Source organism: Tetrao urogallus (assembly GCF_951394365.1).
Source record: "Tetrao urogallus genome assembly, chromosome: 10".
Taxonomy (NCBI): Eukaryota; Metazoa; Chordata; class Aves; order Galliformes; family Phasianidae; genus Tetrao; species Tetrao urogallus.
The window spans coordinates 2,701,697-2,771,540 of NC_136823.1; the positions used below are offsets into that span (position 1 = coordinate 2,701,697).

Consider the following 69,844-nt stretch of genomic DNA (forward strand, 5'->3'; position numbering starts at 1 on the left):
ACTTTGGTTCCCTTGCTTAAACACCAAAGTTTCTCTTACTTGTGTCCTTTCATTTGTGGATGCACTTGAGACTCTTGTGGGCAGTTCTTATTCAGCCTCTGTTAGTGACAGTACAAAGGGGAATGGCTTTAAGAGAGGAGATTTAGGTTCGGTATGTGGAGGGCGGTGAGGAGCTGGCATTGCTGCCCAGGGCTGTGGTGCCCATCCCTGGAGGGGTCCTGGACAGCCCAAGCTGGTGAGGGGAGCAGCCAGCCTACAGAAGGAGTTGGAACCAGATGATCATTAAGGTTCCTTCCAGCCCAAGCTGTTCTATGATTGTAAACGTGAATACCGAATCTGCAAGGTTGGCAATTCTTGTCTAGTGTGTCCTTTTGCCATAGTTACTCTATTTTGCTCCATCCTTCTAATACAACTGGGAAATGCTCTTCCTCTCTTCCACCTTTACCTGACTGGCTCTGTTTCTTGCAGGAGTTCAGCTTTCCTCTTGTATGAGGATTCCTGTGAGCAGTAGATCAGGTTAGTCCTCAGCGGAGAACTGTTTTTTTGTTTTTTTTCTCATTAAAAAAATAGAAAAACTTAGTTTTCATCTGGTTTTGAGGGAGATGTTTAGCTCAAGGTGGTAAACCACACTGCAGGGGTCCTCCTTGCAGCCAGGTGCACTGGCAGAACAAAAGGCCAAGAGAAACTACTATCCCTCCTGTGAGATGCGTGCTTGGAGCCGCTCTGTCCTCTCTGCACAGTTCCTGTGGCTTCATTGCTGACTGTAGCTGTCTTCTCTGACTGCCATTGTTGACAGTCGTTGTTTAACTCTGACCACACCAGCTCAGCTCCCTTTGCTCTGCTCTGAGCAACAAACCCCATAGGAGGTCATTGTGCACCAGTCCCTGGACCTACGCTGTGCTGCGGCTGTGCAAAGGCAGAGCCAGCTGCTATCTGTCTGTCCTTCTCCAAGCAAAGGGAAGTGGGGGGGGGGGGGGGCAGCCCCCCATGGCTCCCTGCCAGGGCATGAGAAGAAGGAAGGACTGTCTCTAGCTGGCACATAAGTATTATTACCCCCCTTCTGCAGAGTTTTGCTTTTAAAGTGTTGAAAGTTGAATTTAGAGATCAGAATTGCTTAGTTGTTTCCGCTGTTCTGATTTGTGGGTTGTCTCAGATTTTTTTTTACAGCTCTTAGTATTTTATTTCTGTTTTGAGGGGAGTATCCCCAAAGCAGTTTTTAACTGTAGCACTGCACTGAATTATTCTGATTGGCATTTCTCTTAGGTTACCCTGAAAGAAAACCACATGGGCATTCCAAAATGGGGAGGTGGGAGAGGCAAGAGGAGAGCAAAATAGCTCTGTAAAGGCAACTTCCATCTGAAGTTTGTTCTCCTCTTTACCTCCTTTGCTGCACTGACACTGAGAATTCATCAGTAGGGCTCAATCTCTGATGCTCAGATGCTGAGCAGACCTGTTGTACTGCAGAAAGAGCGGCCCAGCTCTTATTCTCTGTCTCAGAGCTGATGGCCTTGGCTGGTGTGAGTCTGCCGTAACACCAGACCTGTTTTTTTGGAGTAGCACTTTGTAAGTGGTTGGATGCGTTGTATGAAGAGGAAAATTAAAGAGTGGTTTGCACTGAAACTGGGTTTTGTTGTGTGTTCATCTGTTGTTATGTGGCCTGAAGTGCAGGTTGAGCAGCTGCTGGTTGTGGGGATGCCCGCTGCAGCAGGAGTTCTTTCAGCTGGAGCGCGGTGAGTGCCGTGCAGGGGAGCAGTGCAGTGCTGTCTCAATCTGAGTTTGTTCTCAACGTTTGCTTTTTCTCCACTGCAGTGCTGTGCTGGTCTGTGGTGGTCCTTGCCTTTCTGCGACGTTGGGCAGCCTCAGTTGTGCCTTTCTCATCATCCCTCTGCAGATCTGGGGGAGGCTGCATTCCTTCCGGCCATTTTTGCCCCATAGCTTCCCTGCTTGCGGCCATACCACTGAAATGGTTGTCCTGCAGCTACTGCAGTTTCCCAAGGCATGCTAAATAAGTACCTTAAGCTGGAAAAGGTCAAGGAAGCAAGTTAAATGCAACAGGCTCGCATGCATTTAGCACATGCAGGGAATCTGGAGGATTGTCACCAAGCCTGCAGATCGAGGGCAGTTGTGAAGGTGAAAACCTCGTGAAGGGGTGTTGAGGACTGGCTTGAAAAACAAGGCCGTGTTCAGAGTATGAAGGACACGGTAACGGAGTAAAGGAATTTGAGCAAACAACTAGCTGCAAGTTGTGCTGTGTGAGAAAGCTGTTGTGGGAAGTAGGCGGGAACTTGGTGGTTACAGGTTGACGGACATGAGCGATAGCCAATGAGAACGCGGCAAGTGAACTTGAAGGTTATGTAGGATGTTGCTCTACCATTAAACGTTGGCTTAGTTAAACGTTGGGCTTAGTTGCTAACTCGTGTCGAGTCGTCACTAAGATCCCACAATCCCACTCCCACAAAGGGGGCTTAAAGCTCTGCTGTGATTGCAGTGTAACAGCTGAAGGGCTTGGTCTTAGAGCCTGAGAGAAGGTTAGAAGAGCCTTAATAGAAAACAGCAGTTACTGAGATACACTGTGAAATGCTGACCATCGAAGCATGACATGAAACCCATCATGGATATCTGTGGCTCCAGGGGAACGAATACGTGGCTGCACATTTGTCTTTTCAGTGAAGCAGGGTGGTGTGCAGTGTTCTGGGAAATGAGGCAGAGAAAGAAATAGGGAAGGAATAAACTAATTGGTGAGAATCAAAGAATGCCTTAGGCTGGAGTGAATCTTGAAGATCATCTAGTTCCAAACACCCTGCCAGGGGCAGCGTTGCCACCCACCAGCTCAGGCTGCCCAGGATCCCACCCAGCCTTTCCTGGAATGCCTCCAGAGAAGGAGCATCAACAATCTTTCTGGGCAACCTGTTGCAGTGCCTCACCAACATAAAAATAAATAAATAAAAAAAGAGGAAGTTGGAGGACAGATTAAGTTTTATGTAATAAGTTAGTGGCAAAAGCCTGTGCTGATTTCTGCCTTTTGATATTAAAGCAAGAGCTTGGAAAGAAGGGAAAGCAAAATGGAAGTTTGCTAAGGTGGAGGTGATCAGAGACTGAACCAGTGCAGGGGCTTGTGGGGAACGTCTCATGCAAGAATGTTGTGCACAGGAAATGGAAAATGACTTGAAACACCAGTTGTACTGCCAGTGAAGTAGAGGTATTCAGGAATGAAACCTCTGAGGAAAGAGCAGGGAATGTCTCGGAGCTAAGATTCCTGGCAGGGGGGCAAATAATGTGGAAATGACGGAAGCTCTCAGAGGAGGGTCCTCACCTGTGCTGGGAGGCAGGCATTGCACTGATCGTGCCTCTCCAGTGCACAGATGTGGTGCTCCCATCCCTGATGCCAGGGATCCTTGGGAACGCGCTGTCAAGTGGCAGTGAAAGAGTTGGAACTGCCAGACAGAAGCAGAGGCAGTTGGGAGCAGCTGGCACACCCTCTCCCACATCAGGATGAACGCTGGTTGTGGTGCTCTGCCTTGCGCTGCTGTTTCTCTCCTTGTGGCTGTGCCACTGGCGCAGCAAATGCTGCAAGGCAGGAACAACCTAGGAAGGGAATACTCTGGCCGTGCCTGGTGGGGCTCAGCTGTGGGGTCACTGCCACCTTGGGATGCTCTTGGGAAAGTCTGGAGTCCCTGAGGGCACGCTGCTTATCATGTGCATATCACATACTTGGGCCTCAAATGACAGTTAAGTAACTGCAGTACTGAGTGTGCTGTGTTTCTTTTATTCTTAGCTTTGCTAAATACATCAGACGGTTTTCTTTTCAAATCTTTTTTACAAGAAGAGACAGCATTTTCAAATTCAGAAGATGGAGGTCTGTAGTTCTTCCTTAAACATGCCTTCAAAATGGAGGTCTTTTGCCATAAGCTCTTCTTCTACATCCTCTAAAGCCCACTGATGATCAGTCAGTTCTAAAGCTTCCCATTCCGTCTGCATTGGAATGAAAAAGAGGTAGAGGGGAAAAAAAGCAGGTTTGAATCGGATTTAGATCAGCTACACCTGTCTTATCAAGTTTGCTTCAGTGTGCTGTAGAGCTGCCAAACCTGGGGCAACTTGTATTATACCTCATCGGTTATCACCTCTAATCTTAGGAACAGGAAGCCAGAGTGCTTCCCTTGGTTGACATGGGGAAAGCAAAAGGGAATGCAGGTGAAAATACTGTACCTTAAATGCTTTGTTGGTATCTGCTGGCATGGCCATTGCTGCCCCTGTCATTTGTTCTTGCATCACCCTGGACTGATCTGCAGCTGCAAAAAGAGAAATGAGAGGTTTATTTTTATTTGCTTCACTAAGCAGTGCTTGGAGCACAGAGCCTCTGGGCTGCAGTAGAAAGTTGGAGAACTCACCTCCTCCCTTCTCCCCCCTGAAACAAAACATTAACTTGGCCATGTGAGTTCTCACGAGACATCCTGTCCCTGCTCCTTACATCTTAGCTAAATTTACTTAAAATATGCAGGCAGATGGAGGAAAATATGGTCCTTTACATTCCCCATCACCATCTTGCCTTGAATGTAACATTAAGTGACTACTGCAGCTTTTGTTAAAACTGATCCTTGCCAGCAATAAATCGAAGCCAAGATCAGAAGTTTCTACTTTCCAATTTGATGAGGAGGAAAGCATGGGTTAATTACCACAGAGGTTTACAAACAGTTAGCTAACAGCTGGTGCAGGAGAGATGAGTAATTGCTCCAGGTGATGGCAAACCTGGCTAGTGGAAAGTAATTTCAAGGAAGCGAGAGAGGCTTTTTGGTTGGAAATGTAGAAATGCTTCCACAGCAAGTCATTTAATGAAAGGAGAAGCCAGCTCCTCCCCAGCAGTGACAGGACTTACCATTATCTTGACCCAAAATGAGAGTATAAATGCTTCTGAGTCCAAACACGTTCAAGAAGTACCAGGAAGCAGAGCTCACCCTGGAAAATCAGAATAAGCATTTCTGACTTCAGTTTAAAGATGCCTGTTTGCTTGTGACTTGACTTCACAAGCATGCACAGGCTATTCAAGGGTTTTTAAAACTTTCAGAATATTCCAAATGTTCACCTTTGAGTGTGGAGAACACACTTACCAGGATGCATCTAAAGTGAGCAGTTCAATTCCCTGCTGCAACATTGGTTTGAAACGCAGTGTCAGAGGAAATGGGACCTTTGCTGAAGGACAAAATGAAACCCAGTTTCACAAGGTAACACAGCATACTTGCAGAGGAGATTGCAAAGCCAGTAGATGTTTCTTTCATTAGATCTAGTGCAGTCTGAAGGTAATGCATAAAATAACAATGCACGCTTTTGAAAAAGCAGTCATTCTAATTTTTATTTTAAAATGAAACCTTTTAAAACCATCACAGCCAAACTATCATAGCTGTTGTTTCAGTGAAGGGAAACGTCTTTTGTTAAGGAGACAGTTACTGCATAAGCAACAAGGAAAACAACCCACAAAGCTGTGCATTTAAGGGAGCCTGCTTGATTTGCAAACTCTGCATGACACAGTAACTGACTGCTGGACAAGAGGAAAATCCCCTCCATCAATTTGAAGTCTAAGCAGTTTTAATAAATAACTCTTTTCACCACTAGACCTGGTCCCAGTAGAAGCTGTTTTGTTTGTCATCACGTCCAGTTCTCTGAGAATAACCTTCCCTCCTTTGCTTTGGGACGAGCCAATCACTGTGCTTCATGCAGCAAGCCAGATTCACCCTGCTTCCAGCCTGCTGCTTTCAGGTGTGGGATCAGATTCCTCTAGAGGTCCTCCCCCACCACAGCCAGACCCTCAGGCTGTTATTCCACACTCTTACTTGTGACAAACCCTGAGAATGTCATGTTGATCCAACCGCCGATGAGGATCATAGGCAGCACGTTGGTTACATTCCCTTTCATCATGTCTGTCAACATGGTAGGATCTGCAAATCAAACACAGAACATCACGTAGCAGGGCAGACAGGAGATAATACTTCCACCAAGGTGAGGTGCCTCAAATACAAAACTGAATGAGAGCTAACAGTTCTACTCCACTATCTACCTGGATCAATTCGTTTCTACTGTCAGTCATCAAATATTTTGCAAGATAAGATGAGCAGCTGTTGTGGCAGCAGCTGCTGCTGAAAACATCTTTTGTTTTCTGCTGCATATGTCCCATCCTCTCTGGGCCTCTCTGTGAGGCTGCTTACCTAAAAAAGTGGCAGTGAATTCAGCCAATTTGCTATTGATGTCTTTGGAGCCAATAACGAGTTACGCATTTAGAGATGGTCCTGCTGGAGCTGGTGCAGAAAAACGACAGCAGGACTCCCATTTCTGGCCGTACTGAGAGGCTTGTCTCACGAGACCACGATGCTGAAGCGACCCAACACATTGCTACCTCCCCTCTCCTCTGCCCTCACATCCGCCTCACTCTTTGCCAAGGTGGTTCTCCTTGCTACCTCTGCAGAAAAAGACATCTTTTCCCTCCCGCCTGTGTTCACCACGCCGTAACATACCTGTCATTGGTGAAGGAGGCACCACCTTTCTTTTCGTTTTCTTAAAAAATCCATCTTCTGGGTTATTAAAATAGTATTTCCGGGTCAGGAAAGACTGAAAACAAAAAGAGCCAATGCCAGCATCGTGAGCAATGAAGGACAGCAATATTTCTTGCTCATTTAAACACTTTAGGAGCTATGTGATGATGTTTTTCTCAGCTACTTCACTATCTGGATGCCGTGAAGCTCATTACTTTGATATTTCCCCAAGCACCAACTTTCTGTCTTGCCAAAGTTCCTGAAATAATCCTACAAGTTCTCTTAAGAAAAATCCACCTTTCACACTTCGTGCAAAGCTCCTGTTGGCTCTGCACCGACACCAGACAGTTCCACTCCCCCACCCCGACTTACAGCTTTTACTTTTTAGGCAGCATTAGGCAGCAACTGAGCAAGTGGGAGCAGCCGACTGCCTCATTCTCCTGAGCTCTCAATCCCTGCGGGTTTACCGGCAGCTGTTCAGCGCGGCGCTTTGGAGGCAGGTTTCACTTCAGCACGCCAAGCCAGGCGGCACACCAGGGAGGGGGCAGCGAGGTCCCTATGCCCAACCCCACCTCAGGGCTGCGCTCCCACTGTGAGACTCGAGCTACCCACGCACCTCCGTACCTGCTTCGGGATGTATTTTCCATTCTCCCGCAGGACCCTGCTGCGAATCAGGACTTGGCTGCAAAAGAGAGGGGCGGTGTGAGCGGCGGCGGCGGCACCCGTGGGGCCGGGAGGGCGTCGGGGCCGGGGCCTGACCTGTCCGACACCTGCTCCTGCGTGAGGCGCTTGTCGCTCTGCAGCAGGATGGAGACGTAGTGGCGGATCATGCCCACGAAAAAGGTGATGAAGACGATGGGCAGCACCACCCACAGACGGATGTTGGAATCCAGCAGCAGCTCGGGCTCGCTCATCGTGACTCCGTTCCCGATCCGATCCCGGCCTCGGTCCTGACCCGGCTCCCGCTCGGGCTCCGGCCGCTTCCGGGCCGCCCTAGGCCCCGGCTCCGCTTCCGCTTCCGGTGTGCGCCGGAAGGACGTCACCGCGCGCCAAAGGCGGGAAGCTCGAGCTCCAGTAGCGCCGGTGCCGCCTGAGGAGCGGCGGCGGGAGCGAGGTGGGCTGCGAGCAGACGGTTTTCTTCTTCAACGGTAACCTGCGAAGGTGAGTCGAGAGCGGTTTCTTTGTCCTAAACGCTGCCGCCTACCCGGAGGGGACGAGTCGGAGGGGTTCGTGCTGAGAGCTTCCGCGAAGTCAAAGCGTGGTGTGACAGCTGTGACATCTCAGCACTGGGCAGTGGAACAGAGCGGGGTGATGCTGCTCAGCCGGGCCATCCGTCTGCCTCTGAGAAACGTATTCTTAGGTCGTTTCCTTTCACTGTTCGCTGCTTCATTCTAGAGTTGTTGCAAAACAAAAAACCAACAAACAACAACAAACTAAAACAACAAAAAAGCCCTCATCTCAAACTGAATTAAAATCGCAACTCCTAAACTCACTTGACCTTTTCCCCTGTTCTTACAGGCAGCGACAAAGGATTTGTTACCATGGTTTCGAAAAGGAAGTTGTCTAAAATTGATGTTTCTGAAGAGAGCTCCAAGACAGAGCTGCAGAGTAGGTGCTCAGGTACCCCGTGGTGAAGGGAAACCCTCTGGTAGTGGCAGCAGCTGTTGTAATGATGGCTTTGGCAACATCAGCAGCTGCTCATTAGTAACACTACTGATCTTTAACAGTATTATTTTTATAAATCACAATAAAATAGCAACACTAAAAGCAGTACCATGCACCATATCTTTTCTCAGTCCTTGTACCTTTGGTCAGTGTTAACCTGCTGGAGCTTCAGTGCCTTTGGAGTGCATGGATCAATCCCATTTGTTCAAAATGGATATCTCTAAAACCAAAGCAGCCTCTTTATGTGGCTGAAAGGAAAATGTTTTGCTTTAGTAGGTGGATGGGATACCCACGTCTCAAATGTGGTGGGAAAACCCAGGTTAAATCTGTGCTTTTCAGGGCAGAGAAAGTATGTGCTCCATTCCCTTGTTAGCAGATATGTTTTCCTTGAGAGTAAGGCAGTGAAAGTGCCTGTGGTTGTGGAGCGCTAAAAGGGGAGAGCCAGAAGTGTTCCCTTGTGGTTTTGTGCTCAGGGGTGGCTACTTCCCAGAACTGCATTGGAGTTTGAGTTAGCTAACAGCTGCTGTCAAATACAGCCTCACAGCACTGCTGTTGATCTGGTTCTGTAAGCGTATTCTTGTGTTACATTGTTAAGGTTAATTGAAGGGTAACTTTTGTGAAGGTTAATTTTAAATTAATTGTTTTTATGGAAGATTCGGGCTTCTCTTTTTTGCACAGCAATTTGATGTAGGTTGCCTTGTTTTCTCAGAAACAAAGAAGTCACGGATTTCTGATAAGAGGACTCCTGCCCAAGGTGGATTGGAGAATGAGGGAGTATTTGAAGAGCTCCTGAGAACATCAGGAATCATACTGAAAACTGGGGAAGGACAGAATGAAATAGGTACCTGCCCGCTTGTGTGTGAAAACCTGCAAAGTTGACTGTTATAAGGCAAAGATGCGTGTTAGTTTTGGAGGAAAAAACACTCTGGACAGCTTTTTCCCAATTTCGGGGAAACTTTCATCTGGCCTCTTATTTGCTTTATACTTTGTGAATCAAATAGTTCCTGCCTGAATGTATCATCCAAACTCATTACACTAGATTTTTAAGTGTGTACATGCCAAGCCAAAAGACTTTTGAGAGACTGTTAGAGGTAGATGCAATCTAATCTCATTCCATTTATGATTACAGTATTTTTTCTATTAGTCAGACCAAGATGGATGAAATAACTATTGCTTCATTGAGTTACAGAGCCGGGAGCTCTGAAGTAGGAAAACAAACTCTGTAGTTCATACAAGGCCTTCAGCAAATGGAGGAAACGTGCTGGATAAAGCTGCTCCACCTTTGTCATAGTTTAAGCAGCTGAAAGTTGAATGGCACAGCCCCACACAGGGCTCTCCATGTTCCAGCTCTATGATACAAGGAAGCTGTGTTGGCCCTGTTACTGCAGTGTGGTTTGGGCAGGAGAAGGCTTCTTTGGGACGGCAGGGATGCTGGGGTTGCTCATTTGTGTGACGTTACCCAGCACATCACGTGAATGGGCTTTGCTTGTGGTTATGGAATTGCTTCTGCTGGCAGTTGGCTACTCTGGCAAGTTAGGCAAAGGGTCCTTTGTGTTGCACATCTGGTAAGGATTGTGTTGCACTCTCAAGGACAAAAAGACAACAAACCTGGGGAATTCTTCCTCCTCTTCTTGATCCCTTGTTCAGTCTCGAATAGGTTTGTCTTTATCTACCAAAAAACAGCAGGAATTTGTCCATCGAGGCTTTTTATGCTACTGGCTGCCTGCAGCTTAGGGTGGAGAAAGCACAAGTGATGACAGTGCCCAGGGTTTTGCTAAGTGGAGCTCTTGATAGAGCAAGTGCCAAAATAACGCGGGACGGTCCTGAGAGCTCGTGTCTCATGTAGTCGTTGTGATGTCATATGGCTCCAACGTGTCAGTGCCTTTCTTCTCTTTTGAAACTTCCCCTCAGCTGTGGATCAAACGGCTTTCCAGAAGAAGCTCCGGGTGGCCCTGGAGAAACACCCATCGTACCCAGGTGTAAGTAACTGACTGAGCTGTGGCAGGAGCCAGGTTGAAAGTGCAGCCCAGGTTCCCTAATCCTCTCAGTGATTTCATCCCAGCATTTTGGTCTCATTGTTCTTCTGAACGCTCGGGTGATGACCAGCCGGTGTGTCTTACCACTGAGATTGCTTTTGCACAATTCCAAATGCAAGTGCTGCATTTCCACTGCCATGCCCTATCAAAGTAATTCACTGGCAATATTTTTCAATAGAAACAGACTCTGAAGTGAGCAAAATCTCTACCTTACCTTTCTAGTGAAGGCTGTGCTTGGTTTTCTATTAACTGGGAGCTGACAACATGAAAGCTGCCACAATGTGATGCTCCTCTCCAGCTAACAAGCCTAGAGGAAACTCCCGAGGCCAACAATTTGAATCCTGCAGATGTTTTTGGATGTAGCTCTTGTCACATTGAATGTTGCTGTTCTCACCAAACAGAGAGTTGAGGAAAGCCCTTTTAAGTCAAAGTGAAACATGAGACTTGTTTTGTAGAGCAACTAATGTTTCCTTTGCATTTAAAATAGAATTTATCTAGCATTCCTTCTGTCACAATTTCTGTCTCTGGCTACACAGCGTAGGAAACTTTTTTGCTGGTTTCATCACTTGCTCACAAAGAGCATCCTATAGGACAGCAGCTGATTGAAATTATCCACTTCTTGATAAGTCAATCTGCTTTCCAGGTTGTGAAGCAGTTTATCGGTGGATTGGAGTCTCACATTAAGGACAGAAGTCAGTTCAAGAACTGCCTCTTGCCATGCACTCCTGCACGGACTGAGGGGTCAAGGTTAGGAAAATGTACTTTTGTCCTCCCCTTTGGTCAGAGCTGGTCTGTACTTAATGCCTTATAGCACTGAGCTGAGTGGAGGGAAAAGCCATAGCTCTGGCTGATGCATGACAAGACCTGTGCCTTGTGCAGCACTGGCCAGTGTAATGCAATTCCCTACTAAAAGCAGTAATTGTGAAGTGGTAAGTCACAGAACTTACTAGCTGCCCGTGGGATGAGCTGAGTCCCCTGGCATTTAACTGCAAGATCCAATTATTTCACTATTCCGAAGCTTTGCATTGCTTTTGTTCTTGGCCAAAATACACTGAACTAACAGTGCTTTCAGCACTGTACCTGAGTCTTCAGGTTCATTCTGAAGAAGCAGACCCTGTCATCTTTTGGGTTGAGTGTTTTCCCCTTTCTAATACGCGTGGGAAACCTTTCTCACACCCAACTGCTGGCTTTATGGCAGCTCAAGCCTTCAGTTTGTTGTGATGCTGGGTTAGGAACATCCAGCCAGCACGTAACTTTTATTTTCTTAATGGAATGCCTTTAGAAATCTAAACTTTCCTATGTTCTAAAACATTGGAAATTCTCCCACAGCAAAGGTAATGATGAGATGGTTAGGATTGGAATTTGTTAAAACCTGGCAACTGATTTTCATTTTGCACTTCTAAAAGAATTCTGGCCTTAGAAGTCCTGAAAATGTATTTTCCTGGCAATGATTGAGTAAGGAGTATATACCCTAATGTACCATCTCTTTGGTTTGGGGGTGCTTTTGTGGTGTACATATATATATATTTATAAGTCATCATAAGTGGATTTAAAAAAAAAAAAAAAAGAAGTAATAGGCAGAGGTGGTCTGCTCTCCTCATGTGCTTTTATGACTGCAGTGGAATCTTTCACCTTGCAGGACTCTGGTGCACTCATACTGTGAAAGCCTCATTAAGCTGCTGCTTGGAATTAAGATCTTGCAGGTGGGTGCATTTTAGTTTGCTCTTTATGGTGATATTGATTTATTTAGGGACCCTTTGCTCGTGTAAGTAGTGGCTGAGTAGAACTGGTGAGGATGCAGCTGGAAACGTGTCCCATTTCTTGTTTCCTTTGGCACATGGAGATGCTGTGTGCCTGGAGCACGTGGCACACAAGGAGAGGTGGAACTGGCTTTGTTTCTTCTTAAGAGGAGGATGTCAGGGGACCTTGTGGTCTGTACCTATGTAGTTGCATGGTGCAGAGAAAACAGCCAGAGTCTTCTCAAAGGTAGATGGGCAGGATGAGAGATGGCAGCCAAGTTAAATAAACATGGGAAATTCTGATAGAATTGAACCACTTCTTTGGAGAATATTGAGAAAGCTTAGAGGTGCTTAAGATCAGGTAAGTCCTTGGTCTGGCCTCGATGGTTAGCCCTGTTTTGAGCAAAGGGTTGGACCAAAGATCTCCAAAGTTCCTTTCCAAAAGAAACTTTTTAATGCTTGAATTACAGCCCCAAACAAGTATTACATGGAGACAATCAATATGGAAGGAAGAGGCCCTTCCAAGACTTACTTGGATGTATAAGGAGCTCAGTTCACTTAGATCTCGTATCAGTCATCTCTGCTTCCTGCAGTTGCTGGTGGCAGATGTAGAAGTGGCTTGACAAGGAAAGGAAGGGGAAACTAAACATGGAGGTCCTAACACAAAAATGTCACAGCAATAAGGCACATCATTCTCTTTTCATCCCCTTTTGTCTGTTCCCTTCCCAAACGTGGCCCCAAAGACAACTGCTTTCAGTCCTATGGTGCAGCTGCACTGGCTTTCCTGGGAACTAAAAACCAATCACACAAGTGAAGCAAAATGCACTGAGGTGAGATTTAAACTGTGGGTGTAATTCTGAGTGTGTTTCAAAGCATTGCTGTCAACAGCCAGCTCTGCTGGGTTGTGTAATAGTTGCATCAACACAGGTGGAGTTGAACGTGCGATCTCTCACCACAGAGTGAGGGCAGGCACTGGGGAAGAGATGTCTTACATAGGAAGTGGTTTTGCTTGTTGTTTGGATGCTCTTGTGCTCTGTGCATGTTTCACCTTCTGTGAAAGGGTAGCTTTGGTAGCAGTGCCATGGTACAAGCAGTAAGTCATCAGCCTCACGGTGTCCTTTTGCCTTTCTTACAGCCTGCTGTCATAACGCTGCTGTTGGAAAAGATCCCCGAATTCTTTTTTGATGTGTGAGTACAGACTGTTTTCCCTCTATCCTGAAATGTACTTCCTCATTTTGAACAATCACCAGCTGTTTAATTGTCGTTTCAAATTTACCTACATGGATGTATTTAAAACGCTGCTGTATTTAAAGATATCATCCATCCATGTGTAAAATCATCTGTGGGTACCACGTCTTTAAAATGGTGGGTGCATGTGGCAGAAGGCAAATTCATAGAAGGTGAAACACATTCCCCCCCCCCATGATTCAATGCTTCTGTTAGCTGTTGGCACCAAGACTGGAAGTATTTCAGCAGAGGGACTGGGAGATATCCTGTTATTTAAAGAAGGGGAAAGTGGCTGACAGAGTTCTGTGTGGCTGTTAGATGCAAGCAGACCTCCTTTCAAGAGTGCAGTTTGTAGTCAAACGAGGAAAACAGAAGAAGCATCTGTTGTTTTTTCGTGAATGGAGAACATCGTGGCACATTTTGCAGTAGGAGGAGATCCTGTGGAGGTCTGAGTTGTTCAGCGTGTCTGTAAGTGGAAAAAAGGAATGAAAAGTGAGGTAACAGCTGATGGCAGCAAATATTCATGATCATCAAATCTAAAGTGGACTGCGAAGAGCAATAGGAGTTTCCTGTTTAACTGTGGGACAAGAAACAACATTCATCACAACTAATCTGTAACTGCAAATTGATTGGGCAATTTCAGCCCAAACTGACATAAAAGCATCTCTGAAACCTGTGAGACTGGTACGGTTTTCATGTCACTTGATAGAAGACATCCAATTTATTAACCTACTGCAGGAGCAGTGTGTAACCCTACAGGGTTCTGAGTTGCAGTGTATGGAGATCTGAAATAACTGTGGTTGGTCCTGTTCATTTTTTTTTAAAGGGGAAACTACTTGCAGATAAATGTACTGCTGGATACTGGGGGTGAGGGACTGGGCACCAGCTTCTGCCTTGGGAAATTGTTGTTGCAGACTGAGTGGAAGCTCAGGGATAACATGGCTCTGTGTATGCTCTGTTTCTTACAGCTTAGCCAGATGCATCTAACACTGCCAGCAGCTGGGGACAAGGACGCTGGGCTCAGGGGAGATTTAGGCTAAGCCAGCATAGCCACACTCATGGTAGCACAGGAGATCAAAGCGAGGTCACACTGCTTGTGTTGTAACTACGATGTTGCCGGTGGCGTTTTGAGACAGGCTGTAGAATCCCTTATCTGTGTGTGCAGTGAGAGGCAGGGCTCCTTCACGGTGCTACAGGCTCTCCTTTTATATTTTCACAATGGGATTTGAATAGTTGGTTGATGTGACTTTCATTGCGTGGTTTTGCTGACCAGCAGCAAAGCCTTCCAGTCTGTGTGTGGATCTGACTCAGCTGTGCTTCACTTCTGTCGTTTAGTGTGGGCACCTTTGGGACAAACTTCCCTCGGCTCATTGTCAATCAGTTTAAATGGCTCGACAGTCTTGACAGCCAGGTGGGTACTGATGGCACAGCCCCTGTGTGCTTTTCCACTTAAGGTCTGAACACCTCTCAGGTGGGCTGAGGGCAGTGTTGATCCTAATGCATACAGGTGTTTCCATATTCACACTCAATACTCAATGAAATTTAATTCTTGTTCATGTTCTTTCCTTCTGTAACTTCTGAATGTCCCCTTTTATTTTCTTCTTCCCTTGCTGTAACTCTTCTTTTTTGTATTTTCTTAAAAAATGTGTATCTCTACATACCTATCCACATTCTGAAGCAGTTTCTGGCAGAAAGTTACAGTCTCTTATTTAATTTTAACAAGAGATACTGGATGCTTGCCAGCATCTGGGGATGGATTCTCTGTTCTGGCTCTGGTGGTTCCTTTCCTTCTTTCCCTTTCTATATCAGCAGTCTCTGTGAATTACTGTGTATTAAAGGGCTGTTGCTAAGGAGAGTCCCAGAATGAAGAGAACTAGGAATTCATGCTAGACTCTGGAAAGCTTGCTGTTGGGTTTCCCAGTTTCCTTCCCTCAGCAAGACATTCAAGTTCTACTTGTAAAAATGCTGTTGTTCCTGAAAGTCTATACTACGATTCCCTGCTCCATCAGGACAATGAGTGAAGGGACAGTTAGCAAAAATCCAAATGAATGGCTTGTGCATAATAATGTTGTCATTCTAAGTAACCACTTGCTAGTGGTAAGACTCACCCATTTTAACAAGCGATTCTCTTCTCTGCAGGATCTTGTCAAGAAGTTAATGCAGATGCTTAGTGTGTCTCCTGTACCAATCCAGCATGATATTATCACCAGTTTACCTGAGATCCTGGAGGATTCCCAGCAAAATGAAGTTGCCAGAGAGTTGAGGTACAGTTAGTTCTATTTTTTCCCCTCTTCTTTCTTGAATAGAAAAAAAAAGTATGAATGCAGGTTGCACAGGGACTGGCTAAAGCTGCATGGCAACAGGATGTTTTCTACATGAAAATTTCTAAAACATTAAGTTCTTCAGTGAGTGTAGCACAGACTGATGATAGAGTCATAGAAGGGACCTTTAAGATCATGTAGTTCCAACCCCATGCTGATGGTAGGGACACATCCTTTAGCCCAGGTTTCTCACAGCCCCACCCAGCCTGGCCTTGAATGCTTCCAGGGAGGGGGCATCTCAACAACCTCTCTGGGCAACCTGTTCCAGTGTTTCACCACTCTCTCACAGTAAAACATTTATTCTTAATATCCAGTTCAAAGCCATTTTCCATCACCCTGTCACTACGTGCCCTTATATTAAAAAGTCCCTCTCCAGCTTTCCTGTAGGCCCCCTTCAGGTTCTGGAAGGCTGCTATAAGGTCTCCCTGGAGCCTTCTCTTCTCCAGGCTGAACAGCCCCAGCTCTCTCAGCCTGTCTTGTTGGGGAGGTGCTCCAGCCATCTGATGTCTCTGTGGCCCTTCTCTGCACCTGCTCCATCAGCTCCATGTCCTTCTTGTGCTGTGGGCCCAGTACTGGATGCAGGACTCCTGGTGGGATCTCATGAGAGTATAGGGGCCGAAAATCAGCTTCTTTGACCTGCTGGTCGTGTTTCTCTTGATGCGACCCAGGATACAGTTGGTCTTCTGGGCTGCAAGCATGCATTACTGGCTTGATTTGAGTTTTCTATAAACTGGGACGCCCAAATCCTTCTCCTCAGGGCTGCTCTCTGCCCAACCTGTATCTGTGCTTGGGATTACCCCAGCCTACATGCAGGACCTTGCACTTGGCCTTGTTGAACTTGATGAGGTTGGCTTGGGCCCATCCCTCAAGCCTGTCCAGGTCCCTCTGGATGGCATCCCTTCCCTGTGCCGTGTCAGCTGCACCGCTCAGCTTGGTGTCATCTGCAAACTTGCTAAGAGTGCACTTGATCCCACTGTCCATATTGCCTACAAAGATGTGAATGATCCAGCAGAAGTTATAAGCTCTTAAGTGGAATCTGCCTGTGGTCAGTCATTTGGATATTACTAGAGGCAGCTTTGGATTTGGTTTGGGTTATGCTACAATAAGGGTCAACATTGCTTTTATTTTTTAAAAAAGCTCAAAGCACAACAAAATAGATGTGCTCACAAAGCAGAACCTTCTAATTATTTTATGCACTTCTCTCAAATGTATTTACTGACATGAAGAGCTGGATGACCTAATATCAAGAGAGGTCCTCCCAGAGAGTGCCAGCTTATGCTGTCCCTTACACCTGTCTCTTCCATATTTATAGTGATTTACTTACACACACCAGTGCTTTTCATCCTGGCCATTACACAGTTCACTTGCATTTATGCCTGTACCAATCATCATTTCACTCTGCTAGTTTTATTTCAGCCTGCCCCTGTCAAGTACATCCTGTTTCCCGGACTCTCAGACTTCTGTATCTTTATTTGTATTTTTGCAAAGTTGAGAATCTGAAGGCTAGCAGCAAGACACTTATTTGTGTATTCTCAGTAGCCCCTACCCATGTCTGGTGTGGGAAGGTACTCAGTGCTTGTTACAACAAACTAGGGAGCATTCAAGAAGCAGAAAGATGAATTTTTCACCTCACATTATTAATAGTTTCACTTGAATTGAGAAAGTTTATAAGAAGCTTAGATGGCCAAGAATGATTACGTGAATTCCAGGAAAATGAAGTCCACAATGCAGTTTAAGCACAGCTACTGTCCCTTGTTCAGTAAGTTGCTAAACTTCTGCTTGCTGGAAACCAGACCAGGGACAGAGGTGTGACTGTAGTGTTTAGCAAAGCAGGTGTCTTTCAAGGCTTCACAGAACATCTTTGCTAACAAAGCATTGTCCAAAACATGCATGTAAAGCAAGAAACAGCTGTAGGTGGCAAATCAGAAAACAGAGCAGAAACATCAGGACTGGAAACTTGCCTTCTGTCTTAACAGCCTCTACGTTGCCATCTTGGTACCTGGTCAGCACAGGGTTCTCAGGTTTAATGGGATCATAGTAAAGCCCCAGCTGTGTACCTGAGAACAGAGCTGTGCTGCCCACTGCTGCTGTGTGGAGCATTGGGGAGGAAACTGTGGAAGAGCTGGCTGGTGTCTGACCCAAGAGGTACTGCAGGGAAAGCCAAAAGGCCCTTTCAAGGAATCTTTTATGGCAGAGGCACCTATTACAGCTCTGACTTGATGGATTGTTTGCTGAACTGTCCCTCTGTTCCTCACCTTCTCCACTCCTGGTGAAGCAGAGGATGTGTTCCCTTCCCAGCTTTGCCAAAACGTCCCTCTCAAGGTTTTCTCTTTACTCAGTCTCCCCTGTTTCTTGTACACCTGCTAATATCTGGGGCTTAGAGCCCTCCAGTGGCTTGTAAAGGTCCTTTGTTAAAGGCAAGGCAGTGGCAGCACGTTCTCCCTTAGGTATAAAGTCAGGTTAAGTAATATACCAGCAATCTCCCCCCCCTTTTTTTTTCCTGTTATAATGAAACCAGGACGTACTGAATTTCAGGTGTTTGCTTGAGGTTCCTGCCAGGCTTTTCTCCATGCTGCCAGTTATTCCAGTGTTGAAAAAGGTACAGTCATCACATCAGCTCCACACCAACACCCACAGAATTGTAATTCATTGTGTTCAGAGAGTGATAATTTAGGGAGCAAGGTTTCTATAAAGTCAGTGGTGTGTGTTTTGTGGTGAACACAGAAACAACTAGAATCCTGCAGTTTATTAAACACGAATTCCTGCTTTATATTAAGAGGGTGATTTGTTTTCCTTTCCTTGCACATCAGCTGCTTACTAAAACAAGGCAGACGACTCACAGTTCCAATTCTGGATGCTCTTTCTCGTTTGGATCTTGATGCAGAACTTCTGGCTGAGGTAAGAGCTTCTACTGGGTGGTAAAGCAAACTCTTCTAGGCTCTTCCCTTTCGTAAGCCAGTTAAAAATGATGGTGCCAAGCCCTTCCTGGAAGTGCCAGGTGATACGATAAGGAGCAGTGGCCACAAATTACAGCCTGGGGGTTCAGGTCGGACACTTGGAAAATGGGTTAGGGTCTACAGCACTGACATGGACTATGAGAAGTAGCATCAGGGAGGGGAATGGTTGTGTCCTGTCCGAAGATCCTCAAGGTCCTCGAGATCCTCAAAGCTGAGGCTAGTCTGATCTGGTAACGGTGATATTCCTGCTCTGAGCAGAAGGCTGCATCAGGGCCCTCCAGAGATACAGAGAGCGCCTGCTCTGTATTTCTGTGAGCCGTGTGATTGCAGCCAACCCCTGTTGCTCTCCCCTCAGGTGCGGCAGTGTGCCATGAGCATTGTGCCTTCTGTGAAACTGGAGGATTTGCCTGTGGTCGTAAAATTCATCCTGCATGATGTCAAGGCTGCGGATGCTGTAGAGGTACGGAGCTCTCCCTGTACTACAGACGATAAGTTTCATACCCCAGTGCAGGTTTTCAGAGAGGCTGTTCGTTCAACACACAAAGGTGCATGCTTTAACAGTTCCAAGTAAAATTTTAGTATTGTCAAGGATCAAAGCAGGTGTGGAAAGCAGCTGTCCTTTGACATGGATTTGGTTATGCTTTGAGGCATGAAATTGAAACCTACCCCTTTCTGCTAGCAGGTTTTTCTCATTTGTTTTTAGAACTTGTAATTTTCTTTTCGTTGTCAATGTTGTGAAATTATGTTAAGCTCCTAGACTGAAAAACTCTTTGAGGCAAATTCAAGCCTTTGAATTATATCTTAGAATTTGCACTCATTAGAACTTTTAAGGGTTCTAAACTCCTAACTTGTTCAAAAGAGCAGGGATTGTAACTTGGTAATTCTCTTCTTGTTTCCTCCACCAAATTCTGTTCTAAAAGCTTTAAGAACCATCCTTTTTGGAATGCTTCTATGTTTGGAGGGCTGTTCTCATCCTCCCTTGTAAGACTCCTTGGTTGAGCCAACCTTGCTGAATGATTGAACGTGGGTTTTTATCATTCTTTGAGGAAACCTCAGGAGAAGTCAGATATGGATTCTGATCTGCCCAGATCTTCAAGGGAGATCACTGTGAAAAATGTATGCCTATAACATGCAATCTATCTTGTGCTGATCTGTGGTTTGACAGCCCACAATTCCTGTGGCTATTTCATATCCTATCCTGCTGCTAAACAAGATAAAATTAGTTAAAGGCAGCATGTCATGAATATAATGGAAACTTCATGGGGTAACTTAAAAAATCCTTTTCTGCTTTCTGCCTGCATGCGCTTATGCCATCTTAATTTCGTGAAGAAGCAATTAAAAAAAGAAAAAAATAATAATTAAACACAGCTAAATGTTTAGATATCATCACAAATAAGTGAGTATTGGATTTGTAATTCTAGGGCTATTCTGGGGGATTTTAATTTAAATTTTCCTTAGTCTTTTTCGTTCCCCCTTCATATGTCAGAAGGTTTGTGCAGGGATCTGTGTGTTACAGGTGATTTCTGATCTTCGTAAGAGCTTGGATCTGTCATCGTGCGTTCTGCCACTGCAGATGCTAGGCTCCCAGAGAAAGCTTAAAAGCCAAGCTCAGGCCAGGTAACTATTTCTGTCATTCTGCAGTGATGAGATGGTACACAAGGCCTTCATCTCTTCTTTATCTGCTCTGAGAGATGCACCTACTTACATTAATTCTAATTTGTCCTAAGTGAAGGTGCTGACACTTCTGTTCCTTCCTTGGTGCTCACATAGCGCGTTATCAGTCCAGCGAGCTTCCCCCACAGTGCTTGTTGGTTGGATGAATGTTGAGGAGCTGTCCTGGTTTGAGGGAAAAATTCAGCTATCAGAATAAATCTACTGGGAAACAAAATCTGTCCTTCGTTCTTGGTGTCAGCTTCAGAGGCTGATTTGGTAGCTGGGATTTATTTTCTTATTCTGAGCTGCCGTTCTGTGAACACCCTTCTAGTGCTCAGACTCCACAGACAATATACTGACGTGTTTCATTGTAAAGCAGAAATGTTCACCTTAATTCAGCAGCTCTCCCACCTTATCCCTAACCCTCATTTTTTTTTCTTTTGTCTTTCTGCACTTATCTGGTGCATTGACAGTGCCCTGTGCATAGCTTACCTCCTGTCACTAAAGTCAGAGAAGGCAAGAGGCCGAATGCATCCACACCTGCATGAGGGCACATGGCCCCATTTGTAATGGAGGTGTTTGCTGCAAGTTGATCTTTAGGTTCCCCCTAAGTATGTCTTCGGTCCTGCACTGCCTGCTTCCACCCTGTTGTGAACCTCCCTGCCCTTACCAAAGCATTCCTCCTGCGGGATTGCTGCTTTTCATAACTGCTGTGATTGCTAGGCTGCCTTGTCCCTTTCACTGCAGTATCTACAATGGCTGAGTCATCTTTTCTGGTCGTTTACAGTTCTTCCATGAGCCAAATGACCACCAGCCAGAACTGTGTGAAGGTGCTTTTTGATGTGATCAAGCTAGCTGTAAGATTCCAAAAAGATGTCTCTGAAGCTTGGATTAAGGTAAGATGCACGTGTCAGACCTCATTTCCTCATATAATTTAGTCAAATGTAAAGAAGTGAACGTTAGCTCTGATAGTTACTGATAGAGATTTCATTCATTTCCAGAACTTTAGTTTTTTGCAAGACCAATGCTGTTTGAAAATATCCATGCTGAATTCTCATGCCTTCTTTTGGCTGCCTTCTGAATTCTGAATTTGCTGGTTTGGATAGCTGACCTGTTGCAGAGAAGTGCTTTGGTGTATGCCTTTTCTCATTTGTCTTCATGTAACACTCATGGTTTTAACATACAGTACTGTGCTGTAACCTAACAGCTTTCTTCATTTTTGGTTTTTGTTTTTTGCTCTTAGGCCATTGAGAACTGCACGTCTGTATCTGACCACAAGGTAATACTTCTGACTCTGTGCTTTTCTTTGTGAGTGTCCTTTTCTGGTGGTTCTCATAGCTCTCTCCATGGGCACAGATGGAGAGATCTTTCTAATCAGAGTAGAAACCACCAGTGATGTTGGCTGGGTGGTTCTGTTGGTGTCTGACTTATTGCCACTGTAACAGCCATTCGTTTTGTTATTACTCTTTAATTCATCCCTTCCATGCATCAGGAGATGGAGTTGAGATCTCTCCTGTCGGAATGATGAGAGTTCTGCTGTAATTGTGGCTGTCAGGGGCTTTTTGAGTTCTTGATTTCCTTCTCAGTTTTGATTTCAAAGCGTGTAGCTGTCTGGTATGTTTCATGCCTTTTCAGCATAATGATTAACAGCTGTTTCTTCCTAAAGGTTCTGGATCTGATCATTTTGCTGCTAATCCATTCTACAAACAGCAAGAACAGGAAGCAAACTGAGAAGGTATTGAGGAGCAAGATTCGCCTGGGCTGCATGCCAGAGCAGCTGGTGCAGAATGCTTTCCAAAATCATTCCATGGTCAGTGCTGATTCTGTGTTGGGACTCTCCCTTCTTCATCCTTCAGATGTCCTGTCAGATGATGATTTAACCCTGTGCTGCATTATGTATAGTTCAGAGTTTCTTGGTCACTACTCAGTCTCGCAGGGCATTTCTCCTCTGTCGTAGTTGTCTGTCCTTTAAGAGAATGGTTTTTCTTTATTTTGGTGCAAAACCCCTCAGCCTTTGTGATAAACCTCAGGTCTCCACTGCATATTCCTGACTTGCTGTTGTCTCCCACTGTGTTTTTAGGAGTCAGTACGTTTATATATCATTTTCTGTGTGCTGTTTTTTTATATCTATGTGTATGTGTGTCTGTGTATGGCACGTGCTTGCCTAATACTGTGAGAAAGCAGAAAATATCTGAAAAACTGATCAGAGTTTTCAAAACTGAAAAGCAATACAGTGCAGGAGGAGGGGGAGCAGGTGAAAAACACTGTTGTGAATTTAAAGTAACCTATGTCAGTAACACAAGCGGGGACTTCTATTCCATTTATTCTGAATGTAACTGCTTTTAATTCAATTTTAGCTGAACAGCCCTTCCAGAAGAAGTTAATTAGGCCACTTTACGTGAGTGAGAGCTTGTTCAAAGCTGCTTTAAGAGATTAAGCTAACTTCACTCACAGAAATCAAATTTATGTTTCGTATTGATGTGACAGTACTTCTGTCACAGTAGTGCCAAGAGCATGTCTGCCCCGTGGCTTTTAATCTGTGGTGCACTGCTGTGAAGCGACTTCCTGTGGTGTCACTGATGAGGGATTTTCTGCTGTGAGCCCTGCAGCCTGGCATAACCCATCTGAAAATTCTTTGTGTGGGCCAGGTTAGAGAAAGCCATTCTGATCTGCCTTATCTGCTCTTGTTGCCCACTTCTGCTGGACTGGACAGCCTGGAAAAAATCTACTGATCTAGACAAAGCTTTTGAGAAGAGCTGCAGCACGTTGTATTATATTTCTATTTTTCAGGTCATCAAGGATTTCTTCCCTTCAATTCTATCGCTTGCCCAGACGTTTCTGCACTCTGCACACCCAGCTGTGGTCTCCTTTGGCAGCTGCTTGTACAAACAAGCTTTTGCAGTCTTTGACTCTTACTGCCAGCAGGTACAGTGGGATAGATGGCATTTGTTTTATTTTCGTGTGCTTGCACTTTGTTGGAGGGTGTGTGCCCTCATCCTTCAGAGGAGGGGATTTCGGGCAACCGGAAGCCTTTGAGAGAAATCTCTGCTATAGAATAAGCCAAGAAGAAGATCACAGCTCTGGTAGCAACTGACTGAGGCACAGAGACCCCTGAGAGGAGCAGGGAGCAAGTAGGCAGGTCTCAGAAGTGACAAAACAATAAAACAAAAAACAAAAACACTCCACATATGGAGCAGGGGGGACTGTGCTGTCATTTTTTGCAGGTCAAGAAGCAAACGTTTTTACTGAGCTGAAAGCTGGACTGAGCTTCAGGGTCACAGAGAAAATTTGCTCATAAATTCTTATTTCTACTCTGTGTTCATCACTTTGAGTCTCCTCTGTTTTAAAAGAAAGAAAAAAAAAAAAGCCACACACGATTCATATTGAAATACTTTCCTTGGAGAACTTACTGTGTTGAAAACACACAGCTTCCCCTCAGAGCTCTGACCAGCTTGGACTTCTTTTGCATACTCTGAAATAACTGCAGGCCAGACTTTGAGTGTGAGAATAAGGAAATCTGGGGACCAAAGACAGCTCTGCAAATTCTTTTGAATATATTCGCACTTATTGGACACAGAATGTTTGCAATTAAGGCTGGTTGTGACCTTGCATCTATATTTACTTGGTACAGCAAACTTAACCAGCTGAGAAAAGCTTGAGACGTGCAATGCTGTCTGCAATAAGTTTAGCAATAGTTTGAAATGCTATGAATTTCCAAAGAGGTTGGCTGTGTTAGCAGCTGGTGATGTAGGGAAGTCCCAGAACCCCACAGAGGATGAGATTGCAGAGACAAGAGTGTCTGGAAGCCAGCTGAAGTAAAGCCAACAAAAAGATTTTTAAAATGAAAATATCCTTTTGAACAGCTGTTGATAAAGAGAGTTGAGACACTGGATGGTGTAGTTAGAGGCAACGCTTTCCTGGATAAGGTGCAACATTCTGTGTGCATGTGCAAATAATGTGGGTTTTTATTGTCTTAAGTGGTAGCTGAGAGCACAAGCTGCAGGGCTGGTAGCACGCAGGCAGGAGGAAAGTGGTGAAGAAAAGCTTCCAAAAGCTCTTTGTAAACTGAATAAAATTCAGGCTGAAGGTGAAAGCCAACATTGTGACTATCTGGAATTAGAAAATGAGCTGAGAAGAAAGTTAGAATTATAGGGCTGAGTTTCAAGATGGTTTTCTGCACTCGATCCGTATATTTATGGGAGTAGAACATAGCAACAGCAGAACAAGGGCAGGCATTTTCCCACCGACATTTCATTGCAGATTCTCTTGGGGGTCTTTCCTTAGGAGGTTGTATGTGCTTTGGTCACTCATGTATGCAGTGGAAATGAAACAGAGCTGGATATTTCTCTGGACGTGCTCACTGATCTGGTGATCCTACACACGTCCCTGCTGCTGCGCTACGCCACCTTCGTGAAGGTACGTGCAGATCTGTGGGCACGCTGCATCTCAGGATCCTTTCCCAACTTTGTCCCAGATCCAGAATAGGTCAGTTGTGCTTCAGAAATATCCTTAATAAAACAAGCTGTATCTGTAAAGCTGTTCTGAGAAATGCAGTGGTCAGGATGAAAAGGAACTTTTTGTGAAGGTGTGAGCTGGACTGTGAATTTCTGGAAGTGGAAATTGGACTAGAAAAAGAAGTTACTCTTCCCTGTGAATGGAGAACGTGTGTGTTGCAGGGATGGAATGACATCTGTGGACAGAAGGAAAATGATTTATTTACATATTTTTATTAATATCAGCTATTCCAAATCTTTGGCAAAAACCTGCTGCCTTTGTGGACTTCCTCTTCTACTATGCTGGAAGATTGGCAACACTTAGCTAGTATTTTGAACCATAAAACAAAGCTCCTAGCAAGAATAGGAAAAGACTTTCCTAAAACTTAAAAGAAAGTACTCAACAGGGAGAAAAGCAATAGTGAATTCTTGACTGGTAATAATGATTAGCAGAGTCAGACCTGCGCAACTGCCACGTTCCAGAGGCAGTAGAAGTGGAGAGTATGAGGGGAGCGAAATAGCAAGGCAAGCATGTAGCATGATTCTGCTTGAGCTTCCTTCCGTGGTGATTTGTACTTCAAGGACCCTGTATTTCCCCTTGAGGAGTGGTGGCTGTGTGCATTTTCCCACCGACCTATTTTTGTGTTTGCCCACTTGGTGGCAGTGAGTTCTGTGGTTTAAGCACCCACTGTAGGGAAGTGGAGTACTTTTCACTTTTTGGTTGCTGGATTGTTAGATACATGTCAACGTTTTAAAACATGCTCCAAGGGAGGATGTGAAGGTCTGCTATAAGAATTTGTATGCAGTCTGTCATGTTTAATCCATAAAATGGAGAAATGGGACTCGCTTCTTTCTGGCAGAGCTGGGATGTGCTGGGGGATCAAGGTTGAAAGCAGTCCTTGAAAGAGACAGCATAGATTTCGTCCACTTCATGGAATGCTTTGTCACAAGTGTGGTGGGAGCACTTACAGCCTTCAGCTGAGACCCGCTGACCTCCTGACCTTGTTTGCACATTCTTATCCTGGCAGGTTATTTACAGGTTATGGTTTCTGTGGACTAATCTTCGATGCATTACCAAAGCTTCTGGATGGCAAGCATTAATAAATGTCCTGGCCACACCTTGGGGCCCTGCAGTACACTGTGTTTGATGTGCTTCTCAGAGGTGGTAGAGGCAGTAGCCAGCTATCTGTGAAAAGATCTGCAAGGCTGCAGATGGCCAGCAGGTTCCACACAGAGTTGGAGCCTTTTTAGCCTAGTGACGCATCTACAGATCTCCTCAAACGACTTTTTTAGTGTTTAAACTGGATGAATTTTCTTGGGAATGGCAGAAAGCGGGTAACTGATCCTGCAGTTGCCCTTGTCACACTCAGTGCCTTGTTCTAAATCCTGCTCAAGGTTGGCCAGTTGTAGGATGAAAATAATGCTAGCAAAGTACTGTGTCAGTAGTAGAAAAGCCAGCAATGCTGTGGGCAGCAGTTGGATTGCTTTCACTGAAATACTCAGAACAAGAAATATCCTGAGGGCGCCATTCAGCACAGATGGTGTCTCCCCTGGATTCTTAAAGGCCTGGCTGTTATTACAGGGTTTGTGTTGGAAATATCAGCAAATTCACTTGTTCATCTCAAATACTTTGAGCACTGAGAAAATCCACGATAGAAGCTAAATAGCTGCCGCTAGTGGGATTGCAGCACTCCAAAATGCTTGCAGGAGCCAGACTGTTCTCCTCATTCAGCTTCCAGTACAGCAAACTGCAAGAATTAAGGGCAGACCAGTAGCTCTGCATTTGTGTTCATTTCAAAGTAGATTTTTCCTACATATACAAAAAAGATAAAGGTAATTGGCTGCTCTTTGGCTGACAGTTGTTGGAATTTTGAAAGGATTTCTTGATGTTTCTGAGTTAGTTTGTGGCTTCTCTCTTACAGACCATTTTAGACTCTATGCAGAAACTGAATCCATGCCAGATCCGGAAGCTCTTCTACATTCTCAGCACACTAGCGTTCAGCCAGAGACAAGAAGGAAGTTATATTCAGGTAAGCAGGGACACAACAGAAAGGAGTTCAGCTGTGCCATGGTTCTTTTAGCTGGGCTAAGTTCTAGTATTGCACTAATAGTAGCTCATTTATGACCAGCAAGTAGTGTGAGGGTGTCCTTTAGCTTAATACCCTTCTCCACAACTGCAAGCTGAGCTGCAGCTCCAGACTTTGCTGTCCTGCACAGGAGGTGCTCTCCACAGAGTCTGTACATTTCCTGGCTTTCCTGGAAGCGCCCTCTTCTTTCACATCTAAAAAGGATAGATTGATAGAAACGTTGGTGGAAGGAGACCAGTTCCTGATCTAACCTCTCAGTTACAGAGAGTCTGTTGCCAGCACGAGATCAGGTTGGCTGTGATTTTGCCCAGCTGAGCCCTGGAGATGTGCAAAGGTGTAAATTTAGCATTTCTTTCTCAAGCTTTGTTTTTCCATCAATTGGAAGCATTCAGAAAGCGCAGTTCAGCTCCTTTCTCCAAGACGCTTATCTTGATCCAAGTTCTTAATGTTTGTAGATCAGATATGACAGGCACTCATCAGAAACCACTCCATCCCTGAGCCTCTTTCAGCTGGCTGTATTTTGGAGGGCAGCTGCAGTGTGTGTGGAGAACTGAAGGAATATATACTAAGTTTTAATATATATTCTTAACTACAGAAAAAACCTAGACTGTATAGTAACTGGAGTAAAGCCAAAGCACTTACAATGCTATTTGCAACCTTACCTACAGTTCTGACAATTATGTTAATTACAAACGAAGTCACAGGACGTACATTCAGTCTACAGAGCTGTAATCTCAATCAACCATCTCTGTGCAGCCTTTGGAGGCAACATCAGGTGAAGATGCTGACAGGACAGAGCGGTGTGCACAGATGCTCTGTAATGACACAGGCTGTGTCTTTCTTCTTAGGATGACATGCACATGGTGATCAGGAAGTGGCTCTCCAGCTCTGTTCCCAACCACAAACAGATGGGGATTATCGGTTCTGTTGCCATGATGGGCAGCGTGGCATTAAAAAGGTGAGAGAAAATGTACAGAGGTGAATTCAGTATGATTTATGACACCCTGGAGTAGGGAAAGGTGGCAGGAAGGCATTGCCTTCTAGCGCAGGCACATCTTGGTCCGAGCCACTAACTGAACTCTTACCTGCAAACTGCAACGTTTGGTGTTGCTGACTGCTTAGTACTGCTGTTTGCTGCAAATCCTGAAGGCATCCACTGAATTTCTTGTTAGTGCTTATACATGAAGGCCTTGAGTAGCACTAGCAGGGCCTAACACTTGGGGAAGAGAAATTGAATACTGGACTGAGTGGTGGACTGAATGCAGATCAGCCTGTAAAACTAAGGCTGAATAGTCTAATGTACCCTGTTTGAATGCAGAGAAATATAATGGAGAAGAAGAAATGCTAGGTGTTGACTTGACAGCTTCCAGTGTACTGCATAAATAATTTATAAACAGTGTTGAAGAGCCAGGCAAGCTCCTGGTAAGAACTGCAACAAGGATTGAAGAGCTTAGGCTAGAAACTTTTGAGCTGTGTTTGGAAATATGGTGTAGGTTGCTGATTTTTCACTTCTTAATGAAATGCTTTTGCTGTTTATTACATGAAGGGAAAAGCCCAACTGTAGGCCCTGGGTTAGTGGGCTTCCTTATGGTTGCTCCCATAGCACTGACATCAGACTTGCACTGGCCTAAGTCTAAGCAGGACGAGATAAAATAGTTATTTCAAGAAGAGGTTTAGAAAATCCTCAAATGCAGACTACAGACAAAAAAGAACAACACAAGAATGGAGGCATCAGCATATCAAGCATCCCTCAGTAGCAAGGAACTTGCCAGGTAAAATGCACACGGATGAATCCAGCAGGTGGGAGTGTGTTCCGTGTCTCAAAAAAAGCTTTGAATCCCTGGGGAACTTGGTTGTTTGACCTACAAAGGTATTCCTTCCCAGTCCAAGTCTGACCCAAGTGTTTTGGGAAAATGTATCTGCTGGCACTTGAGAAATATCTTGGTAGTATGTTGGGTCTCTACCTTACTAGCATCCTACCTGATTTCATCTGAAACAGTTTGAAGGAGGCAAGCTCTAAAGCCTCCTTCCTTATTAAAGGAAAAAAACTACCCTTCTGAGCCTTGCAAGTAAGCAGCAGGTATTTGAGTAGTTGGCATCATGTACCAGATATAGCAGATGTTAGGCTCGTGGTGAGGTGAGGCTACATGGCCTTCAGGAAGGTGAGTGACTAGAGGTCAGAAAAGGTGTAATCTTGAAGGTGATGTTGAGTGTTGACCCAAAGGAGTAAAACAGCAGCAGGTGTTTCTCTAGTACTGTTACAAAATGTGTCTTTTTTCATGCATAATTCTCCAGTGAATTTCTCTGTGTGACGGGTTTTGCCGTCTCTTAAGTGCTGTGACACAAAAGTGAGGTTATCAATTGCTTGCAGAAATGAAGCAGACGGTGGTTCGCTGGAGAGACCTGAGCTGAGCATCGAATGTGATGGGCAGGTGGGTGCCAAGAATGGGTGCATTCTGGGGCAGTGTGGGGCAGAGAGAGGATGTGGTCAGCAGGAAGATCTTCAGGTGAAGCACTACGGGTCTGACAGTCAGCTTTACTCAGATGCTTGTACATTAATATTTGAGATGCTTGTGCATTAACTACAGAGCCAAGAATCTATCAAAAATTGTTTGGGAGCACCCTGTTAAGGTAGCACTCGTGCAGTACTGCAGGCATCTAGTGAAAGTCTTCTATCCAGATATTATTTCAGACACAAAGAAACAGGACAATCTCTTTAGTGTTGTCCCGTGGTAGAGCAGTGCTAGGTCCTTGAAAGACCTATAAGCTGCATCTCTGCAAAAGTAGGCACCACAGGCTGTTACCCTGGAGCTGAAGCTCTGGTCATGCCTCAGGATAAATAAATGCAAAAAGGAGAAATTAAGGTAAAAGCTTTAGTTGGGTCTGTTTACCTGTTCTACAAACTGTTCTCTCCCTTCAGCTCTCTACACTGCTGGACCTTGTTGGCTTCTGCTGTGAGCAAACACCAGAGATCTTGGCTCTCTACTATGATGAACTTGCCAATTTGATCGAGAAGCAGAAGGGAAATTTGGACCTGCAGCTCTTGGTATGTTCCACAGTATTTTGATCTTAATCACTGAAATGTATTCTTCAGAAAAGTGATGTTTTTGGAGTATGGACAGGGCAGTGGATTTTACTCCAGCCTGAGAACTGTTTCTTTGCTGTAGGCGTGCTAAGGTTCCTGTAAGAGATTGAGGAGATACAAACTACTCCTTCATCTTTCTGGGGTTTTTTTTGGAGCTTTTTTTTTGTTTGTTTGGACAGATTCCCTGTTATGCTTTAACAGCTTCCTATATGTGAACTTTCACCTGACAGCAGGAAGGAGGGAAGACTTTTAAAGGAAATAAATAGACATTTCAGAGCAGGCTTTTCATATCCATAAACAAGGTAGAGCCTGGAAGAGCTTTAAACTTCTTATCAGAATTGGCTTCTGGTCAGACAGTTAAGGCTGTCTGACACCAAAGGACCTGGAGGAGCCACAGTGAAGATTTGTGGTAATTGGAAGAGCAGGGGCTCTTCTCTCTTTTTTGCTGGAATCATTGTGCCCTTTGCAACAACTGGTTGTATAGAAGAGGAGCTGTGCTTTCAGACAGGACTGGCTAGGCTAGAAAAGCCAGTCACTCCTGGCATCCAACTGAGTGCTCCCTGGAGGAAAAGCATTCATCTTGAATGTGTTGTTTTTCTTTCTCTTAGCTAGGCTGATACAGGTTAAGTTCTTCTTGGGACTGGCTGTGTATGCTTGGCAATGTGTCCTAGCTGTCTCTCTAAAGTCAGTCCTTGCAAGCAGTGGGTTTCACTGCTGCGGCTGTTCCAGGGTCCTTTTGCTTGGCCTTGTCTTCTGCTTTTTCTACTGCAATTGTCACAGCTTGCTTCACTGAAGCAATTTGTTGAGCAGGTTTTTTCTCTCTTCATAGGATAAGTTTGGGAAGAGTTTGGTGGAGGACTTTCCCAATGACTTTGTGGTGGATCTCAGCCCTGTGGTGGATGGGTATGCTGAACGTTGGCTAACCTTTGTGATATTTCTGCTACTGAGAACTGGATGTGTGAACACTTGGTCCTTTCAACTGAGCTTGTCTGTCTTTTCTTGCAGTTCCTTTTTGTTCCCAGTGAAGTCCTTGTACAATCTGGATGAAGATGAAACTCAGGGAGCAATTGCCATTAACCTGCTACCACTGGTGTCACAGAGTGAGCCTGGCAGGGTCACTGATGAAATGAGTAATCCAAGGAAAAGGTACTTTGACATCTACCTTGCAGTTATACTACAGTTAAGAGAAATATATTCTCATTTGATGCAGTACACTGTGCCCAGACCTGGCTGCCTCAGTGCTTGATGAGGAGCTGGGCAGAGGATTTGCCAGTTTTCAGTGTTCTTTTCTTGTCTGCTGTTGGACGTGTTCAAATAAGTCTAGAGGCATAAACATCTGATGGGGACCTGGCAGCCTGTTCTGACTCAGGCTGTTTTGGTGGTCTTAGTAAGTTATGTTGCATCCACTTTGTTTTCCATCCATCATGTGAGAATAGAAGCTCTTTAGTCCAGTGTTACTGTGTTATTAAATGCCTTATTGAGATGGATAGGCAACTCTGAGGCGGCAAAATTTGTATTTTGAGCAATGAGTCTCAAATAGAATCAGCAAGGAATTAGTGTGTGTAATTGTGTAAAGACTTAGACAACAAAAAAATGTGCAAGATCACAAACATGCAGCCAGAACTGAAATTTGACTAAGAAACAAGGGCTTTGTCCTTGGGGAATGAAACAAGAAGTGTGTAATAAATAACTTAAACAGTGGGCCATCAGCACTGCAAATAATGAGACTTTTTTTTTCTTAACATCGTCTTCACATTCTGCATAATTTATTGTTGGAAGGTCTTGTTGAGATTGTAGTTGTGCTTAATAAAAAGATAGAATCAATCTATAGCAAATAAAAAACCGCACAGTTCCCCTACATACATCAGTGTAAAAGCAGTAACTTTTCTTGCTCAGAATGAGAGCAGTAAGTAGAATGCTAGCAAATATTCAAGAAGGTTTCTCCACTGCTGATAAACAGATTTTACACAAATTCTTGTCATTCCTCCTGTAGTTTTCATCTGGTTTCTGCTGGAAATAAATCTGACTCTGTTTTTGATTCAGTACAGCTGTTCCTGTGCCCATGTGCTTTCCCAGAAAATTGATGATAAATGATATATTTCTTTTAACCATGTGGTGCATTTCTGCTTTGTGCTGCTATGGCTTGCAAGGAACAAAATCAAAGGAGTAGGCTAAGTGGCATGGGGAGGACACAGTGTGCAAGGGAAAAGTAATAAGCTTTCTGGAGAGATACAAAGCATAGGAGGACCAACTCCATTTCTCTGTATTTTTATCTATATCTTTTTATTTCTCCTTCCCCAGGGTAGTATCACCAATATGCCTATCGCCCTGTTTCCGACTGCTCAGACTCTACACCGGAGAACAAAACAATGGGAGCCTGGAGGAGATCGATGCCTTACTGGGTATGGGAGTGAACCTTGAACAGAGTCCATCCAGCTGACTTGCTCCTATCGCAGATTTGCAAAGACCTCCTGCATCTGTAGGGAGAAATCTGTAGTTTGTGATGGAGGCTGAGATGCTCTGTTGTCCATAAAGTAAAGGGAGGCAGGGCAGAGAATTGCTTTTTCTGGCAAGTAACGGGTGGAGTTTGCTCCAGATAGCCATTGGAATTGTTACAGGTTTTGAGAAGGGTCCATGCAAAGATGAGAGGATGGGCAGCAAATGCAGCCCAACGTGTTCTCTGCTTATTCTGTTCCAGGTTGCCCTCTGTACCTGACTGACCTGGAGGTGGAAGGGAAGCTGGATTCTCTCTCCAAGCAGGAACGGGAATTTCTGTGCTCGCTCCTGTTCTATGCACTCAACTGGTTTCGTGAGGTGGGTAGAGCCTTGCCTGCCTATTTTGGAGTGGCCCTGAAGAGTAGCACTTAAACACACTAACCTCAGGCTTCAGGAGTGCAACTGTCAAGGAACAGCCTTGCCTTTTGGAAATACTCTCCAGCAAGATGTTGGAGATCTTCCTGTGTTCTTCTCTTCATTATTATAGCTGTTAGAGACTCAGAGGCTGTAAAGGACTCCCTTGCCACGTGAGTTTTCCATCTGCTACTCAGTTGCAGCCTGTACTCTGTGGCTTAGTTTTGTCTCTGAAAATCAGTTTTGTTGCTGCAAGGAGGCTGCTGTAAACCTCAAATATATTTCTAAGCTATGAGGTATAATAGTAGCCCTAGTAGGAGAGAAAGCACAAGAAAAAAGGTCAGTCTGTCCATGTTGTACTAACATGAGAGTAGCCAGCAGGTTGAGGAAATAAGTCACTTTTTGGATTGTCAATTATGGTACTGGAATTATGGCACTGGAACAGGCTGCCCGAGGAGGCTGTGGATGCTCCATCCCTGCAGGCATCCAAGGCCAGGCTGGATGTGGCTCTGGGCAGCCTGGTCTGCTGGTTGGTGACCCTGCACACAGCAGGGGGTTGGAACTGGATGAGCACTGTGCTCCTTTGCAACCCAGGCCATTCTATGATATGTCTGTTTTCATAGGGGCTTCTGAAGAGTTCTGTTCCCACAGTCTAGATCTGGTCAGATGGGCCACTTGTGCTGAGTGTCGCGTGCTTATTCAGGACATAGAAATGCTATTTAGGAAAAGAAAAAGTAGTAAGGGTGCACATCTCCCTAATTCAGTTTGTCAGTCTCCCTAAGTCAGTTTGTTTTGTGCTTCTAGGTTGTAAATGCCTTCTGCCAGCAACAAGATGCTGAGATGAAGGGGAAAGTTCTGACTCGACTACAGAACATCACAGAGCTGCAGAATGTGCTAGGAAAATGTTTGTCAGGTGAATGTGGAATATTTCTATCTGTATGTTCTGGGCCTCAGCTGTGTCATGTAATGTATTGTCTCCCCTTTCGTGGGGACGATGAAAGATCGGGTACTTCCTCTAGATGTGTATTTGCCTGTATTTTCTCATTCAGGAACTGAGTCAAACAAATGTCTGTGTTTTGGCTCTTTCAGCAACCCCTGGCTATGTCCCACCACCTGCTACTTTTGATTCTGAAGCCCCAGAAGGTGTACCATCTATTAATGCTGGTGGTCCAGTGAGAAAAAAAAATGGTAAGGAAATCTTGTAATGTTTAAGGATGATGGGTTGGTGATGTTGGGTTGGACCAGCATGTTGCACTGGACCTGTCGTGTGAGAGTAATTAAGGCAGAAGGAAAGTTATGATTATGTTCTGCAGACTGGTAAGCTCAGATCAGACCAAGAGATTCCTGAGCTCAGCTCATATTGCCTACCAAAAAAAAAAATCCATCACATGGGTCACAGTTGCACGGGGTCATATGGTTTGTTTCCACACCAATTTCACCCTACTTTTTGGTTTTGCTCAGCCAAAGTAAATAGTTCGCTGCCAGTAAGTAGGGGAAGGTTTTCCAGTTCTCTACTCGCACCCTGAGCTGCCTTATTTCATATCCTTTGTGGTTACATAGTAAGCTGCCTCGGCTGTTTACTTTTGGCAAGGTGAGTTCTTCACTGTTTCTAACCTATTTACTGTCTGTACTCCGTGGTCAGGCTTCCTGGAAACATTTGCTGGAAGTTTCCCCAAGCATTCCCTTCTCTGAGTTGCTTATGAAATTGAATAAAGCCAATTTTTAAAGGATTCTATAGCTGACTCCATGTGAAAAGTGCACATTAAGCCCTTCTCTTTGCTGCTTCTCCTCTAACAAGCTTTCTGTCCAAGAATGCACCTGTTCTTTCATCCAGTTCTTTAAGGGCTTTTGGTGTAAAACTTTATATGAGGCTTTTTGGATATCTGGATCTCTAGGGGATGCTGGATTCCTTTTATCAGTGTGATACCAGCAGCCCGGCAGCCCTGCTTCTTTCCAACAGCCTGCATGTCCATGTGCTCAGTGATCTTTTCCAGTAATGGAGGACAAACCCAACAGCCTTAATTTTCCTGAATCCTCCTTACACCCCTTTACATTCATGGGGATTCCATTGGCAAGCTGTCAGTCCCCCGAGGCAGCGCACAGAGTGTCAGGAATGTTGCACTGGAACAACTTTGGAACCTTGAGTGAATGTTTCCTTGCCCTAGTGACTTACTGGATGCCCATGTAGTCAAGTACATTGTGTACACGTAAAGAAACTACACTGATTTCAAGTAATCTTTGTGCTACTGTGTCAGATATGAGCCTTCCCTCCTTTGTCAGCAGTGAGGTCCTTTGCTGGGAATTAATTGAGTTGTTCTGCTGTTGGCACAGCATCCCCGTGGGCCCCATCAGTAGCTGTTTGCCTGCTGTCCTTTTCCAGGTCCTCTGCCTTTGTCACTGCTGAGAGACAGCAATGCTAATTTTTTGTTCAAGCATTTTTTAAGATGATGACCCACCATTTTGGCAATCACTGCATAACATGTTTACAGTTCTGTGAGAAAAGTGAGACTTGCTTCAATTTCTTACTGTGATTTTACTTCATGAAAGAGGAACTGGTTGAAGAGAGAATCCCAAATGCATTTGGCTTTCTTTTGGACTGTGACCCTGGCTACAGGTGACTCACAACCTGTGTGTGTTCCGTGCTTTCTTAGGGCTGATTGAAGTACAACCTCTGCTGTTTTCCTGCCTTGCAGCACTATTTGAACACACTGCAACCTCTCTCCCCACCCCCCCAACCCCCTTTTTTTTTTCTCTCCTGAATTTGCTGTTTTCTTCAAGGAAAGAAAAAAAAGTCTGACAGCAGCAAAGCCTGCAGTGCAGAGCATACTCAGGCAGATGAAAGTTCTGATGGAAACCAGCCTGATACTGAGCTCTCCGAGCTGGAGAAGGTAGGTACATACCCTGCAGGAAAGGTAAAGGGAAATGAAATAAAAACAAAAGCTTTGAAGTATTGCAGGCAAGTGCAGTTCCTAGTTTCAAGTCAGAAATTGATGTAAATCTGGAAAATACAGACCCCTGTATATATATATACATACGTCTGATTCTAGTCTGCTTCAGTCTCTTTTTTTCTCATTTTTTAGTTTTTTCTTGAGGTATTTGATCAATATATTCGTCATAAAGCATACTGAAAATGACCCGTTTTCTTCACACACTAAGAGCTGCTCCCCAAATCTATCAACAAATGAATTGTTGGATCTTCTTTCTTGTTCTTTGAAGCAAGCTCTTATCATTATGCCCAGAATGCACAATCTGTGCTAGCTGAAGGAGAGGGCCCAGGGAAGTGTGCCTGGCTTTGGACTCCGTATCCCAGATGCTGGGATCTCAGACATCCTTCAAGGCACAACTACCACTACACTGTTACTAATGATTGATATTCAGAGCCTATTTTACCTTTTTTTTTTTGGTCCAGCAAATATGCTTTTCCTGTCTCTGTGCCACTGTACAGCTATGAAAACTGAGTCAAGTGCCATAACAAAGTCACTTAAGTTACGACGAGCGAAGTCTTGGGTAGTTCTGGAAATTAATGGATGTAAAACCTTTTTTCAGCTAACAGGAGTATTGGTCCCAGACAAATCCATGGATGACAAAATCCATAAATCCTGCATGATCCACATCCTGCTCAAGTGGCAGGATTACATGGAGTGAATCTCTTAGGAATGCATAGATTTGGAGCCAACAAGCAGTATAGCATGCCATGGTTTACCATCCTGGTGTTTATCAGGGATAAAAACATTTGTCTCTTATGGTGCTTACGCTGTCTTTCACCAGTCCAGGATGAATTTCATGCAGCCATTGTTTCATAGAAAGGAGATAGCAAAGATTATTCTGGTTTCCTATATGTTATTTTTTCCAGAAAATGTTTAGTGACCTGTACAATCCACAATGAAGATGCTTCTGATTGTGTGTATTCATCTCTGCTACCTGTTGCAAATTATTCTTAGTCTTGTTTCATCTTTGCAAGAATACAGAGGACTGTGTAGAAGAAATAGGTTTATTTGAGCTAGAAAGTGTTGCAGGTTGCAAGCTGAGTTCTGCCATTCATTTTTCAGAGTGCTGCTGAGAGAGAGACAGGAAACCCTCTGGCACAGCTGCAGAGTTATCGCCCTTACTTCCGAGAGCTGGACCTGGAAGTGTTCTCTGTACTCCACTGTGGGCTGCTGACAAGGTCTGTCCTGGACACAGAGATGCACACAGAGGTGAGTGCAACCAGTTTTGTGTTACTTATTGCCTCGCTGTGGCCTTGGCCTCTCCTGCTCCATTAAAGTGAAACCTAAGTAAAGTTAATATTGTGTATCACAGAATCTTCCCGTTGGGATGGGAAGTAGTCCAACCCTCTCTGCTGTGAGCAAGTTTGCCACCCACTAGATATAAGGAAAAAAAGATATAGTGTAGCATGTATAACTCTATGGAAAGAGAAAAGCTTTAATATTGAACACTGCTGAGGTATAGCATGCTAAAAACACTATGAGGGGGCCTGCCTATTCCCAAGAATCTATGACAGTAGAGTCCATGTTGCAAAAAGGCAGCTGTCTCAAGTCGTTGTTAGAGGGGAAACAGGGTGCAAAAACGAGACTGGTGTCATGGATGTTTGCCATCTGGAAGCTTATATAAAACTCTGCATTACTATGGAGATGGAGAGCAGAAGTACTTAATTTTGTTAGACTCTTTGTAGGCAGGCTCAGTCCATCTGGAGTCTAATTTTGTTATGCAACCATAGGATTAGTAAAATGCAAAAAGGTTGTGGCAGTGTGGAGTGCAGCCTGCCCTGCTCCAAGGACAGCTGTCACCGCGTGTGCAGGGTGCAGGGACTTGTAAGGCTATGTGAGAAACCTCCTGGCACATGTGGCATTATTTCAAATGATTACCTGAGAAGAAATCTTATTAGTGCTCATAAATATCTAATGGGTGGGAGCCAAGTGGATGGGGCCAGGCTCTTTGGTGGTGCCCAGTGACAGGAAAATGGGCAAGTGTCACAAACTGAAATGTAGGAAGTTCCACCTGAACACAGGAAAAAATTCTTTACTATGAGGTGGCAGAGCACTGAAACAAGCTGTCCAGAGAGGTTGTGGAGCCTCCCCTGGAAAGATTTAAAACGTCCCTGGGCACTTTCCTGTGTATCATACAGAACTTGCTTTAGCAGGAGCTTGGACCCAGAGGTTCCTTCCAGCCCCTACAATTCTGTGATTTTGAACTTCAGTGTATAAACACATTCCCTCTCAGTAGCTGGGTGTTACTGGAGTTATGTTCAGAGCACCAGATCCACCTTGTGCTTTGAGAAACCAGAACTGATATCCCATCCCTACAATGGAAAGGGCAAAAGCCTAGCATCTACCAAATTGCTCCCTGGCAGAGGTTAACTAAGCCAGGAGACATAACTGGAAATTGAGGGAGTGAATGTCAGCTTCAAGGCACTACAATTAGGTGCTGAGTCCTGGAATTGACTTTTCTTCCTTGTAATTGCAGGCTAGTGAAGTTGTGCAGCTGGGGCCTGCTGAGCTCTTCTTCCTTCTGGATGACATGTGCTGGAAGCTAGAACATGTGCTGACCCCAGGCTCCACTAGGAGAGTGCCCTTCTTCAAGGTGTGTCCAGCAGCAGCTTCGTGGGCCGTGACCCGGGCTGGCAGAGCTCATCAGTGGCTTCCAGCCTTTCCTGACTAAATGTTTTTCAGAAATATATTCACCTTGCAGTTGAATGGCAGTCTGTCTCCCCGCTGTGTCAGAGCAGCAGTTGCCTTTTCAAAAGAAATTACTGTACTGCATCACTCACCAAAGTGTTTGCAGCATCTAATTCTCTCCATGTCTTGGGAAAGTGCATGCAGCTGAGGGAAAACCATGTAGCCCGAAACTCAGGTGACATTTCTCCCTGCCCAGCTTGGAGAAACTGGCTCTGCTGTTCAAGAAGCAGCTCAGCTTAAGCAGACAGAAGGTGTTAGAATCAATTTTCTGTTTTTTATTTTTTTCCCCTGTATGTTTTCATATTCTTTAGAATAACACCTTCAGTGCAAGGAGTCCTTGGTTTTCTGGGTGATGACTTCTGAAGTTATTATCAAGTAAGACTGAAATGACTTTAAAATTTTGGTTTGCTACAGGAAAAAGGCAACAAGGATATTGGTTTTTCCCACCTTTGTCAGAGATCCCCGAAGGAAGTTGCAGTGTGTGTAGTCAAGCTTCTAAAGCCACTGTGCAATCACATGGAGAACATGCACAACTACTTCCAGGTCAGCGGGCAGCGATTTTGACTCAAAAATCATCAAGTTTTGTTGCCTCTAGAAATATTTTTGGTTTTATTTGTGGGGAAAAGAGAGTGGCTTTGGTGTGTTGCAGGGTGTTTTAAGCATCGAGTTGATAGAAATGTGTTCTTTTGCCGTTTTCTTTCCCTGGACTAGTATTTAATGAATAATTTGTTCTGCATTGAAGACAGTTATACCAAACCAAGGTGTGGTAGGTGAATCAGGACTGGACATCCAGGAGTACCAGCTGATGTCCTCTTGTTACCACCAGCTGCTGCAAACTTTTCGCTTGCTGTTTGCATGGTGAGTTTAAACCAAAGGTCACATAAATGAACAAAGTTTGTGTGCTCCCTCCCTTTCATGTTCCTCTGTAGTGTTTGTACCCAACTGATGACCTACCAGTCTTGCAGAACTGCCCTCTGCTGTGTCTGGAGACATTTAAATGCTTTGTCGTTGACTCCCCTGAACAAAGCCAGTGATTGAGAGTGAATGCAGAACAGTTGGAAGCACAGAACAGGCCAGCATTCAGTGCATTGATCCGTGTGATTTTTTGGACGATGACTGGCATAAGTGGCATACTGCCACACCTCATTGTGCAACTCCCATTCTGCATGGGGATCTTGGAATTTCTTGCCCAGCAAGCCTTGTGCTAATTTGTCACTGCCTCAATGTTGAGCAGTGAAAGGATTAATTTTTTTCACTGGAAATAATGGATGTGCATTTCACTTATGAGCTTTTGCTGCTGATGCTCTTGAACCAGATTCTGAAATGCCAAACTGTAATTGTACGTTCACTCTGAATTTAACTTCTGCGTCTGTTAATAAAATTCAGGGTAGCATTGCACAGTTTTTTTCTGAATCCTAATTTAGATCTGAGTGTGGAAAGTGGTTTCCCTTGGTTGTGCTTTGAAGGTAGGAGCAAGTGTAAAAAGAGCAAGAGAAGGAAGCAGCAGAATGGAAATCAACACGCCTTTGGCACTCCCTGAACTTTGAATGCTTTGTAAATGTTAAACTTTCTTCAGAATCTAGCAGAATTTTGTAGGTTTTCTTGTTTTCTAATCAAACTGAACAGTTGTTTTATGTCATGTGCGAAGGTAAGCAGCTGATGATGCCACTTCTGCTTCTTACTGAGGTGTGCCTCTCCTGTTAGCCGCTGCTAAAGCCATAGAGACCCTGATGGCACTTCTGGCTGTTTCCAAACTGATCATTTTCTCCTTACGAATTATGAATTTGTTGTTCTTTAATCTACCCATCTTGTGAACCAAAGGACTCGTCTCTCTTTGTCACAAAGGCAGCTCAAGATGAGTTTACCCTCTATTCCATGTGAACAGTAAGATAGTTCTGTCTTGCTATAAAACAAGCAGACATATACTGGGGGCTAAATGTCCAGCAACCCAATTATAACTTACATTAATGTTTCGTGAATCTCTCATTTGTTGGCAATCATGAATTATCTTCTGTGTTAAAGGTGCACTTGATCTTTACTGTTATCAAGCCCCTGTGTTCAGTGTGAAGATGTAGAGCATGGAGCCACCCCAGCACTTCCAGAATTCGTAGTCAGAGTGGATAATTTCACAGACAGTGGTAGTTCAAAGAGTTAATGAAGGTCTTTTCCTTCCTGTTAGGCTTCTGCTTACTGCTTGAGAGCTGACTGCACACCTCACTGCATTTGCACAGCAACTGTTAATAGGCATCCTCTATTTTTCAGATCTGCATAGTATTGTTTTAGTATATATGGACTTCTACTTATGTGGAAAGATTTTTTCCTTCCAACCTGGATCTGAAATCCATGAACTGTAAAGTGGGTAACCTGTGCACACAAGGTTTTACATTCCCTGGAAAAGACAAACCATAATGGACAAAGCTAGCAGTTACAATCGGCTTTCAGTTTTTGTGCCCCCTATAACTTCCATGTTGCTGGGCTCTTCTGGTGTATTGGCTTCTTTGCATCAAACATCCCTGTTGCAAACATCTGCCCAGATATGCTTTTCTATGCAGTATCTCTCCTCCTGTTCTGGTGCTGAGCTGGACTTTTTCTACCCTCAGGAATGGTTTTTCTCAACATGAGAATTCCAACTTGCTGAGGTCAGCTCTCCAGGTACTTGCAGACAGGCTGAAGCCAGGAGAGACGGAGTTCGTTCCTCTTGAAGAGCTGATAAGGTACAGTCAATGTTTCCCAAGCTCTGAAAGTGATAGATTTCAAACATTATGTATCAGTGTGTGTTCAGGAGCTCTCTTAGGGCTCTGAACACCTCTAAACAGAAAGGTTTGCATTTCATTTGAACGGCAGTGCAGTCAAAGCTGATAAAATGAACTGTTGGATTATAAGATAGGCATTAGTCTATGGGGTGCATGTGTAAGCAGGCTGTGTGAAACTAGCAGGTCAGTAGGATTCACAGAAGGAACAGATGGGTTCTGAGCAGTTAAAATGTCTACAGGGCACAAGACAAAAGCAGTGTATAAAGATGTTGCTAAGCTTAGAGCAGCTAGAGCTTACAAGAGGTTTCTCAGTCATTGACTTTTTGTCTACTGCAGGTTGCTACCCTTTCTTCAGAATGGTACTGCTAGAGACAAGTGCGAGGCTAGGGAGACCTTGGATCTTGAGCCAGTCTGTTGCTGGAGATTACCCTATCTATGCTGTCTTCACCTTTTTGCTTTCCTGTCATTCTGCAGTGAGAGTTTCCAGTACCTACTGAATTTCCAGCAGAGCATTCCCAGCTTCCAGTGTGCGTTCATCCTCACTCAGCTCCTGATGGCCATCTCTGAAAAACCAATGACTGGCTGGAAGAGAGAGAAAATGGGTAATGTGTGAAGAGCCTTTTCTCCTGGATTAGTTTTTGTGCTGTTCTTTTTTTGTAAATCTTGGGTTATGTCTGCAAATGAACAGTTGTAGCAGTTAGTAACAGGAACTGCAGTAAGTCTATTGGGAGCTCTTGTTTTGCTGTGCCTCAGTCTTATGCAGAAAGGCAAACTCCAGCTCTTTTGGTTAGTGCTTTTTGAAATTGGAGCCTCACGGCTTTTAAGAGTTCTGTGAGTAAGTTTGCTGTTCAGTTTAGCTGCTAATGATGGAGCTGATCACAGATGTAACTGGGTGTAACTTCCTGGTAAGTACATGTAGCTCAGTTTGTTGTGACAGTTCCTTTCCAAGAATTGTGGAAATAAGCTGTGCAGGTAGAGCTGTTACTTCAGAGTGGAGGGAGAAAAAAATTAGCGACAGCTAACTGTGCATCTCAGTCAAGAGAACTGGCCTTCGTAGGGATTAGGACCAGGACCGTAAGAAGAATCACCTTCAAGAAGGTGAGGCATAGGCATCCTTGCAAGGAATATACAAGAAAAGTAGTTTGTCTCCACTTGTAATTCTTTATTTGAGTATATGATGAAGACGGTCTCCCCTCTCAGCTGTATTTGTCAAACTGCAACGTCTCTAGAATTTGTCTTTCTCAGATACCCACGGCCACTCCATGATAAATTCCCTACTTTGATGGGATTTTTACTGTTTTAAACTGTCCCACGTTGGAAGAAATACCCACAGACTGTGTCAGGGAATAACCCGTTTTTACTAATAATGTTCTGTTGGTAAGCATTACTGCAAAAGAGAAACAAATTTGTTAGAAGTTGTGAGTAATCTGTAAACTTCAGTTAACAGTCATGGTTACAGAGCTGTGGCCAAAGCAAAAAGTCTCTTGTTATTGGAATACAGTTTTTAGAAATGGATGCCCTAAGGGTGGCATATTGCCTTGTTTAAATATTTGGCTTGTAGGAGCTACCAAAGACCTTATGCTTGACCTAAGCTGGAGGTGGATGGCTTCTGATGAAAGTGGGTATTCCAAACCAGGAGCATACTGGATGTGCGCATGCTGTTGGGATAGGTCCCAGAACAGTTTGGGTTGGAAGGGACCAAACCATAGTTGTGCCTCCTCCCTCTGCCACGGGCAGGGACAGCTCACATCAGACCAGGCTGCTCAAAACCTGGAACTCTTCCAGGGATGGAGCATCCACAGTTTCTCTGGGCAACCTACGAACCTGCCTCGCAATGGATAACTTCCTCCTTATGTCTAGTCTCAGCCTCTTTCAGCTTGTGACCTTACTGCTTTCTGGGGAAAATGCATTCCATCTTCTCAAAGTTCAAGCGTACTGAAGGGTAATGATGCTGTGATCTTTTGGCAAGCCATCTGGACACATGGCCTTTTTATGGAAGAAGGAAATTGTTTTGGATTTTTGGGAAACAAAACACATTTGATTCCTTCTGTCAGTTATTCCTTACCTTTTCCAGCTTCACTAGCAAAGCAGTTCCTCTGCCAGTCATGGATGAAGCCTGGTGGGGATCGCGAGAAGGGCAGCCACTTCAACAGCGCACTGCATACTTTGCTCTGGTAAGACTCAAGCCTTTGTAACAGCACATTAAGACACTGTGGAACTTTTTCTCTTAGTTACTGGTGTTGCAGAGGAACAACTCCTCTTGGTCATAATCCTCATACTTAGGCAGTTTGGCTTAGCACACTGTTTCTACATCACTGGAAGACAGTGTGTGATGGGAAGAATTCTGCTGGTCACTGGCCATAGAAGCACAGAATCACAGAATGGCCTGGGTTGGAAGGGACCTCAAGGATCATGAGTCTCCAACTCCCCTGCCACAGGGGGGACCACCAACCTCCCCATTTCATACCTGCCCAGGGCCCCATCCAACCTGCCCTTGAACACCTCCAGGGGTGGACGGGCATCCACATCCTCTCTGGGCAGCTGTTCCAGTACCTCACCACCCATAGTAAAGAAAGCACACTTGGACCTTGTGTTAGCTGCACTGTAGCTTGTCAGTGTACATCAGCACATCTACAGATGTGTGTGAAGGCATGTGTGAATGTGCATCTGGACCCAAGCTTCTGGTTTTGTTTTCATAAAACTGAACACACATCCACTCTTGCTAAAGGCAAGGAGAACAGGGCTGAGTCTTAGGTGAGACAGAATCATGGGATGGTGAAAACTGGAAGGGATCTCTGGAAGTCACCTTGTTTCAGTTGCCCTTCTTCATCAGAAGAAAGCAGGCTGCCCTGGACCAAAAGAGTTTATGACCTTTGGAAGAAGAGGCAGGCAGGTCAAGGAGACTACAAATGTGCATTTATGCTGGGAGGAAATCAGAAGGGCCAAAGCCAAGCTAGAGCTTAACTTGGCCACTAAAGTGACAGACAATAAAAAATGTTTTTGTAAGTACATAAACAACAGAAGGAAGATAAGGAGAGTCTCCATCCTTTATTGGATGTGCAGGGAAGCATGATTATGAGAGATGAGGAGATTGCTGCCGTGCTTAATGCTGCCTTTGGCCTCATTCTTTATTAGTAGGTAATAGTTCTCAAAATAGCCATCCCATGAGCTAGAAGACAGAGACAGGGAGCAGAAGGAAGCCTTTTGTATCCAAAGGGAAATAGTAAGCCACCTACTGCATTGCTTGAACACACACACATTTGTGGGGCTGGACAGGAACCCAAGGGTACTGAAAGAGCCTGAAGATACTCAGCATAAGAATGAACCAAGCAATTTTAGGCTACGTGCTACAGGCAGTGCGAAGTTCAAGAGCTTGCTGTGTTATTCTGTGTAATATTTACTAATGAACTAAGCTGGTTTTGGATTCAGTGTCTACCTGGAGCACACAGATGACATCTTGAAAGCTATAGAAGAAATCTCCAGTGTTGGTATTCCTGAGTTGATCAATTCTGCCAAAGATGGGTGTTCTTCTACATATCCCACACTGAGCAGGTAATTACCTCAGTAGACATCAGAACATCACAAGGTACACAGTGACATTTTCTACTTGTTTTACATTTATTTTCATATTTTGTTGTCTGTTATGTAAAAATTTCATCTTAGTGCCACTGCAGGCAACTCTGGGCATTCCTAAGTATTTTTGGCAGTCCATAACAGGTTAGTAAATAATTATTAGCTTTAAGTTGAGGTGATAAATCCTTGTGCATTGATGCAATGTTGAGCTTTTATTTGCAAACCATTTCACATGGAGAATGAGCTGTTGTCTGTTGTTGTGTGTGCTACTCCTTTACATGCCACTGCAGCGATAGAAAGCACGCTAAAAGTCACCTTTGGTGACCTGGGGTGGCTGAAAGCACTCCTGGGTTAATATGTAGTTTGCAAAAGCTCCATACTTGGATTTGGGTGATTCTTGCTGCCAGCACAGCAACTAAGAAATGTTGCTTACCTAGGGATAGACAAAATTTGTGTGTTTTTGAGGTACCAAACTCATCTTATGCTATGAACTGCAGACTTGTGCTCTCCCAGGGCTACAAAGAGGAAGAAGGTGTCTGTGTAATTTATACTGGGGAACTGGTAGTGACTATCCAGCATTCTCCATCTGCGTTGAGTGCTTGGGCAGTACCTGCTTATGAGCCCTAGGCTTAATCTCCTGGGATTTCCTACTAAGAAGGATGCCCAATGGGGCAATCTCTGAGTTTCCAAGCTGTTTTAGGGATGAGTTTATCCAGATGCTAGTGGATGGCTTTCAGTTTTGCTCTCTCTTTCTTCACAGACAGACATTCCCAGTTTTCTTCAGAGTGATGATGGCTCAGCTTGAGAGTTCTGTGAAAAGCATCCCAGCTGGGAAACCATCAGACTCAAGTGAGGTAGGAAAACAGATGCATTGGTATCACAGAGGGGAGAAGGACCTAAGCTAAACTGGGTGGTGTAATAAAGATGTACAGCTTGTAAAGGAATCTACTGCTGAACGTGGACTGGGAAATGCAGTCAGAGAGGTTCCTTTATCAGCCCAAACTGATACACAGGTTAATATGTGACTAGCATCCTTTTGTTCCTGCTTTCCACCATCTAAAAATCCAGTAAATCTATCAGAAGCTATGAAGAGAGAACAGGTAGCAATCCACAAACTAATATGCAGGTGGCCTGCGCACCTGTGTGGCTTCACAAAATTATTTTCCAACCTAAAGCTTCTAAAAACAAAGAAGTGTATTAATGCCAGAGGAAGATAAACATGAATACAGATGTGCATCTGGCAGCTGTCTGAATTCTTTATCAAACTCAGCTTAATTCCGGGGATTACTGATGTCCTGGATGGGCCACACAGCATTCTACACGTATCCTTTCTGTGCAGAATTTTTCCTGGCCCCTGGGCAGCCTGACCTGGTGAGGGGCAACCAGCCCATAGCAGTGGGGTTGGAACATGATGAACTTTAAGGCCCCTTCCAACCCAACCATTCTGTGATTCTGTGAACTCTTAGCATTGTAGGACGTGGGGGTCCTGATCACGCTGGCATTGCCACTGAGTGCTTTTGCTGTGATAGATCTTCCTGTGGTAAAGCTTTGTCCCTCTGTCTTCAAAATAACTGCACTTTGAGTACAGCAAACACGGTGAGAGCATTCAGCAAAGTGAGAGGAAATGCACATCTTGGGTTACTGTCCCCTTGCATCCCATCAGGTACAACTGGAGAAGCTGCTGAAGTGGAACATTGCTGTGCGGAATTTCCACATCCTCATTAACTTGGTCAAGGTGAGGATCTGTGGTGATGATGATCTGTGATGTCTCTGCTTTTGCCTTGTGATGCCCAGCACATCCCAGTGAACCTGGGTTTATGAGCACATGAGAAAAGTGTGAAGGATGATGTAGTGGCAGAACAACCTGGAGGTGGTAAATAAAGGCATTACAACCTGTGTACAAGGGTTTCCATTTTAGCACTCTCTGATTCTTACAGCCTGCACTTCTTAATAACATAGCTGTGACATAAAAGGTAAGTCTGTACAAAGAGAGAAGCAGGCTTTTTCAAGTACAGCTTATGAGCTCTCTTGAATTGAGCTGGATTCTTCTGTAATAGCAGCACTCACTGGGGCCCTACTTGCACTCCGTGTTCTCTCACAGCACCAGTCTTCTAAGAGCATGAAAGGATAGAGCTAACTCGGTGTTTTTTCTGCAGTCCATAGCAGCACCATGGTAACATCTCAGCACTTGCTGACACCTGTGTGCTCTGTCAGTTCAAATGCTCACAAATTCATGATAGAATTAGTAACTGGCAAAAAAATGTAAATAAACATGTACAAAAAGGAAACCCTCAGCAGAGCTGAGACCACCTATTCAGATTCTTTCTTTGTTCTCAGACCACAGCTGTGTGATAGCTGGTGCCTTCTGCCAGCTGGCACCATTAATGCACCAGCTTCACTGTTTCCTGTGAAAGACATTCTTTTGCACACCTCAGTTTTGCTTTGTCTGCTCTATGGCTACTTGCCTATCAGCTGGCCAGGGTCTGTCAGCTTCCAGGCTATTAAGAACTTCAGAATCACTGAGATGATTTTGTGCCATCCGCAAAAGCTCTGCCTCCCTGCTCTCTTCAGATGGCTCAGTGGCCATCCTGCAAAGCACTTCTGTCTGACAACCATTACATTTCATGCACTTGCACTGTGCTCCTGTCAAAAATTGAGAATGGATTTTGCCTTGAATAGGTGCCACGTGCCAGCAAATGGCATGCAACAGTGGGCTATTTTTAATTGTTTGCTGTGCTTGCATTGTTTCCTTCAGATTTGCAGACTTATCTGACTCTTTTTAACTCTTGTCCATGTAGGTGTTTGACAGCAGGCCTGTACTCAGCATCTGCCTGAAGGTAAGTAAGAACTCCACTGAAGAGAGCTGCTGAAGCATCAGCTTTTCTGAATAGTTGTTTCCAGTGCAGCAGAGCAGTTACTGCATTCTCTGGAAGGAGCACACGTACCTTTACATTTTTATACCCTTCCACTTGCTGTCCTTGCATGGCTCAACCACAGAGAATTTGCTGCAATTGCCAGTACTTGCTGAAGCCCTTCCCCCTCTCTCCTTTCCCCATGGTACTTCAAGGCAGAGTAAACAGCACAACAAGCAGGTCTCCCTTGGAGCCCAGGAAGAGCACGCATCTCCCTGCAACTCTCCCTTTTCTGACTAGGATTTCTATAGTGACTCTAATTTTGTTTACTTAGATTCTATTGCCAGTTTGCTGGTAAGACCAGAGTTGTGTGTATGTGTTTTTAGTCTGCCTTTTCAGTGATTCAAGTGAACCCCTTACTGAGCCTGTATATTTCAGAATAGTCTTCTACTGAGTAAGAGGAGTCTTCAGAGTAGCTTGAAAGAATGTATGGCTATCTTACCTGACTTCCTGGTGATTCTTTGAGAAGGAATTTAAACTTGCCTTTTAAAATATTTGTCATTTTTGGTAGTATGGCCGTCTCTTTGTAGAAGCATTTCTGAAGTTTGCCATGCCTCTCCTGGACCACAGCTTTAAAAAACATCGGGTAAGTGCTTTGGAAAGAGAACTGTCTGCTCTCAGTTGGGAAGCGTGCCTAATGCTTGTTGTAACACATTGGCCTAACACTTGTGACACTTAATGACCAACGTGTCTGATGTCTCTAGCTGTGCTGTGCCTTGCTTCACTAGCCTGTCCAGTGCTCCCTCAGCAAGCAATGTTTTCCAGCTTGCCAAGAACCTTTGGCAAAGCTGCATGGCTTTGCTGATAGCAGAGGAAACCCTTTCAAACTCCTCCTTCTCCTTCAAATACCATCACCACAGAGGTGTCCCTGACAGAGTGGGAAGGTCACATTCAGCAGGTCAGGTTGGTGAGGATTTGCAATCTGGAGGGACAGCGTTTTTGCAAAAAATTCTTGCAACTTTGGGTAGTTCAACATCTGTGGGTGCAGACCAACCTAGGTGCACCACACCATAGACAAGAACAGTCTGAGATCCCTTTGTTGCAAGGCAATGCCCGTCAGTGAGACTTGGTTTTTTTGCTTAGCCTCCACATTTCAACCATCTCTCTAAGAAATGACCATTTCTATAGCAAACTTGAGATCTGTTCTCCAGATATTTAGGGATTTAGGTTATCAGAAAGGATACCTGCTGTATGATAGACAGGGCCTCATAATTCACTCAGTAAAATGGGCTGTTGCCCAGAGTTCATGCTGGAATTGTTTCAAATACCACAATCTGACAGTATTACATATTTTCCTTCCAGTTCCCCTACTTTAGAACGTTGTATTCAGGCAAGATGTGACAAGATTATCTTGATCCTAATTGCCCCTAATTGCTTTCATTGATAGGTTATGATGTGTGGTCCTTTAATTGCCACATGCACAGTGCAGTTCTCCTATGGCTCATCCTGTTCACCTGATGATTCCTAATTGTACCTCTAAAAGGTTTCCTTAGTCTAAAACTCTTACATTAATTCTTTTAGTCACTTGTGGGACAAAATGCTTTGACAATTATTTACTGGTCTATGTTTTTATTTCAGGACGATGTGCAGAGTTTGCTGAAAACATTGCAGCTGAGTACCAGACAGCTCCATCACATGTGTGGCCATTCCAAGGTAAGTTCCAATTGTTCCACAAACTCCTCTTGTAAGCACGTTTTATTCTTTTCCCTGTTTTTCCAGGGCACGGCCAGGTTCTAATTGCAGTCTTACATGTGTCAGTTATAGCAAAAGCTCTGAGAGGAGGTGAAATAGCCATGGTCAACAGCCAAAAAGCTGAAGTATTTGATTTGGAAGCTGCTTAATTGGATGTCAGATCAGGTTAGCATACCCTATTCAAAAGGAAAGTTATCTTCTGTTGTTGGTATCTGCAAGAGAGTTTCTGAACACACGAGCCAAGACCCTGGAAACCTGGTATAAAGTACAATTGCCAGATTGGTAATATGTGAGAGAAGCCATGGCAAAGATCACCAACCAGCCTTGTGAGCCAGAACAAGGAGACAACCATACTCAAAATCCCCTCTAGATGTCGTCTTGGTTTGTTATGTTGATGTTAGAGGAGAGGGCAAATGGGAAAGGATTGTGCTGGTGGCATCCAGCCAGTCTGCCAGCCTCTGTGTAGTGAAGTGAGGGAAAGAAGGAAGGAGGACTATCACCCTGCTTGCAGTGTGGGCAGCCAGTGCTTGTCCCAAGAGAGACAATCACGGGGGGGAAAAATGCTGTTAGAAAAAACTTTACTTGTGCTGCTTTGTTCCTTCCACGTTCCTCAGAGGCCCAAGAACACATTTCTAACAAAAGCTTTTCCAAAGCAGGTGAAGGGAGAAGACCATAAAGCATGGCTCCACGAGGCAGATTAGATTTGTTAGCAGTTTAGTCCAGAGCTGGCATCAGGAGCAGAAAAGTTTAGCTGAAAAGCAGAACACACCATTGCAGCGTGGCAGAGAACCTGTCCAGTCAGTCTGGTGAACTGGAACCTGGCACAAACCCTGGAGATGCTAAAAAGCAATTCTCGTATTTGAAACTGAAATCCTCATGCCTACTTTAAAGTCTCAGTTCACTGTGTGATCAGGATAACATCACTGCAGTTTCAGTGTTGTATTTGCCTTTGCACTCAGCCAGGATGTCCAAGTGCCGTTTCCTGTGGTCCCTCTTAGCCTATAAGCACAGTCAGTGAATACTTCTGTCTCACCAGTGTGGTCTGATCAGGTCTCTGTGCCAAATGGTTTGGGGAAAACGAGAGAAGGAGAATTTCTGGCGTCAGATTTTGGCAAATGAGAAGGTGCTTTGTTGAGGGCAGTGGGACAGGTTCCAGTCCCCAGGGAGAACAGTGACATTGGCAGTGTCATTACTGCAGTCGCTCCTGGGTAGGTTCTGATTGGTGCCAATGATTGCCAGCTCCTGCCTGTACTCAGACCAGAGAACAGATTGCTGTTGTTACTCTGGTACTTCTTCTCTGCTGGTAGCAGACGAAGGAAGGCAGTGCCTCCCTACCCTCATATGTTGAACTCATCCAAGATATGCAGTTAATCTGATTTCAGACTGCAGCTAATGAGAGGATCTGATGCTAGAAGGCTGCAAAGTACTCTCATGAAAGAAAAATATTCTTATGCACAACGTAGTTGTTTATGGCTCTCTGTTTCAGCAATGACTCCGTGCTGTATTGCACATCCAAGCCTTGCAGGAACAGACTGCTCAGACAGGCTCACTCACCCAGAGCTGAATCACACACACTACCTGGCATAGCTGCCCTTCCTCAGCTGCTTTGTGCTTACAGCAATTCCATCTCTTCCCTCCTGTTCCAGTCCTCCAAAAGCCTGCGTTTCTTTGTTCTGCACAAGATGGCTTTTGAGTTCGTACTGCATCCCACACATCTAATGTAAAGGAGCTGTGTCAGGCACTGAGCAAGAAGAGATTGCCATTGCAGTGGTTTTTTCTACATCCTTCTCATTTCTTCTCTGTGCTTGGCAATCTGATGTGATGAGCTTGCAGCTATCAGCAAGTAGCTGTGTCTCTTCCTAGGCAGGTGGTTTGGTGCTCTGATGGCCGTAGCTCTGCTTTTTGCTGTGCACTGGGACTGTGCGGCTGTTCATTGCTGCCCTGCAGAGATGACTGCTGTTTCACCAGCAATAGCTTGCTCCATCCCACCTGTGTAGCCATGGCCTGGGCTAGCACTGTTCCCTGGAGCTGCTACAGCAGAACATATTTTGCCAGTGACATTCTCCACCCAGCCTGGGCTTGTGGAGCCTCAATTTTACAGGCACTCAGCCTAGGCACAAACCAACCAGACCCACTCTGTGCTGTTTTCAGATTCACCAGGATCTCGGCCTGACCAACCACGTGCCTTTGCTGAAGAAGTCCCTGGAACAGTTTGTGTATCGCGTGAAGGCAATGCTAGCTTTCAACCACTGCCAGGAGGCCTTCTGGGTGGGCATCTTGAAGAACCGAGACCTGCAGGTGAGCACTGCTGTGCTGCATGGGCACCGAGAGCTGGGGGACAGTGCTCACCTTGTGCAGACTGCAGCTAAGAGGCCACGTGAATCATAGAATGAATCACAGAATGGCCTGTGGTGAAAAGGAGCACAGCGCTCATCCAGTTCCAACCCCCTGCTGTGTGCAGGTCGCCAACCAGCAGCCCAGGCTGCCCGGAGCCACATCCAGCCTGGCCCTGAATGCCTGCAGGGATGGGGCATCCACAGCCTCCTTGGGCAACCTGTGCCAGTGCCTCACCGCCCTGTGTGTGAAGGTGGCTGTTAGAGCTGTAGCAGAGCGGGAAGTACTTGAAGTTGGCCGGGTTCTGCACCTCAGGGTGCCGGCCCGGTGCGGCCCATCGCACTGGTGACTCGTGCTGTTTGCAGATGAGGGCGGGGGTCCCTTTGCTCGCTGCCCCATCGAGGCTACCGAAACGCTTTCACATCCCGCCCGCTCAGCGCCGCTCTTCCTCCCTCCGCTCAGGGAGAAGAAATCCTGTCCCAGGCTACCGCAGCTCCGGAAGAGGACTCGGAGGACTCGGCGGACGGCGGAGCCGAGGTAGGGCCGCCCACGGCTCCGCGCCGCCCCGCCGGGCCGCCCGCTGCCGCCTGAGCCCGCTGTCCCGCAGGAGCCGGGCGGCGCGGACAGCGACAGCGACAGCGACAGCGGCGGGGAGGGGCGCTGAGCCCGCGGGGGGGCGGGAGGAGGAGGAAGAGGAAGAGGAGGCGGCGCGCATGCGCGGGCGGCGGCGGCGGCCATGTCGGTGCAGGAGGACCCGGTGCAGCGAGAGATCCACCAGGACTGGGCCAACCGCGAGTACATCGAGGTGATCACCAGCTCCATCAAGAAGATCGCCGACTTCCTCAACTCCTTCGGTGAGGGCCGCGGGGTTTGGGGGGGAGGAGGGAGAGGAGGGGGAAGGGTCCGGGCGGGCGGGCGCTGACCGCCGCTCCCGCAGACATGTCGTGCCGCTCCCGCCTGGCCACGCTGAACGAGAAGCTGACGGCGCTGGAGCGCAGGATCGAGTACATCGAGGCGCGGGTGAGCGGGCGGCGGGGCGGGGCGGGGCGCGGCGCGGGCGGGGGCTGAGCGCTCGCTGTCCCCGCAGGTCACCAAGGGCGAGACGCTGACGTAGACGCCGCCGGAGCCCCCCGCGCTCCCCCGCCGGCGGGGCCGCGTTGCCGGGGCCGCGGAGTGCTGCTGGGGGTCCTGCACAGCGCCCGGCGACGCGCATCTCCGTCTCCTCTTCCTCCTCCTCCTCCTCCTCCTCCTGTCCGGGAGCTGAGTGGCAAGAAGCAAGAAGCCGCCCTCCGCACCGCCCCCCCGTTTATCGCAGTTCTTCAGCGAGCATCCGGAGCCGCAAGCACACTGCTTTCGTTGAGCGTTTTGTTGGGAGACCGCGGGGTTGGCGGCAGTAAAAGTCTTGTTGCTTCCCAGCAGGCTCGGTACGTTATTCTGCAGCTCCTCGTGGTGCCGATGTGACACCCAAATGCCTTGTATTCCCCTTGTTATCTCCCTGCTGCCAGCCCCGACCTTAGCTGGTTGCTCCCTAGACTGCGTTCTCCCTTAAGGTTTCCCTGTCTGTGGGAAGCTTTGCTTTCTGTTCTGAAAGCAAGAAGACTCCTCTGAGCCATCTCGAAGCTGCATAGCCAGCTGTGGGTGCCCGTGGAGGCAGCAAAGGCCAGCTTGGGGGGGATCCTGCCCAGGTGCCTGGCACCCAGCCCAAGGCAGGGGGTTGGACCTATGGTATCCTTAAGATTCCCTCCAACCTTCTCCATTCTGTGACGTAGCTTGCTGTCAGGTCAGGCTGCACATCCCTGCTGCAAGGCTGCCGGCTGACAAGACATGGGGTGCTGTGCTTGGGTGTGTCAGAGGGTTGACACACTGCTGTCATGCAGCAGGGGCAGGCAGAAGAGCACCCAGCTCTTCTTGGAGAAAGCTGCATTGTGGCCTGTGGATACCAGAAGTCCACCTGTGTGCTGTGTGTGCTCATGGATGGGCTGGAGTGGAGTCTGCAGAGGGCTTGGTGGGGATGAGGCCCTGAGCAACCGCGTCAGTCTTGGAAGTTGACAGTGCTTCAAGTGCACCTATGTGGAGCCCAGTAGTGGGAGTTACAGACCTCCAGAGGTCCCTTCCTGCCTAAATTCTCATAGCATTCTTCAGCCTAATGGGGTGGAAGACAGAATATTGCAGATATCCCTGGATCTAGGGCTGAACCTTGCTAACTTCTTGGCTTGAGATCCATTGCTTACTCTGCTTCTCAGCTGACTGCGCTGTGTCTCTGCCTGCTCTCTGGCAGGCTCTGCAGTGGTTCCCCCTTCTGCCAACCTGCTGTTTCCAACAGCAGCAGGTGCTGCTGTGTGTCCAGAGCATATTGATGTATATGCGTTTTCCCTGCCACAAGTGTATTGTAGCAGCAGATGAACACATGCTCTGTATCCTCAAAGCACGCTTTCATTTGGCCCTGGGAGAGCTGGGTGCTCACACAGCCTTGCACCTCTGGTTGTTAATGCTCACAGTCTTGTCCCAGAGCCCAGCATAGAACAGTGAGATATACAGACTGAATTCAAAGTTGCAGTCTGATCCAAAGGACATTCTAAGGCACATGAGGTGTGGACCAGGAGCTCTCTAGGTACTTCTTGCTATCAGAGCCGTGGTGTTACAGCACTGTACTTTGAGGAAAGATAGGAAAGAAGGTCTGTAAGAGAAAATAATCTTAAACGCTATTGAATTTAACGGAGAACTGCTGTTTGTTCCTGCTAAATGCCCAGCTCTGGGAGGCTCTGAAGGTGCAAGGAGGTGGTGTTCGCTTCCCTCTGGGTGCCAAGGCCCTGGCAGAAGTGCTCTCCCAAAGAGAGGGCTTGCCCTGCCTGCTGGGCACAGGGGTAGGAAAAAGTTTTGATTCACTGGGCTGTTTTTGTCGCTTCCCAAAAGCTGTCTGCACCCACTCACATCACTGCACCGCTGTTTGCTCATGAGGATGCTGTCAGGGGTCCATACTTACCACAATCTTGGGCCTTCCATGTGTGGGGGAATGTGATTTTTAAGAGCTTTATTTATTCAGAGATGGCATTACATGGGGTTTCTAATTCAGCTGAGTGATTAAAGAATATCGCAAACCAAAGCACATGTTGGTTACTCTTACTGAAATACAGTAGTCACAGAGGTCCCAAAATAAACACAGTGCACGCTGTCAGTCTCTGTGCTTGTTGTTGGGGCTCGGCAACCCTGCACTGCTCTGGCTGGATGTGTTCTTGGCAGCACTGCTGCAGAAGCATTGGAATCACCAGCTGGGACATAGAGCTGCTGGAGCTTTGTCTAAACTAAAGCCAACTTCACACTGACTTCAATGTGAGTAGTAGTGGAGGTGGGTATGTGCCTATCCAAAACGGCTCTGATACTTGTGTCGTGGAATTAAGACTGCAAAACAGGGCCACCCCCTCCCCGCCAGCCCACTGCCTGCATCCCTCAGGGCCACCTCCCCACAGCTCTTGAACTCCTCCAGGGACAGTGACTCCCCTTGAAGCTGCACCACAAGGCAGAGAAGAACCAAACTGACAGTGGCATGATGGAACTGTCACTTTTATTGATGGATTGTGGTGACTTTACACAGCAGTTGGAGCTGGCACACGGCTGCTCCTGCAACATCAGTGGGGCTGGCGGTTGATGTTCTGGGCCCGACGTGGAACCCGGGAGCAGCTTTGCCCCTGGGCTGGCCTTCACCGCCTGGACCGGCTCCTGCGGCGACTGCAGCCGACTGCTCAGGAGTGCCTTGAGGACCGAGATGTCCCTTGGCTGGCAGAGGTCGGGGTGCTGCTCTCGGTACTTGGGGCTGCAGCACGGCTGCTCACATAGCATCCTTGGAGCTCATTGCATGCATCATCAACGCGATGTAAACGTGAGCACATTCTCTTCCATTTTATCCTGCGCTGGCTGGGCAGGACTCTGCTCTCAGGCACCTTGGAACTGTGAGCCGACCCTGATGGTGCCTGGCTGGTGATGCTGGAGCCGCTGCTCGTCTGCGATGTCACAGGGCCTTGGAGAGGCCCGTGTCCCTGTTGGGTGGCAGTGCTGGGGCCAGCGCTGTCCACATTGCTGCTGGAGGCTGTAAGGGAAGGCAGGAAGATGAGTGGGATGGAACTCCAGCCCTGGGGTGGGACAGACTGCCACCCCTTCTGGACCAAAGGGACTTGAGCAAGATCTCGCCTGGCCCCAGCCCAGCAGCACGTGGCTGTTTGTCTCTTACAGGTGCCCTCTCCAGCACAGGCGTTGCACTCCCAGGCCTTTGTGCTCAGGCTCAAGTAGGAACAGCGCCGATGGGTGCCTCGCGCAGCACAGGAGCTGCAGAGGAGCAGCTGCCAGGGCCTGGGGAAAACAACAGGATGTGGCCGTGAGGACAAAGTGAGCTGAGCCAGGGAGCGCCCGGCACAGCTCTGGTGCTCAGTTTGTGCTCTCCCAGCCTGTGGTGAGGCTGCGATCCCACGCGGAGGCCCAGGGGGCTGCTGAGGGAACTCACCCCTCTCCTGCTCGGTCCCTGCCGTGGGGGTAACGGCACTCCCTGGCATCGCAGCACTTGTGCTTGTCTCCCTCTTGTATGTATGAATTGTTGTCCCATATTGGTCCTCTGCCAGAGAAAGGAAGAAATCTGATGAGCAACCAGTGCCTCTGTAGTAAGACGGACGCAGGCCATTCCTGCTCTTCCAGCCCAACACCGTTTCCAGCTTCTCCATGAAGCTGAGGCCAACGCTCATGGGCGGCAAAGATCCAGGCCTGCTTGGGCCATCCCTGGGCAGGCACAGCTCTTGTGCACTCGGGCCTGGAGAACCAGGAATGGGATACCAACCTGGATGGGATACGGATCCCCATGGCGTTCATATAATCAAAAAATTCCTCCTCGTCTTTGCAGTGTGGACAATGCAAAGTAATGCCCGCACACAGGGCCAGTCTCTGCAGCAGAAACAGAACAGGGTGAGTGTGAGCCAGGCCTGGTGCTGCTGAGCACCTGCCGTGCTCATGGGGTGAGGAGAGGGCTCCCACCTGGATGCAGGCCCGGTGGAACCAGGCGTGTCGGCAGGCTGGGCACACCATGGTGCTGTAGGACACGCTGTCCCCCACGGGGTCCATGCAGATGATGCAGGTCGTGTCCTGCGCCGGCGCTGCCTTCACTGCCTGCTTCAGGTGATGCTCCGTGCAGAAGGACCTGGGGGAAGATGGGAGGGACGGGCACGGTGAGAAGTGCTGCGAGGAGGGCAGAGGAACAGGAAGGAGCCCCAGGCCTTGGCTCTGGCTCTGCTGGGCTGCTGGGAGGCGTCACGGCGCGCTCCTCGCTTCTTTGGCTGGTGCTGAAGCAGGGGTTGGAGGCTCGCAGGCGATGCCTGGCAGCCCTTACCTGTACTCTCCAAAGTACTGGGTGACGCATTCACCCTTGGAAGCGCAGGAGAGATGGAAGCTGCGGTCGCAGCCCGGCTCTGCGCAGGTGATGAAGGCCCCCAGATTGCCACAGACGAAGCAGAGCTGTAAAGAGCAGAGCATTTGCCATCAGCTGCAGGCTCAGGGCCTACGCAGCGGGCCCCGCACCTCTGTGCAGGGCACGGGATGGGGGCAGGGCTGGCTGGCACTCTGCAGAGCTGCCTGCTGAACAGGGCTGGTCTGCAAGAGCAGGGATTTCTCTTGGGGCTGGCTGGAAGGGCTGGGATTGTGTTCTTGAGACCAGGCAAAGCTCAGCCATGCCTCCACTGGCACCAAGCTCCCTGTTCCAGTGCGGTGCTCACCGTCTGCTCTGCCTGCACGATTGTGCGTATAATCTCAACCCTGCTTAAATCATCATTTCTCTTCTGTCTCGCTGCTCCTTGAAGAAGGCCACCCACAAACAGCTGTATGGGAAAAGGGCATGATCTTGTTATGGCAGAAAGGAGGGAACCATTGTTTGGAGGATGGTGGAAGGAGCCGTGAAGGAACTCACCGCACAAAACTGGTGGAAATAGATCCCACTGATGATCAGTTTGCGCCCATAGATGTCTTTGTCAGCATCTCCCTGACCACAGAGCACGCAAGCTGGAGAGGAGGGAAGAGCAGCAGTGAGCGCCTTGTGGGGCCAGGTGCCCCCGGGGGCTGTCCCAGGGGCTGCTGTGTGCCAGCTGTGCCAGCTGAGGGGCTGGCCAGAGGCCATGGAGGGGAAGGGACACTGCAGGCCCAGCAGTGCCAGCAGGCGGCCACAGCCCAACCACGGCATCCCTCTGCCCAGTGGTGGGGAGCTGTGCGCAGCGATATTTACTTTCACCCATCTGCCATGAGCTGGCAGGCTTCTTTGTCCCCTTGGACATCGTGTGCACAAACGGCGAGCACTCGCAGAGTGTCTGTCCCAGCAAAACCAGGCTTTCTCCTCCGCGTGACAACCTAGGGGAGAAGCGGGACGAGGCTGAGTTCTCAGCTCAGGCCCCGAGCGCTGGGGAACCCTCCTCCCTGGGCAGCCTCAGGCAGCCCCTTCCTCCCTGCTCACCTCACCAAGTCGCACTGAGCTCGGCCTGAGCCCCGCAGCCTTGGCTCTGTTCTGCACCCCGCAGGTCACAGTGGCCGTTCTGTGCCACTCTCTGTGATGCCATCACACCTCACCGGGGCTGAGGGCACCCAGGCAGCAGGGCGGAGGCTCTTGCAGCCAGCGCAGGGTGAGGGGCCCGGTGCCGGACGCAGCCCCGCTGGAACCCGGCGTGTTGATGCTGCTGAAGGCACTGGGCGACACGTCCACCCTCCTGGCCCCACCTGAGTGCTGCCGGGCCTGTGGCTCCAGCAGTATCCCAGTCAAGCGTTCAGCTGTTTCTATGGTGTTCTCAAGGCTTTACTTTTTGGTTGCTTGCTGCTGATTACCTCTCGCTACAATAAATGACTCGACTCACAGAATCACAGCGTCTCGGTGGTTGGCAAAGACCTCCAAGATCACCAAGATCAGCAGTGGTGGGGTGTGTGTGTGCTGTAATACAAATGAGTACTGCTTGTGTGAGGTTTCTTCTCTGAGTGCAGCAGGGCAAAAACAGCGTGGCTGCCCATCACAACAGTGAGGCTGAGGTGGAGATGCACAAGGGTGCACCTCGGTAAGCCGAGGTGGAGAGTCCAGATACTTGGTTTAAGGGCTAAGGCTACACTTTGAGGTGCAGACCATAGTCTCTGGGGCACAAAGCCTCTTCTCAGTCTCCAAATAGCTTTTTTGCAGACCCAAAGGCACAGTTGTAGTGCTCTGAGCCTCTTCTGTAGTGCCCAGTGTCTCTCCTGTAAGACCAAAGCTGCTGCTTTGAGTTCAGAGAACCATTCTTGGTTCTCATTCTTTCCAGACCCAGCATGTCCTTAGTGGCCTCAAGCCCCCTTTTTGAGGGCCCGAAGTTGCATGTTGGGGGCCAAAGCCTGATTTTTAAGGCTCAAAGTCTCTTTTGGGGATCAAACTGCCATTTTGAGAGCTCAAAGCATCACTCTGGGGCATCCAAAGCTGTTGTTTTATTGCCTAAACCTCCATCTCTGTTTTTAACGGTCAAAGCCTGATTTGCACAACCCTGAGCTTCAGGCTCACGTACTGAGCCAGCGCAGGAAAAGATGCACAAGGAGCAGAGCTGAGCAGCAGGTGGGAGAAGATGCACGAGGAGCAGAGCTGAGCAGGAGATGCGTAAGGAGCAGGGCTGAGCAGAGGGCAGGAGGAGATGCCAGGAGATTTCCAGGGCGCTCAGCTGTCTGCCTGTGAGGAGCGCCACCAGTGCCACACACTGTGGAGCCTGGAGAAAAGCTGCCAAAAGCCGAAGCCTGACGGTGGTGGTGGCCCTGTTTCTCTCAGGATCCATGCCGTCTGAAGGGACTGCAAAGATATGGACCCACTGGGGTCTCGCAGCACACTGTGAAGGCCTGAGATAACAGAGGAACAGAGGCTCTATGATAGCCGTGTACCTGCAGGACGCCCAGCTCTCCTCACCAGCAGAAGGGAGCAGGGGACAGGCATGTCACCTGCCGGGTGCCCCAACATCCCACTCCCTGCCTCACCCTGGTAGATGTTCTCTCTCTCAGCATGCTGCTGATCCCTCTTGTGCTGCCCTAAGAGTCCTGGTAACATAAACCCCATCAGCGACCCCGGCTGCTCCCTGGGTGCAGCATGGAGGGCCGGGCACAGGGGAAGCTCAGACTCGTGGCTCACCGATGAACCTCACGGCCTCCCGCCGCAGGGGCTCCTGCGGGCTCTGCAGGTAGAGCAGGCTCTGGCCCAGGTAGTCCTGCGCTGCACTCTTCCTCCTCTCCACCAGCTGGAGAGAAAAGGGCACGGAGTCAGCGCGGAGCAGAACTGAGCCTGTCCTGGGCTGTGGGAATGCGCGCACCAGGCACTCGCCGATCTGCCAGAACTGCGCCACCTCTGCCAGGCGCTGCAGCCGCCTCCAGCGCAGGAACCGTGTGGCACCAAGGAAGGCTTTCTGGGAGGCCTGCCAAACGGCTGAGATGCCACTGCAGTCCGAGCAGAGGCAGAGCCTGCGATCCTCGCAGCCCCTCCGCAGGGAGGATGCAGCTGCAGGGGCTGACGCTGCCGTGGGCTGCAGCACCCCTGTGTCTGGGGGGCACCGCAGGGGCAGCGCCGCCCTCCCCCAAATGAACGCAGTTCCCACCTTGGCCACGCTCTCTTCCTCGTCGTGCAGGTGCAGATACAGCGGGACCAGGCTCCTGTACACCTCCTTCCGCATCTTCCTCTTCTCTCTGCCCTCCACAAAGCTCAGCGTGTCAAGGAAGAGGTGCATGGAGAGCTGGCGCACCGTGCCGGACTCCTGCGAGGAGGAAGGAAGGATGTAAATGTCAGCTCCAAGTCTACTGTGAGCAGGGCCAGCACCGCCAGCGTGGGGACGCGGGGGTCACGGCCACATCCCTAGCAAGCTGGGCTCCCTGCTCCCCTTACGTCCTCAAAAAGCGCTGGGAGATTGCCGGCCAGCTCCAGAGCCACGAGGCTGAGCTTCCCCCTCTCCAGGAGCCGCAGCAGGGTGCTGAGCACTGGCAGGGCCACGGCGCGGGCGCCGCTGTCTGCATCCTGCAGCTGCTCCATGATGCACGGCAGCAGGCCGAGCATTTTCCTCGCCTGCGGGAAAAACAGCCCAACAGAGACCATTGCTGGGGCAGAACGGCTCCAGCTGCAGCCTCCCTACTGGCTTGTCATCATGGCACGGTGCCGGCAGGCAGGGCGGTCCCACACAGCCCCGGGGCAGCAGGCAGCTGATGGGCAGAGAGCTGCTCCTGCTCACCGCGTCCGGCCTCTGGCTGAGCTCCAGGATGCTCCTGAGCACCAGCTGCTGTGTGCCCACGCTCTGGCTCTGCAGACAGGTGTTGAAGAGGCTCACGACGCGGTGCAGCTCTTCACTGGGGTCCATGCCCTCCAGCATCTGCAATACACGCGGCTCTTAGTGCTGAGTCCTACCACCAGCTCGGGGCAAGGACAGCAGGGCACGGCCAGGCTTGGCCCCGAGGGAGGCAGCAGGGTTGCTGTGGAGGTCCCGCAGCTCCACGTTCATTGCTTCTGCAGCTGTTGCTCACCTCAACGAGGAAGACCATGGCCACCATCTCCCAGGAGCAGAGCTTGGTGCTAAGCAGCTCAACCAGCTGATGGAAGATGGGGTCACGCAGAGCACCAGGCAGTTCCCTCATCACCCTGGCAGGGATAAGAAGGCACCATCAGCCCTGAGCCGGGCGGGCACAGCTCTCCTGGCCGTGCTCTGCTGCCACAGTGCCCCAGGGGCCACAGGCTGTGTGCTGTGGCAGCACTTTGTCTGAGAGCTGGGGGCTCCCCATCACCACAAGGAAGGGCTCTCACCTGGCCACCACCTGCACGCCCTGGAGGTGGGTGACGGTGCTGAGAAGCGCGTCCCAGCCCCCCTGCTCCTGGATGGCCTCCATCTGCCTCTGGAGGCCCACGCTGCAGAGCAGCACCTTCAAGGCCTGCACCGCGGACCTGCAGGCGGAGAAGGGTGCGAGTCGCATCGGGAGCCCCAGCACCGGGTCCTGGGTGCAGCGGGAGGACGGGGATGTGGCACCTGATGGGAGTGAGCTGGTGCTGCCGGTGCTCCTCCCAGAAGATTTCCACCTCCTGCAGTGTCAGCTCCGTGGTGAAGGACACTTGCAGGAGGAGGGCCAGGAAGAGCTGGGGGAAAATGGCCTCGGCCTCCTTCATGACAAGAGGTAGCTGGAGTATCTCAGGGATGGTCCTCGCTGCCTGCTGAAAGCACCCGGATGCTGTCTTTGTCCCATCCCCCAGGTTTCCAGCCCACCTCAAGAGGTGTGGGAATGGAGGAACAGACGGAGAGGGACACCCCCAGAGCACCAGGCAGGTCTAGGAGTGTGTTCCAGTGCCCCAGGGCAGAAACCAGGCTTGGGAGTGGACAGGGAAGGGTAGCGAGGACTCAGGCTGAGCTGGGTGAGTGAGGAACTCACAGCTAGGGCGAGGACACGTGGCCAGTCCTCGATGGATGGGGATGTGTGTCGCAGAGAATGGTTTGTGAGCACTTGGAGCAGCTCCTGCAGCACCTTCTCCACAGCTGAGGGCTCCGAGAGCATTTCCCTCCACATGGTGACGGTGACACTGCGGGTCCCCAGGGCTGTCAGCGTGGCTGCCCCCGCCTGGCTGACGGCCGTGGGGCGGGGAGGGGAGAGGAGCCCCGAGGGCCGTGGGCCCCGGACCTGGTGCAGGTGGGGGAGCAGCCCAGCAGGCTGCTAACCATCTCCCTCGGGTGTTTGCTGGCCAGCACGAGCAGGGCCCTGCCCAGGCTTTCGAGAGCCGGCTCAGCTTCGATGGAAGGCAGGCTGCCGTAGATCGTCTTCACAATCTTTCGCACCTGGAGGGGGACACACGTGAGAATGGAAAGGCACCGGAGCAGGGCTCTGCCGCCGTCCCCTCTGCTGCCTGCTGGCCAAACGCGGTGCCAGGGATGGGGCAGAGCCCCGAGGGCGGGAGCTGTGGCAGCCGCAGGTTCCCACCTGCCCTGGAGGGAAGCAAGCCTCTGCTGCCAGCACATCCACCATGTGGGCAGCCAGCTCGGTGCTGTGGAGGCTCGGCGCTGTCATGCTCTCAATGGCTGTGAGGAAGATGCTCACCCTTTCAGGGTACTGAAGGTATTTCAGGAACATCTGCGGGAGAAAGGGGAGGAGGGACGACTCATCCCCTGCAGGGCTGCTTGGCTGTGCGGGCGCCTCAGGAGAGCTGGGAGCAGGGGCTGGGCTGGGTGATGCCTGGGGTACAGTGTGAGGGCCCTGCGGGCACCAGGGCTGCTCGGGGACAGTGCCTGCGCTCTTCCTGTCACTGCAGGCCTGGGTTCTCCTGTGGGCTCAGGGTTTGCTCTTTGTACCTCAAAGATATTTCTGGCTCGGTTCTCTTGGGAAACCTCCTGGTGGAGCAAAATTTGCTGGCACTCCCAAAGTTGTGGGTTCTTGGGATCCTTCTGCCACAGCCACATTCCTGGAGAGGAGCGGACACAATGTCAGTGAGGGGCCTGGGCTCCTGAGGGTCTGGAGGGACCTGGCCCAACACAACTCCTCTCACTCTGGGAGGCGATGAAAATGAAAAGCTGACGGATAGCCTTCATTGCCTCATCTCTGGTCCCCTCATCCTGTGCTGCAGCTCCATGGATGAGGTGTTCAGCCAGCTTCCCCAGCACAGGGAAGCGTTGGTTCTCTGTGCAGTGATGCCGGAGCACCACAGTTCCCATGAAGCAGGAGCACACCTGGGGAGAGAGGCAGCAGAGATGCACAGCTGAGCAGAGCAGCAGGGCCCAGCCCAGCTCTGTGCAAGCCTGGAGACAGGTGGGCTCCAGCTGGCTAGACAGGATGGGGTGCTGGAGCTGTGTGCTCCCTACCTTGGGCAAGGAGCAGGTGTTGCTGAAGGCGAGCAGCCTGCCAATGCACGCCACGGCCCTCTCCTCCACGGCCGCCAGCTGGCACGTGGTGAAGGGCAGCAGGAGCTGTGGAGAGAAAAGCTGCCGGTGTGCCCACAGCACGGGGCGCTCGTCCTTCTTCTCGCTCCCCAGCTGCAGTGGGGGTGGGTGTTCCATCCCTGTCCTGCTGCGGCCCCGCCGCCTTCCCGCCGATCCCCACCCACCCCTCTGGCCCCACAAGGGCCGGTCTTGGGCCGGCACCCCCTGCCCGCAGCTGGCCCTGGGGAGATCTCGCGTGGATCCCCCTTTACGGCTTGAACCGTCGCCGCAAATCCCAGCCTTGCCGCAGCCAGACCTCCAAGATGTTCTGCAGCTCCACGAGGACGGAGGTGCCTGCGCTGCCCACCAGCCCCTGCAGCAGGCGGTGCAGGGCTTCCATGGTCTGCAAGGAGGACGGCGGTCAGGGCGGCCGTCCCTGCTGCGTCCTGCTGGCAGCAGAGCGGCATCCCGGCGGTGGTGCCCAGCCCGCGTCCCCAGGGCCCAGCCCGTGCGCACCTCCGTGTAGAGCGCAGCGTCCAGGTCCTTCGCGTCCTCGTGGCGAGGGAGGCGGAGGACGCTGCTGAGGCAGGCACGCAGGAGGCCGCTCTTCCGCTCCTCCGGAAGCGGCCACGCGCTGCTGTAAGGGGAGAGAGGGCGGAGGCGCGATGCTCCGCTCGGCACCCTGCGCCCCGCTGCCTGCCCCGCTCAGGGCCCCCGGCCGGGACCGGTGCCACCACGTTGGCCGGCGCTGGGCTGGGCGATACCTCATGGCGGCGACGGCGCTCACGGCCTGCTGCCGCAGCTCCGTGTCCAGGCGCTCGGCGGGCTCCTCCTGCAGCAGCGCCTGAGGGCACGGTGGGACGGGAAGGGACGGGACGGCGCGGCGCGCCCTGCTTGGCAGACGGAGCCCCGGCACCCCATCCCAGCACCCCTCCCAGCTCCTGGGGCTCCCCAGCGACCCCGCGGTGGGCAGGGCTGTGCCCACCGCCCGATCCTGCGGTGCTCCCCTTACCTCAATGCACTGCGCCACCTCCAGAGGGCAGACGCACAGCCGGTAATGGGCACCGCAGTCCTCCGCTTCGCAGACAGCACGGACGGAGGCCAGAAAGCTCAGCTTCTGTGACTCTGTCTGAGACAGGGAGAGGAGTTACGGGTGCTGGCATCAGGGCATCAGCTGGGCACGGCCGGGCAGGGGCAGCCAGGGAAGCACAGAGTGCTCGCTACCTGGGGTCTGTGTGTGCAGCAGGCACGGATACAGCTCAGGGGATCCTCCTCCTGCGGTGACACGACGGAGGCAGAAGGATGCTCACTTGAGCCTGAGAGTACCTGCGGGGCTCTGGGGGTGCAGAGTGCCCCAGGCCTCTCCGACCAGGCTTTTTCAGGTTGGCTTGGGAGTCTCTGTTGCATCCTGCAGTGAGAGAACAGCGGCAGGTATGGCTCCTGCTCCAGCCTTTCCTTAATGTGGCAAGGCTCACAATGACAGAGCAGGGATGTTCCATCACTATGCCCTGCCCCAGTCCCACTCAGGACCTGTCCTCTTGCCCAAAACCCCTCCAGCCCCACACCACCCAGAGGTTCCAGTATGGGCCTGCAGATGCCCCTGCACATACCGAAGGACTCCCCCTGCCCTAGCTGCCCACAGCCTCCCTTCACACCCCGGCCTCTTGGTGCCAACCCCACTCTGGATCCCCAGATCTCAGTTCTGATGCCAGGCAGGGCCCAGTCTGCAGAGAGTTGCTTGGCAGGCAGGCTCAGCTGGGCTTCTGCAGAAGAGAGCAGCCTGCAGTAGCCCCACAGGGCCCAGCAGTGTCGGGGCACTGCTGTGCTGCATGCCCTGCTGCATGCCCCGCTGCCGTGCAGAGCATTCCCTTCTCCCTGCTGTGGCCTATGGCCATCCTTGACCCCAGGCAGTTTTGTCTGGAAGGAGCGCTCGACTTCGCCCTGTGCCTGTGCCACAGCTGCAGTGTCTGGGTCTGCGAGTCCTGCTCGGGGCTCTCAGCCCATCTGTGGCTGCTGGGTGGTGGGGCACTGCTGAAAGCACTGCTGTCCCAAGCCCCTCTCAGGAGTGCAGCCATCTCCTCCTCATGCCAGCATTGGCGACAGGCAGTCCACCTTTGCTGAGCTCTGTGCCCGCACTGCACACAAGCTGTTTTCAAGCTGTGGACTAGTTAAATGCGATTAATAAAAGGGAAAATGACTGAGAAAGACAACTTTGTGTAATCTGTGGAACAGATCTCCAGCCTGAAACGGCTGAAGAGCTTTGCAATTCTCCTGCAATGACCTGTGAGGTACACAGATCTCCCGATAACATCGAAACACCCTGGAAAAGAGCCCGGCAGCATTTCCCTGCCTCACACTCACCTCCCAGCAGAGCTGAGAGCATAGCGCTGGCACTCAGAAATGCCATTCTGTCCGGCGGTCTTCTGGGAATCCATGGAAGTGGGAGAGCCTTCCCTGCGACTCCTCTTCACCCCTGTGGAGCAAGCAGTAGTGCAAAGGAGCAATGAGGGCTGCCACATCCTGCTGCAGCCCTCAGCCCCAGGTCCTGTCCAGTTCTGACCCCCTGTCCGAGCACACCAGGATTGCTGCGTCCACAGAAGCTCTTGGCAGGTATGTGCGAGCTTGTCTGGATGAACTTCTCTCCAGTTATTTGGTTGCTGAGTTCTAGCACTCTGCGGACGCAGTTCTGAGCGTTCCCTGATTTCTGTCCCTTCTGTGGTTCTTCTTTAGTGCCCTCCTCGTACCTCACCCTGCTCACAGGTTCAGCCACCCGTAACAATCCGCCACCACGGGTGTGGGCAGTTTGGCTGCAGAATGGGAAGGTTCTGAGTCCCGCTCTCTGAACACATGTTCCTGTCCCTGGACTATTAAATAAAAAGCCACTGTTTGATGGTTCATAATCCTTTGGTAGCGTCTGAAAGGGAATGCTGCACAGTTCCCAAGGAGCTTCCAACATGTTTCTTATCACCTTAACTGCTTTCCTGATCTGTAAACAGCAGCTCTCAAAAACTAATTGCTCAGCCCATGGAATCCATTGTCCTTCTCCCCTCCCTGCCACAGCCCAGCTGCCCAGGTTGTGCTGGATTTGAGCACACAAGTCGCTCCTGGCCCAGGCTCCAGCCATACAGGGGAATGAGTTAGCAAGTTCATGTTGCTTCCCATTTTATGCAGACAGGCAGCCTAGTGATGATCTCTTTCATGTATGCAATTCCAATGCTCCCAATTGGCCACTGAAGAAGCAGGGCTAGCTGTGCTATGAAGACCCTTTCCCAAACACAGGGTATGCCAGGATGGTAGAGCACAATGCGTTGTGGATCTTAAGTACATCAATCTCTGCCATTAGTACAGTTACTTTCATCTCTAACTGCTGCTGACAGGAGTGCAGTTGTGAAGCAACCATAGCAGAGAGGCTTCACTGAACCCAATAAGGGTTCCTGGTTTGTGGCTGTTCTGTAGCCATCCTGCACACATGTTCTGTGCTAAAGCCAGAGGGTCGTCCCCAGCAAACAAACTGAGGGTAGGATCCAACAACCACAACCCCAAAGAGGAGCAAACACGGGGCAGAGCAGCAGCAGCTGCCAGGAGGCCTGAGTGCATGGGGCAGGCAGGGCTGGGCTCTTAACAAGCGCTTTTGACCAGAAAACAATGCCAAAAGAAGCAGAACTAGCTATAGACAAAAGCAAAGCAGACATCGGTCTCGCCCAGCTCTGTGTCCCAGCTGCTCCTGCAGTAGTGAGGCCACCCTGTCTCTTTGGAGTGGCAAAAATTGGGTTGAGTCTCTGTTAAGGACAAGCCAAGAACCACCTGCAATAAAGGCTGATCCTGTGGTGCCTTTTCCTTGCAGCTTCCAAAGCACCGCAGGGAACAGGGCAGTCCTGGCCAGCCACAAGATTTATTTTCCACTAAGGATGGTGAGGATGTGATTTTTTGCCCTATAATCTCCTCTTGCACGGAGTGAAATGTCCTGGGATGAAGAAAGACCACATGGGCCACGAAAAGGGTCAATGCATTTTGGGTGGGTGGGTGGGGTGGGCGTGTTTGGCTCCCTGTTGCACCTGCACTAATCAGCAGGCTGGGAAGGAGGGCTTAAAAAAGGAGAGAGTTGCCTCTGAGAGGTAGAGGGCTAGTTTTTCAGATTGGATTCAGAAGCATGCAGGTAGTAACATGGTAATGCCTTCTTGTAAGGCTGTGCTTAGCTTGCTTAATGCTCAGTTTCTCTACTGCCTCTCATTGTGGCAGAGCAGAACAAGAAGGAAATTGCCTAACTTCCCAGTTTGTTTTTTCTTTCCTTGAGACTTGCTGGGAATTTGCTAATGGATTTTCATAGGTAAGTCAGTGATGCAGCGAAGTGGAGCTGCAGTTTTAGCTTTACCCCTGTGAAGGGGGTGTCTGAGCTTTCTGTGCTCTGCAGGGGGGTTTACTGCTGATCTCATGGTCCTTGTAGGAGGAGGCTAAGCAGTGTGAGCCCTGATTGAGCGAGGATCCCTGCTGTGGGGATTGCCAGGAAAAGCTGGGTGACCTTTTCTAAGAGGGGATTGCATTTGTTCTTAAATTCCTTACTTGCATCATTGAATCTTCCCTGGACAGGTGTAGTTCAGAGCCTTGCGTGCAGAACTTGGACTGTTCCAGGCAATGATTACCCGTAACAAAACTCCCTGCTTTCCCTTCTCCAGTGTCTCATTCTCTCTGAGATCCATGGTATGTCTTTGGCCAAGCCTGAAGGGAAAGCTGTGGTTAATGGGGTCATGTCATTCTCCTGTGGCACCTTTCGCAGTGTTCTCAGCTGTGGCATGGTAAATAGGTTTAGGAGATGTGTGGAAAGAGAACGCTGAGTGCCTACAGCAGGGCAGGTCTCCTTTTCAGGATGCTGAGCATCAGTGCAGCAGAGGTACTTGATGGACACTTTCATCTGGATGTGAAACCAAGGCCTGTCAACTCTGTGTGTTGGGATCTAATTTGGAGCTGTGAGCAGAAGGGCTGTGAAAGGTAGGACTTTGAGAGCACCCCTCCCAAAGCAGCTTGAAATGTTATAAACTGGGCTCTGCTGGACAAGAATGACATAGCCGTGTGCGGAAGTGCTTGTGGTTATGAGAGGCAATTAGGGCATGTCAATGAATAATGCATGTGCAGCTTAGGAAGGCTGGATGACATCTGTTTTATTTTTGCACCGTTAATTGAGAGTGACTGTAGGACAAAACAGAACAAAGGGAAGGTGGGGAGATTTGGGGCAGATCATTAGGAAGTGGATGCTCACCAGTAATGCTTCCTGTCCGTTAAGCTGCAAAAAACCTCAGGAAGAGGTACTGTACAAATGACCTCAACAGCTCCTAATCCATGTAACTCACGGAACACAATTCAGACTGTCAGTGACACGGTCATTTACAGAGAGCAGAGGGTAAAGCTGTTGCTTGCACATCTAATGGCCTTTCCTGCACTGATACAGCGGCTGCCTTGCACTTCTGAGGCTGAGTGTAGGTTGTGGGCTATTCATCAGCTCTACTTGTGCTGGTGCCATGGGGTGCTGGACCCAGATGGAAAATGACCTGGTTCTGCTCATACTCGCCATGATTCCATGCATGTTGGCATGAGAAGTCACATGGGAAATTATCTGCTTTATGGACCTTATGGATCTTCCCTTGGGTTCTCAAGAGCCAGAGGGACCATGTTGGCCCTGCGATTAGAGGAACTGTGTCTGCCTGCAGCTGGGGCCTAGTGAAGGAACAGGAGCTGTGCTCTGCATCCCTCTGCTTTGGTCTTCCCAAACATTCAGCTAGGGAAATTTCCCCATGTGTGGATGCCTGCCCAGCTCAGTGCAAAGCCTACTGCAGGTGGGCAGTGGTATTCACTCAAGCAAAGTATGTAAGGGAGGGGCAGGGGGCATGCTGCTCTCTGTACCTACCAGGCTTTCACCTGTGGTCAGTAGCCAGCCTCTGGCCCAGGGAACAACCAGGGACTTGACCTCCAGTCCAGTTTGATAGGAACCACAGAATCATGGAATGGCTGAGGTTGGAGGGGACTTTAATGATCATTGAGCTCCAATGCCCTGCTGTGGACTGGCTGCCTGGGGCACCTCCAGGGATGGGCACCCACAGTTCTGGGCAGCACTGCCAGTGCCTCAGCACTCTCTGAGCAAAAAAAAAATTACCCCTAACATCTCGCCTAAGTCCCCCTTCTTGTAGTTTAAAGCCATTCCCTCTTCTCTTTTACTATCAGTCGGTGTAAGAAGTCATTCTCCCTCCTAGGTGAAAGCTCCCCTCAAGTACTGGAAGGTCACAGTGAGGTCTCCCTGGAGCCTTCTCTTCTCCGTGCTGATCACCCCCATCTCCCTCAGCCTGTCTCCATAGGAGAGGTGCTCCAGCCCGCTGAGCATCTTCGTGGCC

General features: G+C 48.5%; 3 protein-coding genes across 3 annotated transcripts; 2 read left to right on the forward strand and 1 right to left on the reverse strand.

Annotated features, from left to right (window-relative positions):
* Positions 1–3,798: 3,798 nt before the first annotated feature.
* Positions 3,799–7,435, reverse strand: EMC3 (ER membrane protein complex subunit 3; the record flags this gene model as incomplete). Its single annotated transcript, XM_079540147.1, has 8 exons — positions 3,799–3,972; positions 4,207–4,289; positions 4,874–4,953; positions 5,106–5,187; positions 5,826–5,930; positions 6,504–6,597; positions 7,146–7,203; positions 7,281–7,435. 8 exons carry the CDS (start codon positions 7,433–7,435, stop codon positions 3,844–3,846), a joined length of 786 nt encoding a protein of 261 aa, XP_079396273.1. The 3' UTR covers positions 3,799–3,843.
* A 627-nt stretch (positions 7,436–8,062) lies between these two features.
* FANCD2 (FA complementation group D2) lies at positions 8,063–52,237 on the forward strand (the record flags this gene model as incomplete). Its single annotated transcript, XM_079540572.1, has 43 exons — positions 8,063–8,129; positions 8,896–9,027; positions 10,098–10,165; positions 10,866–10,969; positions 11,862–11,925; positions 13,097–13,149; positions 14,524–14,599; positions 15,328–15,452; positions 18,320–18,407; positions 18,822–18,926; positions 19,983–20,083; positions 20,907–21,015; positions 21,363–21,398; positions 21,786–21,929; positions 22,910–23,044; positions 24,404–24,535; positions 26,535–26,642; positions 27,548–27,657; positions 29,071–29,131; positions 29,620–29,745; positions 30,614–30,687; positions 30,790–30,930; positions 32,086–32,186; positions 32,483–32,598; positions 33,439–33,547; positions 33,724–33,822; positions 35,413–35,522; positions 36,684–36,830; positions 38,098–38,214; positions 38,724–38,852; positions 39,052–39,167; positions 40,910–41,023; positions 41,537–41,664; positions 43,137–43,236; positions 44,492–44,614; positions 45,396–45,489; positions 46,299–46,370; positions 47,434–47,472; positions 48,059–48,133; positions 49,126–49,200; positions 51,391–51,537; positions 52,036–52,110; positions 52,181–52,237. The coding sequence occupies 43 exons, from the start codon at positions 8,063–8,065 to the stop codon at positions 52,235–52,237; spliced, it is 4,302 nt and encodes a 1,433-aa protein (XP_079396698.1).
* A 72-nt stretch (positions 52,238–52,309) lies between these two features.
* On the forward strand, positions 52,310–52,938 carry BRK1 (BRICK1 subunit of SCAR/WAVE actin nucleating complex; the record flags this gene model as incomplete). The annotated part of the gene is made up of 3 exons (XM_079540153.1): positions 52,310–52,427; positions 52,511–52,593; positions 52,661–52,938. 3 exons carry the CDS (start codon positions 52,310–52,312, stop codon positions 52,685–52,687), a joined length of 228 nt encoding a protein of 75 aa, XP_079396279.1. The 3' UTR covers positions 52,688–52,938.
* Between the last annotated feature and the right edge of the window lie 16,906 nt (positions 52,939–69,844).